The sequence below is a fragment of the Salvelinus fontinalis genome, chromosome 28 (genome assembly GCF_029448725.1).
Source record: "Salvelinus fontinalis isolate EN_2023a chromosome 28, ASM2944872v1, whole genome shotgun sequence".
NCBI lineage: Eukaryota > Metazoa > Chordata > Actinopteri > Salmoniformes > Salmonidae > Salvelinus > Salvelinus fontinalis.
In genome coordinates this window covers 38575727-38647240 of record NC_074692.1, presented here as the reverse complement: position 1 = coordinate 38647240, position 71514 = coordinate 38575727, and the positions used below count along the sequence as shown (strand labels likewise).

Genomic DNA, 71514 nt, shown 5'->3' with positions numbered 1-71514 from the left:
CTATGACACTGTGGTGTAAGTCTACATCTATAACACTGTGGTGTAGGTCTACATCTATAACACTGTGGTGTAGGTCTACATCTATGACACTGTGGTGTAAGTCTACATCTATAACACTGTGGTGTAGGTCTACATCTATAACACTGTGGTGTAGGTCTACATCTAACAGCATGGTGTAAGTCTACATCTATAACACTGTGGTGTAGGTCTACATCTATAACACTGTGGTGTAAGTCTACATCTATAACACTGAGGTGTAGGTCTACATCTATAACAATGTGGTGTAAGTCTACAGCTATAACACTGTGGTGTAGGTCTACATCTATAACACTGTGGTGTAGGTCTACATCTATAACACTGTGGTGTAGGTCTACAGCTATAACACTGTGGTGTAAGTCTACATCTATAACACTGTGGTGTAAGTCTACATCTATAACACTGTGGTGTAGGTCTACATCTATAACACTGTTGTGTAGGTCTACATCTATAACACTGTGGTGTAGGTCTACATCTATAACACTGTGGTGTAGGTCTACATCTATAACACTGTGGTGTAGGTCTACAGCTATAACACTGTGGTGTAAGTCTACATCTATAACACTGTGGTGTAGGTCTACAGCTATAACACTGTGGTGTAAGTCTACATCTATAACACTGTTGTGTAGGTCTACATCTATAACACTGTGGTGTAGGTCTACATCTATAACACTGTTGTGTAGGTCTACATCTATAACACTGTGGTGTAGGTCTACATCTATAACACTGTGGTGTAGGTCTACATCTATAACACTGTGGTGTAGGTCTACATCTATAACACTGTGCTGTAGGTCTACATCTATGACACGTGGTGTAAGTCTACAGCTATAACAGCATGTTGTATGTCTACATCTATAACACTGTGGTGTAGGTCTACATCTATAACACTGTGGTGTATGTCTACATCTATGACACTGTGGTGTAGGTCTACATCTATAACACTGTGCTGTAGGTCTACATCTATGACACGTGGTGTAAGTCTACAGCTATAACAGCATGGTGTAAGTCTACATCTATAACACTGTGGTGTAAGTCTACATCTATAACACTGTGGTGTAGGTCTACATCTATAACACTGTGGTGTAAGTCTACATCTATGACACTGTGGTGTAAGTCTACATCTATAACACTGTGGTGTAGGTCTACATCTATAACACTGTGGTGTAGGTCTACATCTATGACACTGTGGTGTAAGTCTACATCTATGACACTGTGGTGTAAGTCTACATCTATAACACTGTGGTGTAGGTCTACATCTATAACACTGTGGTGTAGGTCTACATCTATGACACTGTGGTGTAAGTCTACATCTATAACACTGTGGTGTAGGTCTACATCTATAACACTGTGGTGTAGGTCTACATCTATAACAGCATGGTGTAATTCTACATCTATAACACTGTGGTGTAGGTCTACATCTATAACACTGTGGTGTAGGTCTACATCTATAACACTGTGGTGTAAGTCTACATCTATAACACTGTGGTGTAGGTCTACATCTATAACAATGTGGTGTAAGTCTACAGCTATAACACTGTGGTGTAGGTCTACATCTATAACACTGTGGTGTAGGTCTACATCTATACCACTGTGGTGTAGGTCTACATCTATAACACTGTGGTGTAAGTCTACATCTATAACACTGTGGTGTAAGTCTACATCTATAACACTGTGGTGTAGGTCTACATCTATAACACTGTGGTGTAGGTCTACATCTATAACACTGTGGTGTAGGTCTACATCTATGACACTGTGGTGTAGGTCTACATCTATAACACTGTGGTGTAGGTCTACATCTATAACACTGTGGTGTAGGTCTACATCTATAACACTGTGGTGTAAGTCTACATTTATAACAGCATGGTGTAAGTCTACATCTATAACACTGTGGTGTAAGTCTACATCTATGACACTGTGGTGTAAGTCTACATCTATAACACTGTGGTGTAAGTCTACATCTATAACACTGTGTTGTAGGTCTACATCTATAACACTGTGGTGTAGGTCTACATCTATAACAGCATGGTGTATGTCTACATCTATAACACTGTGGTGTAAGTCTACATCTATAACACTGTGGTGTAAGTCTACATCTATAACACCTGCAAGGTACAAATACATCTATAACACTGTGGTGTAAGTCTACATCCATAACACTATGGTGTAAGTCTACATCTATAACACTGTGGTGTAAGTCTACATCTATAACACTGTGGTGTAAGTCTACATCTATAACAGCATGGTGTAAGTCTACATCTATAACACTGTGGTGTACGTCTACATCTATAACACTGTGGTGTAAGTCTGTTGTACCTGCCAGCTGTAGAGCTTGTAGCGTAGCCCCAGCTGTCTGTAGTCAATGACCACGTTCCCTCTCATGTGTTTCTGAGCCGAGATACAGTCATTCAGAGCCTCCTCCAGCCTGCAGAACACACACACACACACACACACACACACACACACACAGGAACAAAGAGAGTGGGAGGGAGAGGGATGTCAGATTCAATGGCTGTCTTTTGTAATCTAAAACATGAATAGACAGCCATTTGCCTTCATATGTTAATCGATGTCTAAACGCTGTACATACACATTGACCTGTACATCCTGTTGTTAACTTTAATAAAGGAGAGAACAACATCAGTTGACAGAAGAGGAACCATAATGTTGTACAGTGATCTCTTTACCTGCTAGCCATTATGAGTGTTCCAGATCTTTGGAAAAAGCCAACTGCAAGTCGCTCATCCTTGGCTATGGTCTGGTCTAAAGCCTTCACAGGGCGACAGATAAATATTAGACGCACTCACATACACACACAAAGAAATCCTTTCAGAGATTGATCAGTCACTCTTGACAGCAGTCCTCCAGACTTACCTGGATGGCAGGCTCCAGCTGCCCCAAGGCAAGGTGAGCAGAGGCAGTCAGAAACAAAGTACGGGAGGTAGGTTCAGTGATCTGGTTCAGTTTAGACAGGGCTCCCTGCCAGTCTCTGGCATCCACTGCCTTCACTGCTTCATCCCACAACCGCAGCAGCTCCGTGTACAACATCGTCCTGTGATAGGAACATTTCTTTATATATATTTATTTTAAAGTTGTACCTCAAAAGTTAGGACAAGTGGGGATCGAAATAACTGTATACACATGGCACTTTTTAAGAGGCAATCTGGAATTTGTAAATACACTAAATAAGACTTTTAAATACATGATATATAGCCATTGTAGTTTATATAGTTCCTTTGTTGATTTTCGAATCCCTTTAACCAATTACCTGGTCATGTCTGAGTGCAATGAAGAAAGGAACTAGATTACTATGAGAAAATGTAAGCCTACAGTGTAATAACTGGGGTGGTATCCTTTATGAATGAAACCACAACAAAGATCTACGTGTAGGTGCTCTTCATCATCCTCAGCAAACACAGCATGGAGATTTAGACAGAGTGACTCTTAAAGAGGATCCAAGTCTTTAATCATATTATTTTCATATATTATTAATTTTATCCAAGCCTTTCACAAATAATTAAATATCTACTCAAACAAATATTAATGATATGAAAAATAAACATCTCTACTTACAGGTGCTCCCACACTTAAAACATAAACAAAAGGAAAGAAGTTTGATGTTAGAGAGTCAGGGAGATTCAAACCTATTGTCAAAGGTTCCTGGAAAGGTATGCCAGCTTAGCACCTTCAGTACAGCTCAGTATGGCAACAGGGAAGTGAAGGCTGCAAGCTGTGGGTGCAGTGAGGGAGTCACCACCCTGCACTACAAGGAAGTCCTCCTCCTTTGCATTTCCTATAAACAAGGCAGGGAATGCACCAGTGATAGGTCTCAAATGTCACCCTACACCCTATATAGTGCATTACTTTTGACCAGAGTCCTATGGGTACCCTATACAGTGCAATCGGAAAGTATTCAGACCCCTTGACTTTTTCCACATTTTGATATGTTACAGAATTATTCAAAAATGTTTTCAATTTATTTTTCCCCTCAATCTACACACAATATCCCATAATGACAAAGCAAAAACAGGCTTTTAGAAAAATTTGACAAATTCATTAAAAAAAACAAATATTAAATTTACATAAGTATTCAGACCCTTTACTCGGTACATTGTTGAATCACCTTTTGCAGCAATTACAGCCTCGAGTCTTCTTGGGTATGACGCTACAAGCTTGGGACACCTGTATTTGTGGAGTTTCTCCTATTCTTCTCTGCAGATCCTCAAGCTCTGTCAGATTGGTTGGAAGAGCGCCGCTGCACAGCTATTTTCAGGTCTCTCCAGAGATGTTTGATCGGGTTCAAGTCCAGGCTCTGGCTGGGCCACTCAAGGACATTCAGAGACTTGTCCCGAAGCCACTCCTGCGTTTTCTAGTCTGTGTGCTTAGGGTTGTCGTCCTGTTGGAAGGTGAACCTTTGCCCCAGTCTGAGGTCCTGAGCGCTCTGGAGCAGGTTTTCATCAAGGATCTCTCTGTACTTCGCTTCGTTCATCTTTCCCTCGATCCTGACTAGTCTCCCAGTACCTGCCGCTGAAAAACATCCCCACAGCATGACGCTGCCACCACCATACTTCACTGTAGAGATGGTGCCAGGTTTCCCTCAGACGTGACGCTTGACATTCAGGCCAAAGAGATCAATCTTGGTTTCATCAGACCAGAGAATCTTGTTTCTCACAGTCTGAGAGTACTTTAGGTGCCTTTTGGCAAACTCCAAGCAGGCTGTCATGTGCCTTTTACTTAGGAGTGGATTCCGTCTGGCCACTCAACCATAAAGACCTGATTGATGGAATGCTGCAGAGATAGATGTCCTTCTGGAAGGTTCTCCCATCTCCACAGAGGAACTCTGGTGCTCTGTCAGAGTGACCATTGGGATCTTGGTCACCTCCCTTATCAAGGCCCTTCTCCCCAATTGCTCAGTTTGGCCTGGCAGCCAGCTCTAGGAAGAGTCTTGGTGGTTCCAAACTTCTTCCACTTAAGAATGATGGAGGCTACTGTGTTCTTGGGGACCTTCAATGCTGCAGAAATGTTTTGGTACCCTTACCCAGATCTGTGCCTCGACACAATCCTGTCTCTGAGCTCTACAGACAATTCCTTTGACCTCATGGCTTGGTTTTTGCTCTGACATGCACTGTCAAGGTTGGGACCTTATATAGGCAGGTGTGTGCCCTTCCAAATCATGTCCAATCAATTGAATTTACCACAGGTGGACTCCAATCAAGTTGTAGAAACATCTAAAGGATGATCAATGGAATCAAGATGCACCTGAGCTCAATTTCGAGTCTCATAGCAAACGGTCAAAATACTTATGTAAATAAGGTATTTTATGTTTTTTATTTTAAAACATTTGCACACAAAAAAATATTACAACTGATTTCGCTTTGTTATTATGGGGTATTGTGTGTAGATCGATGAGGAACATGTTGTATTTAATCCATTTTAGAATAAGGCTGTAATGTAAAAAATGTGGAAAAAGGGAAGGGGTCTGAAAACTTTCCAAATGTACTGTATACAGGGTTGGGCAGATTGCTTGACATTTTTTATCCGTGCTGATTACAGTTACATGACACAAAGTAATCAGTAATGTAATCCTCAGGATTACTCTAAATGACTAACTTAATTCAATTACTTTGGATGGAACTGAATATTTTAGTTCTTTAAACCTATTTTAATATTTTGTTTTCTTTTGTCCTAGAATGTATTTCTCAATATAATGAAAATCGGCATTGTCTTCTTTAAAAGTAGACTTGAACACCATGTTACAGATTGAAAGTAGCTGCACAGATTTGTTCATTTTCAGCACATTATAAGGAGTGATATGATGTAAGACTATTCTATGTTCTGTACAGCAGCATGCTCAGGCCCATCCCTTGGAACATGCTGTTTGTCAGCAGCACCCTAAAGCTTTCCAGCGATTTGATGAGTATCAGTAGTGATGGGCACCAACATGGGAATTCTGTAGCCTATCCACACCAGTTGCATTTTTTCTATACGAAAGGAGGAGACGTAAATGCACAGTGTGCAGGGTAGGGGTTTAGGAGCTTGTGCGCTTATTTTGCCACTGATTAAAGGAGCCTGAGAGGAATCGATCTGCCAGCCTGGACTCAGGAGTAGACGTAACATAGTAAATGTAAATCTGGGACATGCCAATTAGTATGATATGTTACATTTCATATGTTATGTATGTGGATGTCCATCATCCATTTCGCATTATACTGCATGGTACGAATTACAATTTGTATGATATGTTACCAATTGCAATTTGTTGTGGGAAGGATTAGCTAACATGCTAAGTAGTTGCAAAATAGCTATAGAGTAGTAAGTAGTTGCAAAGTTGCTGATTAGATAAAATGCTAAAGTTGTCCGTGATGAGATTCAAACACACAACCTTTGGGTTGCTAGATGTTCGCGTTACATGCCCACCTATCCGCCCCACCCGCCCACCCACCAACCCTACTTCCGTTTTTGCCTTAAGTAACCATCTGCCTTCTGTAACCACAACATATCATACTCATTTGAGTGTCCCAGATTAACATTTACTGTGTTACGTCTCATCTATGAGACCAGGCTGGACCTGCACAGGTAAGTTTATGAGAGCTCTATGTAGTCCAGGCGACTGTCTGCTGTTTGCCCGCAAAACGTTTTATTGTTATTTGTCCAATAGAAACTCATGTTTTAATTGCTGTTTGCAACTTTTTGGACTAATGATTACACCCCTGGTGTGAATGTTCTGAAAGCGTATCCTATTAAACCAGTCTGAATATAATCAAAAACCCATCCACGCCTGTGATGGCCCATCAGCTAGAGACAATAGTCCTGCTGAGGTGGGACCATGTCAGAAGGTCTATGCACTAAACAGCAGCATCACTGAAGCGTATCAAATTGTAATATTGATATTAGATTAAGTAATCCATAATGTAATCAGCTGTTTTTAAGAATGTAACTGTAATCCAATTACACATAATACAAATAAAAAAACATAATCCCTGTTACTTGTAATCTGTTACTACCCATACTACCCGTCCCTGCCTATATAGCACATTACATTTGACCAGAGCCGTAGAGTGAACTAAATAGGGTGTGGAATGGAATGGTGCCATTTGGGACATTACCCAGGACAGTGATAATAGCACGTACACAATTGCTTTTCACATGAAATTACAAAGATGTGCTGATTCCCACAGGGTGAGATCACTGAAGGTACACAATGAGGTTGATTAAGTAACATCATGGCTGAGTCACACACTTATAATAAAACAAACTCACTATGAATCATTTCATGAATAGAAAGCATTAATTTACATTCTGGTATTTCAAAGTGACATTTGACCCTTTGACTTGAAATGGAAGTTTGTGAGGAGGAAGAAGGAAGAAATATGATCTGACATAGTTTCCATAAAGTTGGACCTGGCTGTCTCCAATTTCTGTTTTCCTTGAGCACTCAACTTTCCAATTGAATGATAGTTGGCTACCATTTAGGATGTAGTCTAGAAGTAATAGGGCTTACACCTCGTGGCACATACAAGAAGTATATGATATCACATTTCAGTTTTCATTGTACATTGCTTCAAGTTTGTAAGATTTCTATTTAGATCCTGTGTGAAATCATCATTCCGGATAGAGGTATGGTGACAGCTCTCTAACCTGGGGAAAACTAAGATGACGTGGCTGACGTGCAAACCGATATTTCATTTTTCAAATTGGTTAACATTAGATTAGGGTTAAGGTAAGGGTCAGTTATAGATTTTGGCTAGTCGGGCTGTCAATGGGATGTTGGTCAGACAAGTCCCCCTAGTCTCTCCCCTCTAACCCTGAGGTGCTACGATGATACTAGAGGAGGCTTGTGGGAGTAGCTATAGGAGTACGGGCTCATTGTAATGGCTGGAATGGCTGGAATGGAATTAGAGCGTTGCTGGATCGAATCCCAGAGCTGACAAGGTAAGAAATCTGTCGTTCTAACCCCTCTCTGATTCAGAGGGGTTAGGTTAAATGCATTTCAGTTGAATACATTCAGTTGGACAACTGACTAGGTATCCCCCTTTCCCTTTCACTGTAATGGCTAGAATAGAATCAATGGAACAGTCAAACGTGGTTTCCATCTGTTTAATACGGTTCCATATATTCCATTCCAGCCATTACAATGAGCCCATCATCCTATAGCTCTTCCCACCAGCCTCCACTGGATGACACTATACCCCACAGTTACCCCAGTGTACAGCAAAAAGAAGACCTCTTATCACATGATTTGGTACCATCTAGTGGATACCATGGAGAACTGCAACCAGAAGTGAAAAATCTCTGCAACTTTTCCTCCAATCATGGCTCCTGTTGCAAGATAGGCCCACTCATGATAGGCCCAAGCAACAAAAGATTTTGAATAGAAGTTGTGCGTTGACATAATGAACAATGAACATAATGAACATAGAACATAATCTGCATTGATCTCATGACACTTTATTGAACAGCAGACAATGTAAACAGAACAACCAACCCCATAGCTATCTAAAAGCTTAGCAATGCCTATTGCACCAAAACAACAACAACAAACTGTATTAGCCCACATCCCTTGAATAAATTCAATAGCCATCATCCCCATATTGAAGATACATGAAATTTGTCATAATAGAATCTTAATGCAATTTCTTATACCTGGGTGATGTTTAACTGGAACAGACAGGCTGATAGATAGCACAGCAGATTCATTGTATCATCAAGCATGTATTTTCACTGCTTCGCTCATGCGTGACACATTCAGAGCTCCTTCTGCAGCTCCTTCTGCAGCTCCTTCTGCAGCTCCTACTGCTGCACCAACTGGTCCTCCAACTATTCCCATAACAGCTCCGCATGCAGGAACCATGTCTGCTCCAACACCTGCTCTTAACAAAGCAGTTTCTTTTTAGACAATTTTTCATTGTTTTTCGTCAGGTTGTCACTCTCCTTCAAACATTGCCTTCAGTTCTTCCATCTCTCTGCGTCTCTTCTCTTTGTTCTCTCTCAGCATCTCTTCTTCAATCGCTCTCTCTGCCTCCTGGAACATCTCATTGGTGTAGTGAGGAGGCTGGTGGGAGGAGATATAGGAGGACGAGCTCATTGCAATGACTGGAATGGAATAATTGGAACGGTATCAAACACATCAAACATATGGAAACCACGTTTGACTCCGTTCCATTCATGCCATTCCAGCCAATACAATGAGCCTGTCCTCTTATAGCTCCTCCCACCAGCCTCCACTGGTGTAGCGACCCCCTCCATTCAACATGACCGTAGACTTTATCCATGCGTCATTGTTGACCTCTGCCTCAACTCTGTCTATTTCTACAGATTGAGAGAGGACTGTAGAGGTTTTCGCCAGACACCAGCCTCTGTCGTTTGATGGGGAGACCATAATTGGGTAAGTTTTACCTGACCTGTTCAAAATTCAACATAGTAGCTGTTTGTGTGTCAGATATTACCTATCCTAACTGCCATTGGTAATATAACAACGACTGTGTGTGTATGTGTTCACAGAAACATGTATGGAGCCAGCACATAGAGACTTGCAAGATGATGTGATGAAGACCAGATGGACAGAGGCACTTGATACTGATGTCTCTGAATTGAGAGAGACCTGGCACTCAGCATAATATACTAGACAAAACTTTTACTTGTATTGTCCTATTCAATTATTTAATTCAATGGTATCAGTTAATATGGGGAGGGAGAAACCCTGTGTTATCTGCACCAGGATCAGGTGCAGAATCAGGTGCCTGTTTTATACGGGACACCACACAGGAAGGTATGACCACTCTGATATGTTTGCCAACGTAGCCCCATTACCACCAGACAAAATGCCGATAACACATTATATTAGCTTATATTGTATTATGTAAAGGGTTGTTTATTCTACTTGGACCTGTTACTATACTTGAAAATGATCATAACGCATATAATATCTATAAATTCAGCAATTGCATTCTTCTCATATTACTCTGTAGGCCACTGACATATTCAAAGGTTCCTCCGGCATCTCACCATACATCTGCCTGTAGTGACTGACCTCAACCTGCAGGAGGTTGGTTTGTTGTGATTGAGTGGGGAGTAACAACTGCGGGAAATGTTCTGACAGATGGGTGTGTCTTGAGCCTTGTTCACACTGGCAGTTTGAAGTGATTCAAAACTTTTTTGTATATCCGATTCAAATATGTTCTTTTTCCTGCAGTCAACAGCCAAGAAACACATGGAACTGGATATTTCAAGCCACATACAGATACAAAAATGATTCCTGGCAATTTGTGTCTGAACAATAAAATCTGATTTGCCCTCAAGTAATTTTTAGACTGTTATTTGGCATATATTGTTGCTTGCTGGCTACACTGTTGACAGTTTGACAATAACATGTGATAGCTAACGAACTTGTTAATTTTTTACAAACAAATTAGTGAATGTGCTAGAAAGTTAAACAGCTACCTAGCTAGTTGACTGCTGTGGCTAGCTAGTTGACTGATGTGGCTAGCTAGTTGACTGCTGTAACTAGCTAGTTGACTGCTGTGGCTAACTAGTTGACTGCTGTGGCTAGCTAGTTGACTGCTGTGGCTAGCTAGTTGACTGCTGGGAATAGCTAGTTGACTGCTGTGGCTAGCTAGTTGACTGCTGTGGCTAACTAGCTAGTTGACTGCTGTGGCTAGCTAGTTGACTGCTGTGGCTAGCTAGTTGACTGCTGTGACTAACTAGCTAGTTGACTGCTGTGACTAACTAGCTAGTTGACTGCTGTGGCTAGCCAAAAATGCCTTGTTTTGAAAGTTGGACAATCTTATCCTTTCAGGCTTTAAAATGTGTTCTTACACTATGATTTTGATCATTCAAAGCAACTGGGAAACGTCCATGGAAACTATTGTTGTCACCTTAGATTGCTACATAACTTCTGAGTGATAGGAACAACGAGCACCACTACCAATCAGCCTACGCCACCCCGCCAACACCCGTTGTTACTTTGACAACTAGCGTAGCCATGTCACCAAATGACTGCTGTCTGAACACAGACAAATACAATTTGGTCACTTGTAACTTGCTGTTTGGACATTCAGTATTCCAAGACGGATTTGAACAACAAAACTGATTTGAGCATTAAGGCCTGCAGTGTGAACAAGGCTTTGATGGTGGAAAGGACACACTCAAGAAACAACCACATCAAACCACAGCCCCAAGCCAACTCACATTTGGCTTATGTCATGGCCACCAGCATTTCCTGAGGAGCAAGCCAAATTCAATGGAATGCTTTTCCAACAGTCTTGTAGGAGTTCCCACATATGCTGAGCACTTGTTGGCTGCTTTTCCTTCACCCTGCGGTCCGACTCATCCCAAACCATCTCAATTTGGTTGAGGTCGGGGGATTGTGGAGGCCAGGTAATCTGATGCAGCACTCCATCACTCTCCTTCCTGGTAAAAATAGCCCTTACACAGCCTGGAGGTGTGTTGGGTCATTGTCCTGTTGAAAAACAAATGATAGTCCCACTAAGCTTAAACCACATGGGATGGCGTATCGCTGCAGAATGCTGTGGTAGCCATGCTGGTTAAGTGTGCCTTGAATTCTAAATAAATCACATACAAGGTCACCACCAAAGAACCCCCACATCAAAACACCTCCTCCTCCATGCTTTACGGTGGGAAATACACATGCGGAGATCATCCGTTTACCCACACCCGGTCTCACAAAGACACGGCGATTGGAACCAAAAATCTCCAATTTGGACTCCAGATCAAAGGACAAATTTCCACCGGTCTAATGTCCATTGCTCGTGTTTCTTGGCCCAAGCAAGTCTCTTCTTATTATTGGTGTCCTTTAGTAGTAGTTTCTTTGCAACAACTCGATCATGAAGGCCTGATTCACACAGTCTCCTCTGAACAGTTGATGTTGAGATGTCTGTTAATTGAAATCTGAAGCATTTATTTGGGCTGCAATTTCTGAGGCTGGTAACTCTAAAGAACTTATCCTCTGCAGCAGAGGTAACTCTGTGTCTTCCTTTCCTGTGGTGGTCCTCATGAGAGCCAGTTTCATCATTGTGCTTGATGGTTTTTGCGACTGCACTTGAAGAAACTTTAAAAGTTCTTGAAATGTTCCGGATTGACTGACCTTCATGTCTTAAAGTAATGATGGACTGTCGTTTCTCTTTGCTTATTTGAGCGGTTCTTGCCATAATATGGACTTGGTCTTTTACCAAAGAGGGCTATCTTCTGTATACCCCCCCCCACCTTGTCACAACACAACTGATTGGCTCAAGCGCATTAAGAAGGAAAAGAATTCCACAAATTAACTTTTAAGAAGGCATACCTGTTAATTGAAATGCATTCCAGGTGACTACCTCATGAAGCTGGTTGAGAGAATGCCAAGACTGTGCAAAGCTGTTATCAAGGCAAAGGGTGGCTATTTGAAGAATCTCAAATATAAAATATAATTTGATTTGTTGAACACTTTTTTGGTTACAACATGATTCCATGTGTGTTATTTCATACTTTTGATGTTTTCACAATTATTCTACAATGTAGAAAATATTATGAGTAGGTGTTCTAAAACTTTTGACTGGTAGTGTATACATATATATATTCACTACTGTTCAAAAGTTTGGGGTCACTTAGAGATGTCCTTGTTTTTTTAAAGAAAAGCACATTTTTTGTCCATTTAAATAACATCAAATTGATCAGAAATAAAGTGTAGACATTGTTAATGTTGTTAATGACTATTGTAGCCGGAAACGGCAGATTTTTTATGGAATATCTACATAGGTGTACAGAGGCCTATTATCAGCAACCATCACTCCTATGTTTCAATTGCACATTGTGTTAGCTAATCGAAGTTATAGCCACAGTCTAGGACATTTACGGTCATTAGTGAAAACATTTTTATTTTATCTACTTAAAATGTATACAAATTTAGTTACTGATGCTGTTCTGTGGCCAAACATTTTGAAATGTTTGCCACAAATAAAAGTATTAAAAACACATATTTCCTTATTTTCACAATATCCATATCTCAAAACTAGTTGCAACTGGTTTAAATGTAGTTAGGCCCAGAGCCTTCTGTTCACGCAAACAGGATAAGCCCAATAAACAAGCTCTTAAATCTTTTCGTGGTTCAAACATGAAAGTGAAAATCTGTCTGAAATGTTCTTCGAACTCTGTAGATCAGTTTATGGAGGATAACCATCTGCAGAGGCTGGTTCAGAAAGGTGGGGCTGGATACCACATGTTCAATCACCATGACACCAGCAACAATAAGCAGATTAGAGAACTTTTTAGATTTTTTTTTAACCAGACTGATAAAAACAGATTAGCTGGTCATGGCACTGGAGAAATGCAGCTACAGTAGTTACATTATCATCACTGCAGCAATGCTGATTGGCTGATGATAGTAAAGTGTTTGGCAAACAGTTTGAAAACATGACCCTGCCTGGAGGGAACACCAGGTGCAGGAAGGACAGTGGCAGGGACAGGAGGGATGGGAGGGACAGAAGGGACAGTGGTAGGTACGGGAGGGATGGTGGCCGGGACAGGAGTGACAGGAAGGATAGTGGCAGGGACAGGAGGGATGGGAGGGACAGAAGGGACAGTGGTAGGGACGGGAGGGGTGGTGGCCGGGACAGGAGTGACAGGAAGGACAGTGGAAGGGACAGGAGGGATGAGAGGGACAGAAGGGACAGTGGTAGGGACGGGAGGGGTGGTGGCCGGGACAGGAGTGACAGGATGGACAGTGGAAGGGACAGGAAGTATGGGGGGGACGGTGGCAGGGACCAGAGGGATGGTAGGGACCGTGGTATTGGGAGGGACGCTGTGGAATAACAAGAAGGCTTTCAGGGGCCGGACGATGACACCAAATGACTGCTTCTCTCTCACACACAGGTTATGTCATGAATGCATTTCTATCTGTATCAGGCCAGGCGTACCTGTATGTTGCAGGTGAGTTTATCTTCTCCAAGAATCACAGGCAACATCTATCAATCTCCACCGCCCAGCTGATTGGCTCCACAGCAGCACAGCACCCCCTCCTTAGTGATGTAGCTCAACCCTCATCAACACCGTTTCTCCAGCAGCACAGCACCCCCTCCTTCGCGGTGTAACTCAACCCTCATCAACACCGTCTCTCCAGCAGCACAGCACCCCCTCCTTCGCGGTGTAACTCAACCCTCATCAACACCGTCTCTCCAGCAGCACAGCACCCCCTCCTTCGCGGTGTAACTCAACCCTCATCAACACCGTCTCTCCAGCAGCACAACACCCCCTCCTTAGTGATGTAGCTGAACCCTCATCAACACTGTCTCTCCAGCAGCACAACACCCCCTCCTTAGTGATGTAGCTGAACCCTCATCAACACTGTCTCTCCAGCAGCACAACACCCCCTCCTTAGTGATGTAACTCAACCCTCATCAACACTGTCTCTCCAGCAGCACAGCACCCCCTCCTTAGTGATGTAACTCAACCCTCATCAACACCGTTTCTCCAGCAGCACAGCACCCCCTCCTTAGTGATGTAACTCAACCCTCATCAACACTGTCTCTCCAGCAGCACAGCACCCCCTCCTTAGTGATGTAGCTGAACCCTCATCAACACCGTTTCTCCAGCAGCACAGCACCCCCTCCTTAGTGATGTAGCTGAACCCTCATCAACACCGTTTCTCCAGCAGCACAGCACCCCCTCCTTAGTGATGTAGCTGAACCCTCATCAACACCGTTTCTCCAGCAGCACAGCACCCCCTCCTTAGTGATGTAGCTGAACCCTCATCAACACCGTTTCTCCAGCAGCACAGCACCTACTCCTTAGTGATGTAACTCAACCCTCATCAACACCGTTTCTCCAGCAGCACAGCACCCCCTCCTTAGTGATGTAGCTGAACCCTCATCAACACCGTTTCTCCAGCAGCACAGACAGAGACAATAAACACACTGCAGTGGTCTTGCTGGTGCCTTCAAACCAAAACGCATGAAAAGTGGTGGGAAAAAAATGTTGTTCTAACTTTTCTTTGTCAACATGAGCCCTGTGTTGTATAATGCTGAACCATTGACCAATAGTGTCCTCTAGTGGTGCTTTCTGAGAGTGAGTCACACGTGAACTGGTGGGCAGGATTGTAAAGTAAGTAGTCTCCGATTCACTCAGACACTAACTGCTAGGCTGTTCAGGCCTCAAGCCACCCAGTCCAACAAAGCAAGGTCACAACACCTTATGGAACAGTAGCATCTATCCGAAATTGACTCAAGTAGCCTACTTCCTTGACAGGATGGAAAGGAACTGTAAAGATGCTGTTATATTTCAGAAGACAATGAAACACAAAATTTGACGTCTCTCGCATCTGTTAAATTCAAAAGCCTTTAATTGGTACTACATTTGAGTAGTGATGTTACAAAGCTTTTCACATTTTCCACAGGTGAGAAGTGAACAAATTCACATGAATATGACCCGGAGTGAGAAACTAGATCAGGTCGCGGTTTCCCAAAAGCATCTTAAGGCCACGTTCATTGAACTTAGCCTTAAAGCTGCAATCAGCAGTAGACACATTAACAAAGTGGCCTCCCAACCGCTGGTTCAGGTAAAAAGCTGAGGGATAGGGCTGGAGAATGTAAGGACTGATCATACATGATATCAAAATTATAGTTTTAACAACATTTTGAGGCAATATAGTGTTTGTTTAGATGTTCATTGTTTACAAACACTGGTGTAAAACAAGCTTATATTTTGGTTCTGATGGGGTATGACAGTTAATCTAAACTCATGAAGCATTTATGAATTATATTATTAAAGAATCAATGGGTACATATTAATTTCTATGTCCAAAAATGGATGCAGCAACTGCTGATTGCTCTAAACTTTGATGCTTGCAGATCTGAAACGGTCTGGATAGGCATAACCAGTGTAGTAGTGGTGGAGCTTACACCATATTGCCTACTCCTTACGTATCTGCAAACATGCTAAGGTCAGATCCACATACTGGTTAGGACCAAGGGCATAGGGAGCATATTGGGACCAAGTGCAAGACAAGAGTTGGGCAAACTGTGAGGAGTAAGTTAATGACCAGACAAATACCATATACCAAGTATCTGTGCTACTTGTCAGGTGTCAGTACTGTTATCCAATCAACAGACAACAGAACGGTAAGATGCCAGTACTGTTACCTAATCAATAGACAACAGAACAGTGGTGTTTGAGTGCTTTGACTTAATCAACAGAACTGTCAGGTGTCAGTGTTGTTCCCTAATCAACAGAACTGTCAGGTGTCAGTACTGCACACAACATGCAACCTGAGAACACTGCTTTAGTGAAGACACATGAAGCAGCACAGGCCAGTGATGTCAGATACTTGGATTAATAAATACTATTTGTGGTGCCATAGTAAAAATGTCAATATGTTTCAACATTAGATAACCTGCAGCATAGTCTGGGCTGGCTAATGCTAGAACAGAATGGCATCCAGGCTATAGATTAATTCACATCTATAAAAAAAACACAGTCTCGTCGGTATGAAATGCATTGAGCAACTATGATTCTCTCTCGTTAACAGTTCCACACTATCTAAGGGAGATTAAACATTCCCCCCATTTCAGGTAAACAAAGCACAGGATCCAAAAGAAAACAGCAACAGAAATGCTTTTAATGTAACTGTGATTTGAATGACAGTAGCCCCGAGGGTGAGGCTAGTCGGTTTAACAGAATGAGAGAGTATATTGCATAGGTTGTTAATACCGGACAGTATAGTATGGAACCCAGTAAAAACAATCCAACTGCCAAGATGACTCTCACACACTAAAAATACCCCTTAAGCACTGATCAAATACCAATCTAGCCTATCAGCTCCTGACAGCTGAAGTTTGTACCTAGAGTCTTCTACCTTTCAGTCTCTGCAGTTGGGAAATACATGATTTGATATTGGATTACTATGAAAAACTAAAAACGGTCCATGTTGTTATAACAAATAACACTAGCCATGATAGAAAACTCTGCCACAGCATCCTAGACCTGTATACAGAAAGGCTGCCAATGTAGTCTCCTCCTCCATCTATACAAATGCTTTGAACATTCAAAAATGCTACTTTGCTCGACAGATCCGTGACCTGCTAGTGAAAAACGTATTTTCTGAAAATGTGTATAGATCTATTTTGTAAAGAAATTGTAATTCAATAACTTGAAGTGCAAATTTCAGATTCTCTAAAATGTAATATTAATAAGAGCAAGTAACTATTTTGGCTAAAATATAAATAAACACACAATTCAAGCAAATACTTCTCTATTAAAAAACATTTAAATAATTGTGAAATATTGCATTTTACCAAACCATACTTAGTGACGCTCTGTTCAATAAGCCAGGTTATCATGGATCAGTGAAAGTCTTCAGGCAAATGTTTGCACAACAGGAGTAGAGATTTGCCTCATGGTGGTATAGCTAGAAAAAAACAGCCTCCCTGAGCAAAGTCACATCAACACTACAATTCAAATATTGAATAAAACACTCAAAGCTTGGCAAAACACACCATGCATCCTTAATGTTCTTCTTTTAGATGAAATTCACAATGAAAACAAAGTCTTTGTTCCAAATGGCACCTTAATCCCTAATAGTGCACTACTTTTGACCAGGACCCATAGGGCTCTGGTCAATACTAGTGCACTATTTAGGGAACGTGGTGCATTTGGGAAGCACACTAAGAGCCCCATAAATCAGTCATATTGAATCATATGTAACAAAAGCAGTACTAGTGTTTCTGGGAAGTCACTTGTTATTATAAATTACTGTCAAAGGATATAGAATAAACATACAGCCTCACTAACCCATTGCATTTCACACATTCCTAACACTCCAATCAAATATGTATTCTAACAGGTCTACAAAACTCAAGTCCATCTATAGATTCTAGCTATTGCACAACAAGTTAGTGTATTATTGTAGTTTGAACTGGTCTGTCTGATGACAAGGCAAGTCATCTCACAGTCAATAATAATAAGTTCATGTTTTGGTTAAACAGCTCACATCTACTTTGCTCTCAAAAGTACAACGGCCCACCACTAGACTAGGGGTTTTACTTAGCTCAGTATACCACTGCATGTAAAATTCTTCAATGCATTGGGTTACACGTTGATACCTAATTTGCTTCATTGCAGGAAGGAATGATACACCTTCACATCACTTAAACGACTACCTTTGAATCATTTGTTATGTTCATGGATCAAGCCTCAATTTCCCCTGAAACCTATTATACTGTATTCTGGTCCCAGATCTGTTGTTGCTCTTGTCAGCTCCATTGATCATTGTCAAGCCAAATATGGGTTGACACAATCAGTGATAATGAGTTGGCATGATAGCACAAACAGACTGGCACTCAGGCCAACCATACCACCCATTGGCAGAAAATGTATTTCTCAGGAGTTCCGGGAGTAATATTTTGCCTGCTGCAGTGAGCTGTGGTAAGAGTATTGAGAACAGGCGCAGAATCCGAGCACATTGAGAATTTATACATAGGTCTCGAGATAAAGCAGGACCAAAGACCATTATTACACAGACTTGACTTCACAGACACTAAAAAGACAGCTTATAATACTACACTTTTCTAAAAATAGGCAACAAAAAATGTAGCAGTTAAATAAATATTTGGGAGAAGCACAAAGAAAATGTCCTCCTTTACTTTTCCACGTCTTTGAGTAGTGACTTACAGCAGGCAGTAGGTTCCCAAGGTTGAACAGAATGAGAGGTAAAGTGTCTGACCACCCACATCCACCTGGGGTGCATTCATTAGTGCCAGTGTAGTAAAACATTTTACAATGAAAACGAGAATTTCTATTGGACAAATTCAGATAGGCCCTTTCCCGTTTCAATCCATTTGCTTCCTACTGAACACACCCCTGTACCTCTACACTCTACTGACGGTGATAAGCATAACCGTTACCCTCTAACATCACCTGGGGCTTAATCATTCAGAAAGATGAACAGTAACAAAATGTTCAGATAGAAATACATCATTTAGAACATACATTCTTCTTTGTCAGAGAGAGAATCCATCATGTCAGTTCTATATGTTACATTTCTATCTACATTTAAGTAATTTATTAGATGCTCTTATCCAGAGGGACTCACAGTAGTGAGGGCATACATTTTCATACTGTTACCCTGTGGGAATGTTGCAGATGGTGCCACACAGGACCATCTGCAACATTCTGAACGTTTCAACCTTTTGAACACACCCCTGGCTAGTACTGAATCCTGGTTCCCTCGACACACAACAGTTAGGGTGCATGTTCACATGCAGACCCGTCTTCAACCAAATGATACGGACTTAAATGCTTGCCCTGAAGTCATTCGCCTTTGATGAAATGTAGCAATTTAAGGAAACAAATGAAACTGTAATTGATATTTAAATATCGCAAAACATACAAAAGCTGATTTTAAAGTGTAAACATTGTTTTGATGCCTGATGGTCATTTTTTTAGGTACATGGATAAATTATTTTAAATAAATCATGTAGGTCTTAACTATAAATTGTTCTTATTAAAATGTAAAAAACAACAATTCTTATAATAATTTTTATAATCATGTTCATGTTAACATTGTTCTTTTTTTCTGTGGTATAAATAGATATATCTTTCACATCTCCGTCTTCTGAACTCTTACATTTACACATCTTCTCCGGCTTTGACTTTTCAAGGCGAAAACAATACTTGTCACAGCCGTGCGCACACACACACACACACACACACACACGCGCCTACATACAAATGCACACGCCTACACACACACCGTTTGTGCAGTGTCTACGTGCGGTTGAGTGTCTGGAAGATTCTGGAGATCTGCAGCATGACAGGCCCAGTCTCAGGGTCGTTCATCCACTGGGTGCTGTTCAGAGGGTTCTCCAACATGTCCTCAAACGCTGCATAAAGACAAGGGTTTTAGAGGCTAACCTGCTGTGTGACCCTACAGTACACACAACAGAAAACCTAATCAAATGCTAACACATACTAAAAAGCTCCTTGTGTTTGTGTGTAACAGCTGTCGCTCCTACCCAGCAGTGTTTTGGGGTTGGTGAGGCCCAGCTGGACCACGGGGTTCTCCAGGATGGCCTGGAACAGAGGACTGTTGGTGTCGATGCCCTTATCCAGGTCCTCTGGAGACGGCTTCCTGTCCCCCAGCAGCCACTCACACTGCAGGATGACAACACGATAAGCAATCAGCAGCCACTCACTCTGCAAACACATTAACCAATCAGAAACCATTTACTCACACAGAAGGACAACAAGATGTTTAGATCAGTTAGTCAACTTCTCTGAAACTAGGATGGTCAATAGAGAATCAGGTCTCGATCCCAATGACAACATGGCCAAAGGGCGTGAAAAACAGTTAAATCATTCCTTCCTCTCTTGTATAAATTTATTTATTCTGCATCTAGAATGTCTCATTGAATACAAGACGAGCGCATCATATAGATAGAACATAGAGTGCTCCTGAAAGACCTAAGTGTCATATACTTCATGCTAGCAGATACCTATAGACTTCCAGTCATTGCGCTAACGGTAGTTAGCATTGGCTCTCGAAACTCCCTTCATTCCAGTTCTCTGCTGCCAATGACTGGAACGAACTACAAAAATCTCTGCAACTGGAAACACTTATCTCCCTCACTAGCTTTAAGCACCAGCTGTCAGAGCAGCTCATAGATTACTGCACCTGTACATAGCCCATCAATAATTTAGCCCAAACAACTACCTCTCCCCCTACTGTATTTATTTATATATTTAGCTCCTTTGCACCCCATTATTTCTCTCGACTTTGCACATTCTTCCACTGAAAATCTACCATTCCAGTGTTTTACTTGCTATATTGTATTTACTTCGCCACCATGGCCTTTTTTTGTTGCCTTTTCCTTCCTTTATCTCACCTCATTTGCTCACATTGTATATACTTATTTTTCTACTGTATTAGTTTACAATTGGCTCATTCATCCCCCTCCTCTCCCCTGTAACTATTCCCCAGGTCGTTGCTGCAAATGAGAACGTGTTCTCAGTCAACTTACCTGGTAAAATAACGGTAAAAAAATTAAAAAAATTATTGACTATGTTTTTTTTACTCCATGTGTCACTGTGTTGTTGTATGCATCGAACTGCTTTGCTTTATCTTGGCCAGGTCGCAATTGTAAATGAGAACTTGTTCTCAACTTGCCTACCTGGTTAAATAAAGGTGAAATAAATAACTAAAATACTGGACAGACATAAAAATGGTCTCCACGAGTTCATCTGACTATGGGGAAGTATCCCTTTAAACTTACCGCAGAGTCCTGTTGGTTGTTGTTGACTCTCAGAGCATCGACCACCTCCTTCTCATCGAAACCCATCTCCATTAAAGCAATGACTGCCTGTAGAGTTAGACAGCAAAGAGTCTACTCATTCATCTGTGTGAGTTAACAGTTTATATAGTCAATACTTTCATTCCACAAGACATTTGTCATTATTCTATCAAGCTTTTGTAACAATATGATCAATAGAGTTTTATCACACCACGAGTCCAATAAACACAACACAGGTGGCATTCAGCAACCGAGTCCATAACTGAACGGCATCACATTACAAACACTTTGTGTAAGCTAGCTACATGTATCAGTGTTAGCTTGGTACATCCCAGGCCAGGCCATTGGTACCCACAGTAACACTCACCCGTGAGTCGGGCCTGAACTCTCTTTTCCTTCGGATTCTCTTGAAGATCTCAGTGAGCTCGTCCTGCCTGGCTCCGGTGGCAGCGTCGTCTGTGCTGGTCTGTGAGAGGGTGCGGAGGAGGCTGGGACGGAAAGCGGAGGCCGAGATAGAATGGACCAGGGGGGGTGCTGTGGCCCCTACTGCTCCTGGGGTGTCCTGGCCAGGCAGGGGGGTGTCCACCGTGGGGTCATCTACATGCTCAATCAGCCACTCCATGGCCTGGGTCACCGACATGCTGCAAGATGGAGGCAGTGAAAGAGGGGCATGGTTAAAACTGTCCTTTCTGTTTCTGTCATTTCACACACTTCAGTTCAGATATGGCTCTCTTGTTGTGATTCAAACAACTGGCGATTCTGTATATACTTCACTGATGTGACCACTGACCAGTAGCATGGATGTAAGACTACACTCGTTGTGTCAGTGATTCTGATGTAGAGTCTGACTCCTGCTGCTGCTAAGTATAATTGATTGTAACTCACTGATTGAGTCTGAGAGCTTTGATGGCTCTGCTCTCAGGGAAACCCATCTCAGTCAGCTGCTGAAGGGCCGTCTCATCCACCCGGTCCTCATCATCCTCATCCAGCATGGCTGACAATCACACACAGACACACATTGTTAGTGAACTTGAATAATAGTATAATACAGTTGTCACGAATCACCTCGGTCAGTATTCCAAAATTGTGTAGCTGGTCCGCACTCAAAAAGGAGATTCAAGGTTTCTTTTTAGTAATTATTTAATTTAGGGGTAGATAGACAAATGTTTCAGACTTAGTTAGTGTCATTCAAAAGTAACAATATATACTCTTTATATACAAAAGTATGTGAACACCCCTTCAAAATGTGTGGATTCGGCTATTTCAGCCACACCCATTGCTGACAGGTGTATAACATTGGGCACACAGCCTTGCAATCTCAATTGACAAACATTGGCAGTAGAATGGCTTCAATGAAGAGCTCAGTGACTTTCAACGTGGCACCGTCATAGGATGCCACCTCTCCAACAAGTCAGTTCCTCAAATATCTGCCCTGCTAAAGCTGCCCCGGTCAACTGTAAGCGCTGTTATTGTGAAGTGGAAACATCTATGAGCAGCAACGGCTCAGACGCGAAGCGGTAGGCCACACAAGCTCACAGAACAGGACCGCAGAGTGCTGAAGCGCATAGTGAGTAAAAATCATGTTCTCGGTTGCAACACTCACTACAGAGTTCCAAATTGCCTCTGGAAGCAACGTCAGCACAATAACTGTTCATAGGAAGCTTCATGAAATGTGTTTTCATGGCCGAGCAGCCGCACACAAGCCTAAGATCACAATGCGCAATGCCAACCGCCGGTTGGAGTGGTGTACGCCATTGTACTCTGGAGCAGCGGAAACACGTTCTCTGGAGTGATGAATCACGTTTCACCATCTGGCAGTTCGACGGACAAATCTGGGTTTGGCGAATGCTACTTGCCCCGATGCATTGTGCCAACTGTAAAGTTTGGCGGAGGAGGAATAATGGTCTGGAGCTGTTTTTCGTGGTTTGGGCTAGGCCCCTTAGTTACAGTGAAGGGAAATCTTAAAGCGACAGCATACAATGACATCCTAGACCAGGGGTGTCAAACTCATTCCACGGAGGGCCTTGTGTCTGCAGGTTTTTGGTTTTTCCTTTCAATAAAGCCCTAGACAACCAGGTGTGGGGAGTTCCTAACTAATTAGTGATGTTAATTCATCAATCAAGTACAAGGGAGGAACGAAAACCCGCAGACACTCGGCCCTCCGTGGAATGAGTTTGACACCTGTGTCCTAGACTATCCTGTGCTTCCAACTTTGTGGAAGGCCCTTTCCTGTTTAAGCATGACAATGCCCCCGTGCACAAAGCGAGGTCCATACAGAAATGGTTTGTTGAGATCAGTGTGGAAGAACTTGACTGGCCTGCACAGAGCCCTGCCCTTAACTCCATCGAACACCTTTGGGATGAATTGGAACGCTGAATGCGAGCCAGGCATAATCGCCCAACATCAGTGCCTGACCTCACGAACGCTCGTGGCTGAATGGAAGCAAGTCCCAGCAGCAATGTTGCAACATCTAGTGGAAAACCTTGCCAGAAGCATGGAGATTGTTATAGCAGCAAAGGGCGGACCAACTCCATATTAATGCCCATGATTTTGGAATGAGATGTTCGACGAGCAGGTGTCCACATACTTGTGGTTATGTAATACATGCGTATGTGTGTGTGTGTGTGTGTATATAAATACATTGCTCAAAAAAATAAAGGGAACACTTAAACAACACAATGTAACTCCAAGTCAATCACACTTCTGTGAAATCAAACTGTCCACTTAGGAAGCAACACTGATTGACAATAAATTTCACATGCTGTTGTGCAAATGGAATAGACAAAAGGTGGAAATTATAGGCAATTAGCAAGACACCCCCAAAAAAGGAGTGATTCTGCAGGTGGTGACCACAGACCACTTCTCAGTTCCTATGCTTCCTGGCTGATGTTTTGGTCACTTTTGAATGCTGGCGGTGCTCTCACTCTAGTGGTAGCATGAGACGGAGTCTACAACCCACACAAGTGGCTCAGGTAGTGCAGCTCATCCAGGATGGCACATCAATGCGAGCTGTGGCAAGAAGGTTTGCTGTGTCTGTCAGCGTAGTATCCAGAGCATGGAGGCGCTACCAGGAGACAGGCCAGTACATCAGGAGACGTGGAGGAGGCCGTAGGAGGGCAACAACCCAGCAGCAGGACCGCTACCTCCGCCTTTGTGCAAGGAGGTGCACTGCCAGAGCCCTGCAAAATGACCTCCAGCAGGCCACAAATGTGCATGTGTCTGCTCAAACGGTCAGAAACAGACTCCATGAGGGTGGTACGTCTCCTGATGTACCACGTCTCCTGATGTACTGGCCTGTCCTGGTAGCGCCTCCATGCTCTGGACACTACGCTGACAGACACAGCAAACCTTTTTGCCACAGCTCGCATTGATGTGCCATAAAGTGGTCAGTTAGGATCACCACTTTATTTTAAGAATGTGAAATGTCAGAATAATAGTAGAGAGAATGATTTATTTCAGCTTTTATTTCTTTCATCACATTCCCAGTGGGTCAGAAGTTTACATACACTCAATTAGAATTTGGTAGCATTGCCTTTAAAATTGTTTAATTTGGGTCAAACGTTTTAGGTAGGCTTCCACAAGCTTCCCACAATTAATTGGTAAATTTTGTCTCATTCCTCCTGACAGAGCTGGTGTAACTGAGTCAGGTTTGTAGGCATCCTTGCTCGCACACACTGTCAGTTCTGCCCACCAATTTTCTATAGGATTGAGGTCAGGGCTTTGTGATGGCCACTCCAATACCTCGACTTTGTTGTCCTTAAGCCATTTTGCCACAACTTTGGAAGTATGCTTGGGGTCATTGTCCATTTGGAAGACCCATTTGCAACCAAACTTTAACTTCCTGACTGATGTCTTGAGATGTTGCTTCAATATATCCACATAATTGTCCTTCCTCATGATGCCATCTATTTTGTGAAGTACATCAGTCCCTCCTGCAGCAAAGCACCCCATAACATGATGCTGCCAACCCCGTGCTTCACGGTTGGGATGGTGTTCTTCGGCTTGCAAGCCTCACCCTTTTTCCTCCAAACATAACAATTGTCATTATGGTCAAACTGTTCTATTTTTGTTTCATCAGACCAAAGGACATTTCTCCAAAAAGCACTATCTCTTTCCCCATGTGCTGTTGCAAACCATAGTCTGGCTTTTTTATGGCGGTTTTGGAGCAGTGGCATCTTCCTTGCTGAGCGGCCTTTCAGGTAATGTCGATATAGGACTCGTTTTACTGTGGATATAGATACTTTTGTACCCGTTTCCTCCAGCATCTTCACAAGGTCCTATGCTGTTGTTCTGGGATTGATTTGCACTTTTCGCACCAAAGTACGTTCATCTCTAGGAGACAGAACTTCCTGAGCAGTAAGATGGCTGCGTGGTCCCATGGTGTTTATACTGGCGTACTATTGTTTATACAGATGAACGCGGTACCTTCAGGTGTTTGGAAATTGCTCCCAAGGATGAACCAGACTTGTGGGGGTCTACAATGTTTTTTTCTAAAGGCCTTGGCTGATTTCTTTTGATTTTCCCATGATGTCAAGCAAAGAGGCACTGAGTTTGAAGGTAGGCCTTGAAATACATCCACATGTACATCTCCAATTGACTCAAATTATGTCAATTAACCTATCAGAAGCTTCTAAAGCATGACATTATTTTCTGGAATTTTCCAAGCTGTTTAAAGGCACAGTCAACTTAGTGTATATAAACTTCTAACCCACTGGAATTGTGATACAGTGAATTATAAGTGAAATAAGGTGTCTGTAAACAATTGTTGGAAAAATATATTGAGTCATGCACAAAGTAGATGTCCTAACCAACTTGCCAAAACTATAGTTTGTTCACACGAAATTTGTGGATTGGTTGAAAAACGAGTTTTAATGTCTCAAACCTAAGTATTTGTAAACTTCTGACTTCAACTGTATATATATATATATATATATTCCCTAACCAGTCAGCCAAGGCAGTTGTAAAGGCAAATGTTTTTGGCGTGTAACAGCGTCTGCATGTTGTACCATTGGCCTTTTTGAAGAGCTCCACAGCATCAGGATTCAAGGCGAGAAGCTTCTGGGCCACTTCAATGAGAGAGACAAGGATTTTCCTAAGCTCCGTCTGAAACTGAAGGAAAATGTACACACATGCACATAAACAATAATTAATAATCTATTTTTTGGACTGAGGTTCATGGCATAACATTTAGAGCATTATCAACTTGCCAGGTCTCCCGTGGGAATGAGGTCTTCTGACCTCAATGGGATTTCCTAATTAAATAAAGGGTTACATAAACATAAAATCTTAGCATCAGAAATGTAGAAATGTAGAACATGATAAACCTCACTCATTTTAACCTGCCTCTGATTATTGTGCAGACCCATGAAATTCAGGACTAGTTGAATTTCAGTACAATAGTCAGTGGAACACTCCTCCAGTGCTTTTGAACCATGCATTCGGCCAGGTTATTTACAATAGTTTACAATCCTACTGTACATACGTCTCTGATGTTGTGCTGGGTGACAGTGCGGTCAGTGTGGCGGGTGGACAGGCCAGCGGTGGCCTTCAGGATAGCTTCCTTATCTGGAGCCTTGTTATCTTGCTTCTTCTGACAGACAGGGAGGAATCCCACACAGACAATAATCGCAGACAGTACAAATAGTTAGATGTAAGAAGTTTGTTGAATTACTTGTCCATGGTTCTATCCGTATTAGCAATCCATTGAACATTTGTCTGATGATCAGTGCCTATTTAGTTTCAGCGCTGAGATAGATAACCCACAAAACAATACAATTAAACAAGAGTAAATAAATCAGTTTTACCTTCTCCTCTGCAGATATATCCACCATTTTCGGAGGGGGTGGCGGTGGTCTCTTCTTTATCAGTAGAAGAACATCTAAAACCGAAGGAATCACTGTAACTTCCGAGCATAATTGCTATTGTTGTATTGATTGTATACCGTTGTATTTGAACTTTGTGTGACTGTCCTTGTCTAACAGTGTATCAGTGTTTTGTTGCTTGTCATGTTTTGTGTGGACCCCTGGAACAGTAGCTGCTGCTTCTGCAAAAGCTAATAGGGAGCCAAATAAACAAATAACAATCACTAAATGTTTGTGGTGAAAATGTAAACATTGAGACAACTTTGTGACATCCATACGATTACCTTTATCTTTTAAATTTTCATCTGAAACGGTTTTTGTTTCCATGAGGATCCTCTCTGTGGCAGCATGGACAAGTTTGTGGTGTGTGAGTGTTTTGGGGTCTTCAAGACTTCCATGTACATACTGAAAAACAAACAAACCCCAACATTATCCCACAGGCAGAAACAATTAGCAGTACTTTTACCCTGGTAAAATACTAGCTACAGTGTCATAAGCAGTTTGTAATTGGTCATGTATAGGCTAGTTAGACCTACATCAACAGCCAGACTCATTTCGAAAGGTACCAATTATTTCTGCATTACACTAGGAGCATTGTGCCTAGTTTGCAGGTTTAGAGGCTAGACAGCTTGCGAGCCAACTTGCTAAATTATAAATAGCAGTGTCTACCCAGTTACTATAAATACGGAACCACTGACAATTTCAACTGGGCCTGCAAACAGCTACAATTTCACCACGGGCAAACACCAATGAGCAAGCAGGAAAATAAACACACAAACATACATGTTTCAAGCACTTCTCTTTGAGTTTTTCAATAGTGGTATCCTCTGTAACTTCTTCCAACCACTCCGTACCCTCCATTGTACAAATATGGATTTTTAATATTTTTCCAGCGAATATCTTCTCTTCTTGTACAAACATAGCTGTAGCCTTGGTGTGTAGCTAGATAGCTACCAGTCCAGTGATGTTGGCTTGCTGTTACGGCTAGCTTGCTAACGTTAGCGCGCTAACTGGCGTCTTCGAAAACCAGCGACAACAGTGCAAACGCCTGCACTTTTGATTTTCAGACCATTTTCAGAAAGTCTGGTCGTAATTTTAACGAAATATCAATCTACTGACGTTATTTCGCTAAAAATATTTGTTTACTTTCCTTGAAGAGTCGAGCACTCAGCCGAAGACCATATTTTGTTGGTAACGATTGACCTCTGAACCCAGGCAACGTAGTGTTGGCCCTGTGCATAGTGGGAGTTGTAGTTACGTTACATCTTAAATCCTTCTTTGCAATATCCTTTTTTGGACTTATACATTTCTAACCATTGGTTATTTAAGAATATAACTTATAAATGCCTTATGAACTTAGTTCAACTGTTGAACCCGGCAATGAGAATCCCAAAAATCCTATGGCTACCCTGACAATTTGCATTGACTCCCTTTTATTTGCACTGACTCTCTTGCACTGGCTCTATGCACGGACACATACACACTCACACAAATACACAGTTTCACAGTCTTCACATAGGCTTCTGCTCATCTGTTTATTATCTATCCTGATTGCCTAGTCACTTTTACCTCTACCTGCATCAAATCAAATTTTATTTGTCACATGTTCTGAAAATGTGTAGACCTTACTGTGAAATGCTTACTTACAAGCCCTTAACCAACAATACAGTTCAAGAAAGAGTTAAAAAAACATTTACTAAATAAACTAGTAAATACAATAACGAGGCTATATACAGGGGGTTCCGGTATAAGTCAATGTGCGGGGGTACAGGTTAGTCAAGTTATTTTGTACATGAAGGTAGGGGTAAAATGACAATGCATAGATAATAAACAGTGAGTAGCAACAGTGTAAAAACAAAGGGGGGTGGGGGTCAATTTAAATAATCCGGGTAGCCATTTTATTAATTGTTCAGCAGTCTTGGGGGTAGAAGCTGTTAAGGAGCCTTTTGGTCCTAGACTTGGCACTCCGGTACCGCTTGCCGTGTGTTAGCAGAGAGAACAGTCTATGACTTGGGTGACTGGGGCCTTTGACAATTTTTTGGGCCTTCCTCTGACACCACCTAGTAAATAGGTCCTGGATGGTAGGAAGCTTGGCCCCAGTGATGTACTGGGCCATACGCACTACCCTCTGTAGCGCCTTACGGTCACATGCCGAGCAGTTGCCATACCAGGCGGTGATGCAACCGGTCAGGATGCTCTCGATGGTGCAGCTTTAGAACATTTTGAGGATCTGGGGACCCATGCCAAATGTTTTCAATCTCCTAAGGGGAAAATGTGTTGTCGTGCCCTCTTCACGACTGTCTTGGTATGTTTGGACCATGATAGTTCGTTGGTGATGTAGACACCAAGGAACTTAAAACTCTCAACTCGCTCCACTACAGCCACATCGATTTTAATGGGGGCCTGTTCGCCCTGCCTTTTCCTGTAGTCCACGATCAGCTCCTTTGTCATGCTCACATTGAGGGAGAGGTTGTTGTCCTGACACCACACTGTCAGGTCTCTGACCTCCTCCCTATAGGCTGTCTCGTCGTTGTCGGTGATCAGGCCTACCAGTGTTGTGTCGTCAGCAAACTTAATGATGGTGTCGGAGTCGTGTTTGGCCATGCAGTCGTGGGTGAAGATGGAGTACAGTGGGGGACTAAGCATGCACCCCTGAGGGGCCCCAGTCTTGAGGTTCAGCGTGCAGATGTGTTGTTGCCTACTCTTACCACCTGGGGTCGGCCTGTCAGGAAGTCCAGGATCCAGTTGCAAAGGTAGGTGTTTAGTCCCATGGTCCTTAGCTTAGTGATGAGCTTTGTGGGCACTATGGTGTTGAACGCTGAGCTGTAGTCAATGAACAGTATTCTCACATAGGTGTTCCTTTTGTCCAGGTGGGAAAGGGCAGTGTGGAGTGAGATTGAGATTGCGTCATCTGTGGATCTGTTGGGGCAGTATGCAAGTTGGAGTGGGTCTAGGGTTTCCGGGATGATGGTGTTGATGTGAGCCACGACCAGACTTTAAAAGCACTTCATGGCTACCGACGTGAGGTTACCTTCGCTTCCTTGGGCATATGTACATAAACTCAGCAAAAAAAGGAAAGTCCTCTCACTGTCAACTGCATTTATTTTCAGCAAACTTAACATGTGTAAATATTTGTATGAACATAACAAGATTCAACAACTGACACATAAACTGTTCCACAGACATGTGACTGAGAGACATGGAGTAATGTGTCCCTGAACAAAGGGGGGGGGGGGGTCAAAATCAAAAGTAACAGTCATTATCTGGTGTGGCCACCAGCTGCATTAAGTACTGCAGTGCATATCCTCTTCATGGACTGCACCAGATTTGCCAGTTCTTGCTGTGAGATGTTACCCCACTCTTCCACCAAGGCACCTGCATGTTCCCTGACATTTCTGGGGGGAATGGCCCTAGCCCCAACCCTCCAATCGAACAGTTCCCAAACGTGCCTTATGGGATTGAGATCCGGGCTCTTCGCTGGCCATGGCAGAACACTGACATTCCTGTCTTGCAGGAAATCACACATAGAACGAGCAGTATGGCTGGTGGCATTGTCATGCTGGAGGGTCATGTCAGGATGAGCCTGCAGGAAGGGTACCACATGAGGGAGGAGGATGTCTTCCCTGTAATGCACAGCGTTGAGATTGCCTGCAATGACAATAAGCTCAGTCCGATGATGCTGTGACACATACCCCAGACCATGACAGACCCTCCACCTCCAAATCGATCCCGCTCCAGAGTACAGGCCTCGGTATAACGCTCATTCCTTCGACGATAAATGCAAATCCGACCATCCCCCCTGGTGAGACAAAACCACGACTCGTCAGTGAAGAGCACTTTTTTGCCAGTCCTGTCTGGTCCAGCGACTGTGGGTTTGTGCCCATATGTGACGTTGTTGCCGGTTATGTCTGGTGAGGACCTGCCTTACAACAGGCCTACAAGCCCTCAGTCCAGCCTCTCTCAGCCTATTGTGGACAGTCTGAGAACTGATGGAGGGATTGTGCATTCCTGGTGTAAATCGGGCAGTTGTTGTTGCCATCCTGTCCCTGTCCCGCAGGTGTGATGTTCGGATGTACCGATCCTGTGCAGGTGTTGTTATACTTGGTCTGCCACTGCGAGGATGATCAGCTGTCCGTACTGTCTCCCTGTAGCGCTGTCTTAGGCATCTCACAGTACGGACATTACAATTTATTGGCCACATCTGCAGTCCTCATGCCTCCTTGCAGCATGCCTAAGGCACGTTCACGCAGCTGAGCAGGGACCATAGGCATCTTTCTTTTTGTTTTTTGAAGAGTCAGTAGAAAGGCCTCTTTAGTGTCCTAAGTTTTCATAACTGTGACCTTAATTTTAATTGCCTACTGTCTGTAAGCTGTTAGTGTCTTAACGACCGTTCCACAGGTGCATGTTCATTAATTGTTTATGGTTCATTGAACAAGCATGGGAAACCATGTTTATTAAACCCTTTACAATGATGATCTGTGAAGTTATTTGGATTTTTCCGAATTATCTTTGAAAGATAGGGTCCTGAAAAAGGGACGTTTCTTTTTTGCTGAGTTTATTACCTCAATTACCTCGTACCCCAGCACATTGACTCAATACCAGTACTCCTTGAATATAATCTGTTATTGTTATTTTATTGTGTTACTATTTTCTAATTTTTCTTACTTTTTAACTCTGCAATGTTCTTAAGGGCTTTTAAGTAAGCATTTCACGGTGAAGTCTACACCTGTTGTATTCGGCGCATTTGACAAATACAATTTGCTTTGAGGGTTTGAATTTTAAAATATACGCTTGTTTTTCTTGTTTTTATAAACAATGTAAATGTAAACAAACACTTTATTGCCTCAAAACATGGTTAAAACTATCACTTGGATATCATGGATGGTCAGTCCTTCAAATCAAATCAAATGTTATTTGTCAAATGCTTTGTAAACAACAGGTGTAGACTAACAGTGAAATGCTTACTGACGGGTCCTTTTCCAACAATGCAGAGTTAAAGATAAAATAGAAATAGTGATTCAATGAAGAAATACAAATTGAATAACAATAACAAGTAAAAATAACGTCTTCATACAGGAAGTACCAGGACCGAGTCAATGTGGAGGGGTACAAGGCAATTGAGGTAGCTATGTACACATAGGTAGGGGTAAAGTGACTAGGCAACAGGATAGATATTAGACTGAGCTGTAGCACAAGCAGCATCTTATGTTGTGAAAGTGTGTGTGTGTGTGTGTGTGTGTGTGTGTGTGTGTGTGTGTGTGTGTGTGTGTGTGTGTGTGTGTGTGTGTGTGTGTGTGTGTGTGTGTGTGTGTGTGTGTGTGTGTGTGTGTGTGTGTGTGTGTGTTCAGTGGTGTTAAGTACTTAAGTAACAATACTTGAAAGTACTGCTTAAGTCATTTTTTGAGGTATCTGTACTTTACTTTACTATTTATATTTTTGACAATTTTTACTTTTACTTCACTACATTCCAAAAGAAAATTATGTACTTTTTACTCCATACTTTTCCCCTGAAACCCAAAAGTACAAATTACATTTTGAATGCTTAGCAGGACAGAAAAATGGTCTAATTCACACATTTATCAAGAGAATACTCCTGGTCATCCCTACTGTCTCTGACCTGGCGGACTCACTAAACACATGCTTCGTTTGTAAATTATGTCTGAGTGTTGGAGCGTGCCACTGGTTTTTCGTGAATTTAAAAAAACAAGAAAATGGTGCAGTCTGGTTTGCTTAATATAAGGAATTTTAATTGTTATGTACTTAAGTATATTTAAGCAATTACATTTACTTTTTTTTTTTTTTTACTTTTTAAACCAAATACTTTTAGACTTTTACTCAAGTAGGGTTTTACTGGGTGACTTTTAAGGTATTTTCTATTAAGGTATCTTTACATTTACTCAAGTATGACAATTAGGTCGTTTCCACCACTGTTTGTGTGTGTGTGTGTGTGTGTGTGTGTGTGTGTGTGTGTGTGTGTGTGTGTGTGTGTGTGTGTGTGTGTGTGTGTGTGTGTGTGTGTGTGTGTGTGTGTGTGTGTGTGTGTGTGTGTGTGTGTGTGTGTGTGTGTGTGTGTGTGTGTGTGTGTGTGTGTAGATGTGTGTGTGGAGATGTCAGTTTAGGCACTGTAAGTGTGAGTGTGTGGGTAGAGTCCTGTATGTGTGCATTGTGTCAGTGCAAGGGAGTTATTTAAAAAAAGTGTCAATGCTGGTAGTCCGGGTAGCCACTTGGTTAGCTATTTAGCAGCCTTGTTTAGCAGTCTTATGGCTTAAGGGTAGAAGCTGTTCAAGGTCCTGTTGGTTCCAGACTTGGTGCATCGGTATTGCTTGCCGTGCGGTTGCAGAGAGAACAGTCTATGGCTTTGACAATTTTTGGGCCCTTCCTCTGACATCGCCTGGTATAGAGGTCCTGGATGGCAAGCAGCTTGGCCCCAGTGATCTACTGGGTTGTACTCACTACCCTCTGTAACACCTTGCGGTCGGATGCATTGCAGTTGCCGTACCAAGTGGTGATGCAGCCAGTCAAGATGCTCTCAATTGTGGAGCTGTAGAACTTTCAGGATCTGAGTGCACATGCCAAATATTTTCAGACCCCTGAGAGGGAGAGGTGATGTCGTGCCCTTTTCACAACTGTGTGGGTGTCTGTGGACCATGTTAATTCCTTTGTGATGTGGACACCTAGGAACATGAAGCTCTCGACCCGCTCCAGCCCCGCCCCATACCTGCATCCATAGCTCTATCTATGAATTTGAGAGCGGTTACATTTAACCAGGCCCATCCGGTAGCTTTATACCAAAACAGAGGCTGGGAGAACGCTTAGTTATTGCTTCAATTAAGGATTCTAGCTTTCACCTTGTAGTTTCAAACTCAATCAGCTGTGAAATCCCAAAACTAAAAGCACCACCACAAGAGGGAGATTTTTCCACACTGAGGCAATCCCCTTATACTTTAGCTTCTTTTTTTTTTCAACAGGCCACCTAATTCAGTATACACTACGATTGATTGACTCATATGAAGTACTTATTAACAAATGCATAGTTTTTAATTAAACTGTTTCATTTAATTTCTAGAGACTCCTCTCAAAAGAGAGCAAGTTGTTATGGTATGGGCACATGGGCTGGTTCATTTCTGATAAATTTTTGCAAACAAACATCTAACATAGTTTCATATACCTTCTTACGCCCTTCTTTTATAATGAATTGTTACTTTGAATCTTGCTCTGGGTTGTGTGTATGTTGGGGTCAATGATGTGGTTGCATGATAGTATTAGCATCCGCGCAGGCGCAGTGGTTAGCTACTTATGCTAACGGTCAGACAGATAATTCGATTTATGGGAAAGCGCGGATACGGAGGTACATAAAGGTGCTTCTCACTAAGACGTTAAATCTTCGACCTAAAATGAGTCATCATATTGAAAGATAAACCGGGAATAATCAGGTACGTTACTGTCTTTCGTAAACTCTGTACATTTCTGTCTGGCATTGGTAGTAAACGTTTATCCTGGGTTTCCCGTGGCGCGGTTGTCAGACACAGGCCGCAAATTGGGTTTTGTTGCTGGGGAGGAGACCGTTCGTTCATCTCGCTGCTGCTACGATGTGGTGCTTGGGCTTTGCTCGGGCAATTGCATAAGAAAGTCCTTTTGTTACATATTTTATACTGACCGATCTAAAGGGTTGATTGACGTTACATAGTGTTTTTTTTCATGTATTTAAAAAAAATACTGTTTGATTAAGTTAGTGAATGTCAGTTCGATTCATCCAGTTATTGTAACCTAGCATAAAGCTGCACTTGACTAGCTATCTGACTAGCCAGCTAACTGGATAAAAACAGCTAACTTAAGTCTGTTGGCCAAGGTGCTTTCTAACTTGGCCAGTAAGGCTATTTTGTAGATGTTGTACAACCCAGATTCAACGAAACAATCAAGTTTATTGTCAGTTAGCTAGCTAAAGTTAGCCACCTGTCTAATGAATGGGCGCCCAATGCTAAGTTAGCTAACATGCCAGCATCTACCGGACTAGCTAGCTAGCTAAGTTGTGTTTTCATTTTCACTTGTGGGTTAGTTAGCTGGTTAGTTAACAATTCCTCAGTGGCTCGCTAGTAACTAACGTAATACTCGAATGAAATGACTGTAGTCATTTAGTATAGTCACTTTAATAACTAGTTACATGTACCTATTTTCTCGACTAACCGGTGCCCCCGCACATTGACTCTGTACCCTTTGCAAGGATGGATGTGGATCTGTGTGGTGGTGGGGATGGCACCCGAAGAAACATGGATTCAGCTGGTGAAGGGACAATAGAGATTGTTCCTTTGGAAATGTACGACTCAGCCAGAGCAAAAATAGACGCCAACCTGCGATGGCTGTTCGCCAAGGCATACAGCATTGGTAAGTTCTCTCTCTCACTCTCTCTCACACACACACACACACATACACATACACACACACACAGGGATAATGACATAGGTATTAAAAAGGTCCAAAATAATCGCCTGTCACATAGCTACACAACTCCAATGCCTTGGTGCAAGTATTAACCCTATACTGTTCTCACACAGACACTTCAGGATTTTACCCTCTGCTGTGATCCAAAGCATTATGGAGATGTATGTAGGTTTTTAATGACAAAGAAACACAACACTTCTTAAGGAAGACACACTTGCCCCATCTAGTGGCAGGGTTGGGCCCAAATGTTGTTAGACGGGAAATGTGTCTTTGTGTTCATCCACACCTCAGACTAACAGTCTGCAGTTGGGCTTGGCCTAATGAGCCCTTCTTGGAACAGGCCTTGATGGCTGAACCAAGCCGAATGGAATGTATTGTCTATATTTTTTCAGTTGTTATGCATCAAAATTCTTTGTGTGCAGAGCTGACTGTGTCCCTGTATGACTTGGCAAATTATCTGATTGTTTTTGTGCAGTGGCCTTTCGCAGTACAGTGAGACTGGACTCACAGGAAAACTGCTGAATAAATCCACTGACTCTGTCAGACTCGTCATGGCAAATGCAGCGCAAGATATCAGTCCTTGTCACTCTTATCAAGAGTGACAATGTTGCTGACTTGCTGTTTTATTTTTTATTTTATTTCACCTTTATTTATCTGTAATGATGTCAACAACATCATTCGACCAAACAATTACCTGGACCTTTGTAAAAAGTTACTCTATTTTCTAAAATGTTCTAGGTTCTTCAGAGCAAAACAGTCAAGGTATTTTGATGTTTATTGATTTTTGTATTGCAAGATTCCCATGTCTGTCACACTGTAACGAATCACTTATCTCCACCTGCATAATTAACTGGAGGATATGTGGAATGAATTACACCTCTCACCACAGTGCCACAAGTATAGCCAGGTGGCTCCTCCACAGCATCTTAGCATGTCTTCTGCATGGAACCAAAGCCACAGGCCTTCAATAGCAAAGCTAGGCCAGGTAGCGACCCTTAAAATAGCAATTGTGCCTAGCTTTGTTATTGAAGGCCTGTGGCTTTGGTTCCATGCAGAAGACATGTTAAGGTGTTGTGGAGGAGCCAGCTGACTATACTTGTGGTGTGATGTGTAATTCATTCCACATATCCTACAGCTAGGGTTGCCTGTCACTATTGGAGGAAACCTGTCATGTGAGCGACGCGTGACCTAATTTCACTCAGAGCACTTGCTCTGGCTATATGGATTTTTAATTTCTAAACAGTCATGTCAATGGAGTGTCGTCTGTGTTGTCACTGGAAGAACATAATGGTGCCGCGTGCGGTGGTTAATTTCTTCACTCTCAAATGAGGAGAGACAAACTTATCACACATCAGTTTTTGCCCCACAAAAGCCTCGGGCCTTGCAGACCAAGGGAAACAAATGCTTCAAGGTCTCTGAGCGAGTGACGTCACCGCTAATTAGCTAGGCATTTCACACTGGTTACACAAGCACCTGCACCATTTCAGTCTGTGTACATCAGGGTTTCCCAAACTCGGTCCTCATGACCCCAATGGGTGCACGTTTTATTTTTTGCCCTAGCAATACACCGCTGATTTCAAATAATAAACTAATTTGATCGTTTGAATCAGCTGAGCACCCCTTGGGGTCCCGAGGACCGAGTATGGGAAACGCTGATATACAGTGTTTTCTAAGCCTAGGTTTCATTTTGTCATCCTAGCATTTTGGTTTCTGCTGTCATTACAGTGATTTCATAATGTCACTCAGACACACGCTTGCACACAGCAAACTAATGATCCCAGATTTGAATGGTATTCATATGAATGGAATGCCATGCTCCTGTTTTCATTCTGTTCTCCTTGTTTTTTCCTCATGCCTAGTCCCTGTGTTCCTCTAACAGAGAGCTGTGGTCCCGGAGAGCTCAGAAACAGTAATAGGCTTTTGTCCTGATGACGAACGAACACTGCCTCTCCTCTCTCTCTCTCCCTCCGGAGGAATCTCCCCACTGTCTGTCATCTGCAGCTCTAAGGGTTGTGGCTAACAGCCATGCAGGCAGACAGAGTACACTAGCACTCAGCAACATCTAATCTATATTAGCTTAAGACATGGGAACAGAACTCATTGCCCAAAGATTAACTGGGCGTGAAACACAGTTTGATAATAGAGGGAGTGGATTGTACAGTAGCCTTGGGGATTTTGGGGACTGCCTGTGCTCAGGTGCAACACTAATTGGCATCCCCCATTTGGGAATTGTGGTGTTTTTTTACCTACGGCAGTAGTGGAGTGTATTGCTAATGTGGCTTCACAGATGCTGGTCTGGCTCTATAACATGGCAGGAACTAGGGATGGGCATGCAGGCTGAGACAATACATCCTCGCCCCTCAGAGATTGTGGGGCAGGTGTGTGTATGCGAGTGGGAACCTGCATGCCTGTGTGTCTGTTTCTGAGCGTGTGTCTGTTTCTGAGCGTGTGTTTGTGTCTTCTGTGTGAGTGCACGCTGCATGCTTGCGCCGTGTGTTAGTATTTGCCCCCCAGTGCAGACACATATCTGGCTGGCCCCGCTCCTCACATCACAGTGCCTACCATGGTACCCGCTGGGGCAAGCTGGTGCTCTCCTGTCTAGTCTGATGGTAATTGGGGGGATGCATTATAGCCGGTCCTAGCAATGGAGAGAAAGAGTGTGTTTACCATGCTGGGCTCACTCCCTGTCCCAGTAGTTAGATACTTCAGCCCACTGTGGCAGGAGGGGGGCAGCTGCTGCAACACAGTATCGCTGTCTCCAGGGGGGATTTATACGTGAAGACCCACCCTGGTCCCAGCCACCCTGGTCCCAGCCACCCTGGTCCCAGCCACCCTGGTCCCAGCCACCCTGGTCCCAGCCACCCTGGTCCCAGCCACCCTGGTCCCAGCCACCCTGGTCCCAGCCACCCTGGTCCCAGCCACCCTGGTCCCAGCCAGGCCACATGCCTTTTGTTTTCACACAACCACCTCATCTGTTTTAATGCATTATACACAGTACCACACGCACACCTCTGTGTCTCTGTCTCTCTCGCTCAGAAGGACTGACTCTTATACTGTTAATGTACACTGCTCAAAAAAATAAAGGGAACACTTAAACAACACAATGTAACTCCAAGTCAATCACTGATTGACAATAAATTTCACATGCTGTTGTGCAAATGGAATAGACAAAAGGTGGAAATTATAGGCAATTAGCAAGACACCCCCAAAAAAGGAGTGATTCTGCAGGTGGTGACCACAGACCACTTCTCAGTTCCTATGCTTCCTGGCTGATGTTTTGGTCACTTTTGAATGCTGGCGGTGCTCTCACTCTAGTGGTAGCATGAGACGGAGTCTACAACCCACACAAGTGGCTCAGGTAGTGCAGCTCATCCAGGATGGCACATCAATGCGAGCTGTGGCAAGAAGGTTTGCTGTGTCTGTCAGCGTAGTGTCCAGAGCATGGAGGCACTACCAGGAGACAGGCCAGTACATCAGGAGACGTGGAGGAGGCCGTAGGAGGGCAACAACCCAGCAGCAGGACCGCTACCTCCGCCTTTGTGCAAGGAGGAGCACTACCAGAGCCCTGCAAAATGACCTCCAGCAGGCCACAAATGTGCATGTGTCTGCTCAAACGGTCAGAAACAGACTCCATGAGGGTGGTATGAGGGCCCGACGTCCACAGGTGGGGGTTGTGCTTACAGCCCAACACCGTGCAGGACATTTGGCATTTGCCAGAGAACACCAAGATTGGCAAATTCGCCACTGGTGCCCTGTGCTCTTCACAGATGAAAGCAGGTTCACACTGAGCACATGAGCACATGTGACAGACGTGACAGAGTCTGGAGACGCCGTGGAGAACGTTCTGCTGCCTGCACCATCCTCCAGCATGACCGGTTTGGCGGTGGGTCAGTCATGGTGTGGGGTGGCATTTCTTTGTGGGGCCGCACAGGCCTCCATGTGCTCGCCAGAGGTAGCCTGACTGCCATTAGGTACCGAGATGAGATCCTCAGAGCCCTTGTGAGACCATATGCTGACACATGCACATTTGTGGCCTGCTGGAGGTCATTTTGCAGGGCTCTGGTAGTGCTCCTCCTTGCACAAAGGCGGAGGTAGCGGTCCTGCTGCTGGGTTGTTGCCCTCCTACGGCCTCCTCCACGTCTCCTGATGTACTGGCCTGTCTCCTGGTAGCGCCTCCATGCTCTGGACACTACGCTGACAGACACAGCAAACCTTCTTGCCACAGCTCGCATTGATGTGCCATCCTGGATGAGCTGCACTACCTGAGCCACTTGTGTGGGTTGTAGACTCCGTCTCATGCTACCACTAGAGTGAGAGCACCGCCAGCATTCAAAGTGACCAAAACATCAGCCAGGAAGCATAGGAACTGAGAAGTGGTCTGTGGTCACCACCTGCAGAATCACTCCTTTTTTGGGGGTGTCTTGCTAATTGCCTATAATTTCCACCTTTTGTCTATTCCATTTGCACAACAGCATGTGAAATTTATTGTCAATCAGTGATTGACTTGGAGTTACATTGTGTTGTTTAAGTGTTCCCTTTATTTTTTTGAGCAGTGTATATCAGGCTTATTGCATATGTGGATGCTTTTTATCTCTAATCAGTCTATTCTGTTGTAATGCACAGACAGAGGTTCCGCCTCACGATCCTAGCCTTATTATCCCTCCCTAGGCCTACAGCTAATAACACTGTTATTATGAACAGTGAGTTACATTCAGACTGTGCTAAGGATGACCGTAGAATCCAAATCTGCCTGGTGTAACTGCTGTGTTGCTGATTGGTTGATGGAGAGATCTGCCTCTGTCAGCTTGTGTGTCTTCCTGTTAGTGTGGTCGGATTGGAGAAGGCTGACAAGCCGTTCCCTTTATGCCATAGTCAGGACTGCGAGGCAGGGAAGGAGGGCTCCATAACACACAGATGTGGAGTTATGGAGATGTCTGTTCTGTTTAAGACTGACCCCATTTAGTCGACTGTTTGGTCGATAGGCTGTTAGTCGACTGAGACTTCTTTAGTCGAGCAGTAGAAGGGGGGGAAAAAACGAACAAAAAAAATATATTGTGTACAAGACACCAGTCTGATTCACACTGAGTGGACTGATCCGTTGTGGGGATGGCATAGTCCATCAGTCTAAGACGTGCTCAATTGTATCCGGTTATATTACATAAGAACAATGGTGCAACACTAATAAAAAATGTATAACAAATGTGCTTCCTCCCGCGTTGGATAGCGGTCGCTGTCCACGGTTCTGAACTTATCAGTGCTCTGTTGAATTGGCGCCGTTTCCTAGACCATGTTGATATGTGCATAATAGCAAAGTTAACCAGAATATGGTATTGAGAACAATGCTGTGAAGGCAGCAGCAGAATGAGATGAGAAAACAGCCCTTGTCCTATTGTCTAAGAAAAGTCAGGAGAGGGGAAACCCCAACTTAATCAGGTCTATAATCAATAGTCTAACTGTTAAATGACTTTATAAATCATCAATACATCTACAGAAATAAGACCGATCCTGCTTTTGTTTCCAGTTTGAGTGTTTGTTTTAATAGCCTACTGATTCCGTGAGCGGCAAGCCATGGATGGGCCTTCATAAAATTCTATTACGGGCCGACATGGTAGGCTAAACCCTTGTAAGCTTTTGGATATCTTTTTTTGGTCCGGATGTAGTTTTTTGGTGTTTTTACAAACGGTCAGCTTACCACATAGATGGGCATTTATGAAATTAAATTTCAGGCAACACTAGGCTACACCTCAGTAATCATGTCTTTTGTTTTTGGTGCAGTTCTGGACCGGCCTTGATTTCCACATCCACAGACATTGGTTTTTGGCCTAGTCCGGACCAAATCTGAACCAATCATTGTTTTATGTTAAAATGTTTTTGTCTTTGAATTACTTATTTTAGGAAGTGCATTTAGGATGTGCTGCGGATCGCTAAAATATCATAATGATTATGATCACACTTCCTCAATTCAAAAATAATGGGAACACTATAGGAAATATGGTTTCGAAACTTGAGAACCAAGCTGGAATTATCAGTGGCCCCATCACCTGGACCCGTTTAAATTCTGTATCTTCACGCCTAGAATAAAAACCTCCAGGCTTCTGTCATAACTGTCAATTTATTGGATTTTTTTTTTTTTTTACAGTGGGTAGTTTGGAAAATACGAATCCCGTCTGAATCATCCTCTGGTATAACTGACATCTGGAGTAATAATTACATAACCAACGTTCTCTAGTACTAGTCCCAAGTGACTAGGTCTTTGGTCACGTGCTTGCAATGCATCAATGTGTCACGTAAAGAGAGCAAGAGTTTAACGAATAGGGAATGTTTTTCCAGAACAAACACATGAGGGTATTTTGGTAGCAGAACTTTTCAGTCAGAAATGACTATTGCAGCTTCAGCAACACGGACCGCGCGATAAACACTTTGATGTTCTTTGGTGGTCGCTGCAGCAGGGAGGAGAGAGGGACAACGGGTGCTAGTCACAGTACGGCTGAGCCCGTTCCGGCACATTCAAATCAATTTCTGAACTCCCTCGAGTCATTTGAGTCTTAAATATTTAATCAAACTGTGTGCTTAAAGCATCAGACAAGCTCAGTGCATATAGTTGATTTGATTAAAACACATACGATGTGTCTATGTGGAAAAATACACGGTAAAAAAAAATGTTGGCCAATAGTTTGGTCGAAAGAACAGCTGACTCTTGGTCGACCGTTTTTTTTTGTCTGGGACAGCCCTATTTCTGTTAGCTCAGCTTCACAGCCACAGCTAAAATAACAATGTCTGAATAAGGGAGGTTAGCTGGGCTTTTTTTGTCCCGAAGATCATCACACCTTTCTGATAGCGTGCACCTGTGCATGGGCTGGGCTTGTCACATGCAATGGGCTGCTCGGGGATCCTCCATTCTATTCCTCTGCTTTAATGTTTCCAGATGGTGTGTTTCCTGTTAGGAGTATGACAGCAACAGACATCAGTTATCATGATCGGATTCCCAGCACCATTTAGCCTAATATGGTGACTTCTGGTTTGATATGAGTCAGTGAAAAATGCAAAACAGACCCTTCATAGGTCATTGTTTGTTTTTCCTCCTTTGTGGTGGAAACTGGAAAGGCATTGTTTCAGACTAGTAACCTAAGAACCTAGCTCTTCTCTCAGTTCCAAGCCATGTCTAGCCTGTATTTACAGAGTAAACTGAAACCTTGCAGTACACATTTTTACCCTGCGAGCAGATGCTGTTGCCACATTCCCTTTCATTGTTGAAAGATTAGGCTAGATCTTCCCTTTTTTAAAGTAAAGCACGTATTTCACATTTGGCTATCCACGAAACGACAAACTCTTATTGTAGCCCTGTGTATGAATATTAGTCATCACAGCAGCGTTTCCCCTAGATTCTTCCTGAAGTAGGCACAGGGCTGCAAGCACCAAAATTTTCCATTGAAACCAATAGCAACCAAATATTTTCATGCGGGTAGCAACACAGCTGGATGTAGGGAATGGAACCCGTCCTGTCTAAATATGAGTTAGGACCAACACCATGCATCATATCAATCACTAACCCCCCCCCCCCCCCCCCCCCCCCTTCCTTCCAGACCACATCCCAGAGGACCTGAGGGATCCGTTCTACACAGACCAGTATGACCAGGAGCACATCAAGCCTCCCGTCCTCCAGCTGCTGCTGTCCTGTGAGCTGTACTGCCGGGTGTGTGCCCTCATCCTGAAGACAGACCAGGCCGCCTCGTTGCAGTCACACATGTCAGTCATCCAGGCCCTCAGCCGTAAAGGGATCTACGTCATGGAGAGTGATGACGCCCCTGTCAGAGATGCTGACCTCTCCTGTGTGCCCATCAAAATGGTGAGTGGGAAAGACTGTGTGACTGTGTGTGTAGGGGGTGATGAAAAGCTATGCAGAGTGAAGGAAATTCAGCTGCATCTCAATTGTCTCAAGTGGCTCTCCTTGTCTCCTTAATGTACAGTGAAAACACTGGAGAGACCAAAGCAATAGGGCTGATGCCTACGAGCCAGGCGGCTAGGTCTCTCGCATGAGAACAGATGACGGAAAGGAAACAGATGAGATGCACCCAAAGTCCTCTTCATGGACTAGGAAGTAGGGAGGGACATTATTTGTGGTGGTGGAACTAGTTTGATAAGCACGTGGTGTTTTATGGGTGTCATTGCAGAGGCTGCTCATGATTTGCGGACGAGAGCTGTCTTGAAAATGAGTTAGTCCCAGTGCAAAACAGACATAAATCAAGTCTGAAAAGCTGTGTTGCCCTTTAGCTGGCCATGGATGAGAGAGAGTCAAGAAGCTCAGCCTTCTGGTTGGCTATTCTGTGTGTAGGCCTACATAGAGAGCGAGAGCTGTCTCTGCCTGCAGCAGCAGCTCTGTTCCTGCTCTAGTCTTATTACTTTAACTAGTGAAAGTAGTCAGTGTGATAGATGTCATTGTTCTGTTCTCTCTATCACACTACACTGAAAACTAGAATATCTACCTGTCGTCTATTGGACCTTGTCAAACAGCCTTTAAACCCTAGGTAACTTAAATGTTCTAGTCTTTGTTGAAACCATGGCTACTCATCATAGTGTTCCAAATCAATTTACATTTGGGTGTTTTTTCCCGACCTATTAAATTTGGTTCCAGACCGTTGAGCTATTTCCTTATCGTTGGCTACCTTGGAGATTCAAATTTGACTCTGATTCATGTCCATATAAAGGCATAGAACTGGTCCAGAGAGCGTGTCGTCTGTAGGCTTTACGACACGGCTTTTGGCACAGTCTGGTTTCTGTGGATCATGTGAAAATTGATTCAGTTACTACTTTGACCATCATTTTCTACCAGCGGGATAGGGAAGGGTGGACAGAGATAGAGAACAGTCTGAAGTTAGACCTAAAATGTGCTGAATGACCCAGTGGGGTTCCTCCTCCACTACTTTTTTCCACTCCTGTAGTGAACCCTTGTCCCTAACAGTGACATTTTCCATGTTGTCTGGTCAATATGCAAAGTCTAGTGCAGCAGTTGCTTATTGATTGATTCACCATCTCTCATGTAACCTAGTTCTCATCCAACCAACCAGCCTAGTTTTTAGGACTATTGACTTTAAATGTGTCTGGCATTTGTGATTGGTCTCACAGCCTATATGAATTCCTGAGCCGTTTTGACCCGTGTCACCCTGGTGATATAGCTGTGTCAGGGCAGTAACCACAGGGTTGGACTACTGAGCCAGACTCTCAGGGTAGTTTGCACTGCTTGGTCACATGCTAGTGGCACAGCGATCGAAGGCACTGCATCTCAGTGCTAGAGGTGTCACTACAGACCCTGGTTTGATCCCAGGCTGTATCACAACCGGCCGTGATCGGGAGTACCACAGAGAGGTGCACAATTGGCCCTGCGTCGTCCGGGTTAGGGAAGGGTTTGGCCAGGGTAGGCCGTCATTGTAAATATGAATTTGTCTAACTTGCCTAGTTAAATAAAGAAATAAAATAGTACAGCAACATCTCCACTCAGGGAATGAACACCACTCCCTCCCTATATGTCACACTCAGTTGTATATATTGCACAAGCGTTTCCTTTCATAAGAGATCCAATAACCTCCCACAATTTCACTGTTAGCACTTACAGTAGCATAACTGCATGGTGCTTGTTGGCTTGAATGCATTATACACTGCCAATGCCATGGAGACTCACGTTGTCGCCAAGGTGGCTTGCTTCTGTCCAGTGACCAGCCAAGAGCGATCAGTGACTAGCCTACATCTAGCCCAGTGACAGACAGACGGGCTGGTTTATAATCCGGGCAAGGCTCTATGGAAGAAGCCAGACAAACACATACTTAGTCTAAAATCCTGAGTAGCGAGAAGTGGTTGTCTTCGACAGACTAGACTAGGTCCCCCCCCCGGGTTGCTGAGTCTGCAAGGAGGTGTTTCCATGGCAATGCCTGTGTTCCCCCCCCCCCATGTGCAGCCCCTTGGCTCACTCCCGTCGTGTGTGTGAGAGATGCCTTCGCCTCCTGTTTGACTCGTACTGCTTAGAGGGCACAGATGGGGAGGGATCAGCTGGGAGTAAGAAAACAGCAGTCTACCATCTCCTGAGTCGACTCACACAGGTTGGAAGAAATGCATTTCTAGACTAGGGGAACACTAGAGGGATGGACAGGGGGAGACTAGGGGGACAGAGACTATAGAGAATGGATTAGTGCTGAGTAATTAGTAATTTGTCGGTGTGGTTTCAATTGGATTATTAAAAAAATGGTTTGTTCTCTATTTTGGTTTCTTTTTTTATATTAAATCCATTATTAAAAAATGACATTAAAATGATTTTAGAGCTTTTTAATGGAAATACAATGCCAAAAATAGTGAAAATTCAAATGGCCAAAACACAGAAAATATTCCATTGCATCTGTCAGGTCCACATTGGGTAGACATCAATAGAAGAAAAATAGGAAATCACTATGAAATAATACAGTATTTCAGTTGTGTATATTACTTAGTTCTTATTTGATTACTTTCTTATTTTTAATTCCTTAAGTCACCATCTCATCTCTGCTCAGGCAGTAGCAACCAAACAGCCAGACAAAGTTCTCTCTTCTTCCCATTCTATACGGGCTTTGCTGCCATGCTTAGGTCTCTTTTTTATGTAGTGGTCACTCTCCTGTCGTGATATATCCCCCGTCCCGGCAGGAGGCTTTTTGCCACTTGGTAGGCCGTCATTGTAAATACGAATTTGTTCTTAATTTACTTAGTTAAAGATGCACTATGCAGAAATTGCTCCGCCATTTACTGGTTGCAAAAATTATGAATGTTTGGCAGATTTGTTTGTGAAAAAACTAGCAGTTATTGTGGAGAGAATTATTGTGCCCTCTAAACTGCTCTGAAATATATTTTCCATAACCAAAAATATTGTATATTTAGCTGTTTTGAAGCTGGTGTACAAATCTGAAAGTAAAAGACGCGAAAATGAAATATCAGAACGGGAAGCATAGAAATAGCACACAGAACAGATCAAGCTCTTAGACTTGTGTTTAAAGGGGATGAAATATCTAGAACTCACATTTCTTTGAATTTGGTCAGGTTAGCTCATAGTTACATATTGTAGCTTTTAAATAAAAATAATCATCCTATTTCGCTAGGCTGACCTGCCTAAGCATGCAGCAGAGCTGTCAGACAATCATTTTATTAGTTCTTCGAAGTAGATAAGGCATACTTCCACAAACTCTGTCTGTCCCTCTCGTTGTTTTTGTGTACAGTCGTGGCCAAAAGTTTGAATGACATTAATTTCCACAGTTTGCTACTTCAGTGTCTAGATATTTGTCAGATGTTACTATGGAATACTGAAGTATAATTACAAGCATGTCATAAGTGTCAAAGGCTTTTATTGACAATTACATGAAGTTGATGCAAAGAGTCAATATTTACAGGGTTGACCCTTCTTTTTAAGACCTCTGCAATCCGCCCTGGCATGCTGTCAAAATACTTCTGGGCCACATCCTGACTGATGGCAGCCCATTCTTCAATAATCAATGTTTGGAGTTGGTCAGAATTTGTGGGGTTTTGTTTGTCCACACGCTTCTTGAGGATTGACCACAAGTTCTCAATGGGATTAAGGTCTGGAGAGTTTCCTGGCCATGGACCCAAAATATCAATGTTTTGTTCCCCGAGCCACTTGGTTATCACTTTTGCGTTATGGCAAGGTGCTCCATCATGCTGGAAAAGGCGTTGTTCGTCACCAAACTGTTCCTGGATGGTTGGGAGAAGTTGCTCTCGGAGGATGTGTTGGTACCATTCTTTATTCATGGCTGTGTTCTTAGGCAAAATTGTGAGTGAGCCCATTCCCTTGGCTGAGAAGCAATCCCACACATGAATGATCTCAGGATGCTTTACTGTTGGCATGACACAGGACTGATGGTAGCGCTCACCATGTCTTCTCCAGACAAGCTTTTTTCCGGATGCACCAAACATTCGGAAAGGGGATTCATCAGAGAAAATGACTTTACCCCAGTCCTCAGCAGTCCAATCCCTGTACCTTGTTGCAGAATATCAGTCTGTCCCTGATGTTTTTCCTGGAGATAAGTGGCTTCTTCTCTGCCCTTCTTGACATCAGGCCATCCTCCAAAAGTCTTTGCCTCACTGTGCGTGCAAATGCACTCAAACCTGCAGGTAACCATGGTTGACAGAGGAAGAACAATGATTCCAAGCACCACCCTCCTTTTGAAGCTTCCAGTCTGTTATTCAAACTCAATCAGCATGACAGAGTGATCTCCAGCCTTGTCCTCGTCAACACTCACACCTGTGTTAACGAGACAATCACTGACATGATGTCAGCTGGTCCTTTTGTGGCAGGGCTGAAATGCAGTGGAAATGTTTATTTGGGAGTGATTCAGTTCATTTGCATGGCAAAGAGCAATTTCACTTTGCACTTTGCAATTCATCTGATCACTCTTCATAACATTCTGGAGTATATGCAAATTGCCATCATGCAAACTGAGGCAGCAGACTGACACAAATATACGTTTTCATTCTCAAAACTTTTGGCCGCGACTGTACATTTCTCTTTCATGCAATCTGTTTGAATCTAACCTAACATGGCAGGCATAAAAGTGTATCCATCTCTGTCCGAGATAGGGGAAAGGCGCTAAGTATTATGGTCTTTATAGTTAATTACCATGTTTCTGCTCTGAACTATGCTGAATATTTTCTTAATGAAAACTACAACTCCCTTCAGCCCAGCGTCCCACTTTCGTGAATGATGTGATTTCTCTCTAGTGAAACGGCGTGTGCTGTGCTCAGAAAAATCTGAATCAATTTGGTCAATTAGTTGTTTAATAACTGAAAAAAAATGTTAATCGTATTTTAATTGCTGAGCACTTGACTTGAGACGGCTTGGGGTAATATAACAGTAGTCCACCCATACTCTCCTGGGTTTGTCTCTGACAGGTTTGGTGAAGGGAAGACGAAGGGTGTGTGTGTTTCTGGCATATTCATTGTGTCGTAACTCAAGCACATCAGTCAGGCTGTTTTCTTCATCTTTTTAAGTCCCTCTTCTTTGACTTAAGAGACACAGCGTCCTGTTTTTGAAATAGTCTACATCTAGCTAGGTGGAAAGGTGTGTGTTAAAAAAAAAAAATCTCAGGCAGTGGTGTGTGTGTTGCTTATGTCTCATTAGTAGGGATCTGAGGCTGAGTGTTAAGTAATGCTTGTGTAACATCGTTGGGGCCTATCACTGAGGGCTCTGAATAGCTGTTCTCCTTTCCTATTGTGAGCTAATCAGGATCTGTCCTCCATTTCCCTCAGTAGGATTAGTGCTGGAAGCCGTCTGTGTGTGTGTTCTTGTTCTCAGCAGTGTGTTTCGGGTCAGGCATGCTCTAACTGGCTAGGCTAAGGTGTACTGTGTGTTAACTGCACACCTAGATTCATAGGTCACATTTCAGGGAATGATACTCCTGCCTAAGACTATGGATATACTGACGAGATACTTGTCTCCCCGCCCTAACAGTGGGAGTAATTGTCCACAAAGCGGCATGGCAGGCTGTCTAGCCTCCCGCCTATCCTTTCTTTGGATTGCGGAATCTCTTTATTTCATTACTTTTGTTTAATGTTCTATAAGGATTGTTGATGTCAACCGCCTGTATTCAGCCTTAATACCTCACACAGGGGGACAGAGGTGACCTACTACACAGATAATGATGCATGATGCAACAGTCTTTTTCCCAAACCGTGGTTGAGATCATTATCTGTGTGTTAGGTCACCTCTGTCCCCCTGTGTGAGGTATTAAGGCTGATTGATTAGACAGATAGAGACTGAAGTGATCTCTAATGTCATGGTGAGGGGGGGTTCCTCCCTGAGTCTTTCTATTGGATAAGGATCATCTGTAGTACATCAGTGAGGTCAGACGGTCAGGAGACGAGGATACAAAGCCGACATGGCACTTTATTTCTAGCTGCGTCCTTGTTTTATACCCTGAGGATTGTCCAGTCATCCCTTAATTATACTGTTCTGTGGGCATCATGTCCTCATGTTCCCTATTTTATTTTTTTTATTTTAAATTCTGTCTCAACCCACCCATCCACAATGCCCACATGCCCATGATCGATGCCCTAATGTTCAACTGTAAATCGTGTTTGTCTTGTGACCTGTTCTTTCCCATCTCTCCTCTCGGTGTCCTGTGCCCATAGTCAATGCCCTGATTTTTGCCATAACGGGATTGTTGTTCTGGCTCGGCCTGCCACCACACAGTAACAACATAGCCATGCTTGAGCAATACCCTGGTGTTTTCTATACTGAACTAGACCTACTGTATGCCCCCACGATGACCTACCTTTACAGCATTTGTTTTCCTGACCTAATCTGTGCCCTCTCATCCTCCCTCCAGAGTGCCCACATGCCCATGATCGATGCCCTAATGATGGCCTACACTGTGGAGATGATCAGCATAGAGAAGGTGGTGGCCTGCGTCAAACGCTTCTCCACCTTTAGCGCCTCCAAGGAGCTGCCCTTTGACCTGGAGGACGCCATGGTCTTCTGGATCAACAAGGTATGGTGGGAACACAAACTCTTTCTTGCAGACTCCGTAACATACAGTTGTCTGTCAGCAGCCTACATCGATCATGAGCCTGAGACATTCAGAAAATAGAGCTCTAAAGAACTGAGTGAATGTTGCTTTTGTTCCAGGTGAACCTGAAGATGAGGGAGATCACAGAGAGAGAGCTGAAGGTCAAGCAGCACCCGCTGGAGTCTCCCAGTCACCAGAAGGTAAGGCTGGAGCCCCACAGATCTCATGGCACTCCCATAGAGAGAGAACAAGGAAACTGAAGCGCTAGAGCCAAAATGGCCCCCATGGAGATATTTTGATGCATCCTTACGGGTGATTGCTTCTCTCGATGCATCAAGTCTCTGGACTGCAGTCCATGCCTCCAGGACACATTGCAAGAATAATTGAAGTTTAAAAGCCTATTTATTTGTATTTATTCAGATTAGTCTCATGGAGATGACATCCTTTTCAACAGAGACGTGGTCCAAGTCTACAGAGCTCTTTATTTCCTGCCAGTTGGGGTTGAATCCTGATTGAACTTTTTCTCCTAACCCTTAACCCGGAAGCAGATCCAATCCTGTCTGTGACCTCTGACCTATTGACCTTTTTGCTCCTATTCTTCTTGTCTGCCCCCCCACCCCCCTTCCCTGCTACTTGGATAGTCTCCCTCCAAATGGTATTGGAAACTAGTACCTGTAAGTTGGCTGCTAGTAATCCCCCCTCCCTCTTGCACGCATAGTTCTGTGTCGATGTGCACACCACACCATCGTGGCTCATCCAAGCCCATTCTGTGCTGCTTGTAGCCAGTGAGTCAGCCAGCCAGTGGGAGAAGGCTGGTATCTTTGTTAAGAATGTCACAATGTTGTTGTCCAGTGGTTTTGGTAATTTGCTGAAATACATTTTGGACCTTTTCATTTCAAGCCCCTGCAGACTATGTGCAATCATGATAGATGGTGTGTTTGTCTGAGAGAGTGACAGTGTGTGAAGATATGTCTGGGTGAGAGCGAGAGAGCTGTGAATACATTTCTCAGCCCCTGCTTTCCTTGTGCTGAGATGTTGGCGCCATTGCCACCCCTGCCCGCAAACTCTGTCATGCCCACCCCTCCTATGCTGTCTGTCTGCTATGCCCATGTGGTCTCTCCCTGGCCTCTCATGGTGTCTTTCTACTTGCCCAAGGTCTCATTCTTACTCTCTGCTGTCTGTGTGTGTCTCAGTCTGATTTCATGCACGCCTTGGCCCAATGCATGCTGGAGCCAGAGGAGCTGGAGCCCTCCATAGTGGTACAGTTCCAGTAGTCCTTATCCTCTGTAGACCTCTCACTTCTTCTCTCCCTTCTGTAGGGTGGATGGGAAACCTTTAGTCCTGGTTGTCTAGTTGTTCTCCAGTTACCCTTACAGAATTAGCATAATGGTGTCAGAATAGTATTTGAGATACAGTTGAAGTTGGAAGTTTACATACACCTGAGCCAAATACATTTAAACTCAGTTTTTCACAATTCCTGACATTTAATCCTAGTAAAAAGTCCCTGTCTTAGGTCAGTTAGGATCACCACTTTCTTTCAGCTTTTATTTCTTTCATCACATTCCCAGTGGGTCAGAAGTTTATATAAACTCAATTAGTATTTGGTAGCATTGCCTTTAAATTGTTTAACTTGGGTCAAACGTTTTGGGTACCCTTCCACAACCTTCCCACAATTAATTGGGTGAATTTTGGACTATTCTTTCTGACAGAGCTGGTGTAACTGAGTCAGGTTTGTAGGATCCTTGCACATGCTTTTTCAGTTCTGCCTACCAATTCTCTATGGGACTGAGGTCAGGGCTTTGTGATGGCCACTCCAATACCTTGACTTTGTTGTCCTTAAACCATTTTGCCACAACTTTGGAAGTATGTTTGGGGTCATTGTCCATTTGGAAGACCCATTTGTGACCAAGTTTTAACTTCCTGACTGATGTCTTGAGATGTTGCTTCAATATATCCACATCATTTTCCTTCTTCATGATGCCATCTATTTTGTGAAGTGCACCAGTCCCTCCTGCAGCAAAGCACCCCCACAACATGATGCTGCCACCCCCGTGCTTCACGGTTGGGATGGTGTTCTTTGGCTTGCAAGCCGCCCCCTTTTTCCTCCAAACATAACGATGGTCATTACAGTTCTATTTTTGTTTCATCAGACCAGAGGACATTTCTCCAAAAAGTACGATCTTTGTCCCCATATGCAGTTGCAAACTGTAGTCTGGCTTTTTTATGGCGGTTTTGGAGCAGTGGCATCTTCCTTGCTGAGCGGCCTTTCAGACAATGTCGATTATAGGTCTCGTTTTACTGTGGATATAGATACTTTTGTACCCGTTTCCTCCAGCATCTTCACAAGGTCCTTTGCTGTTGTTCTGGCATTGATTTGCACTTTTCGCACCAAAGTACGTTCATCTCTAGGAGACAGAACGCGTCTCCTTCCTGAGCGGTATGATTGCTGCGTGGTCCCATGGTGTTTATACATGCGTACTATTGTATGTACTGATGAACGTGGTACCTTCATGTGTTTGGAAATTGCTCCCAAGGATGAACCAGACTTGTGGAGGTCTAAAATGTTTTTTTCTAAAGGCCTTGGCTGATTTCTTTTCGCTTGACATCATGGGAAAATCAAGAGGCACTGAGTTTGACGGTAGGCCTTGAAATACATCCACAGGTACACCTCCAATTGACTCAAATTATGTCAATTAGCCTATCAGAAGCTTCTAAAGCCATGACATAATTTTCTGGAATTTTCCAAGCTGTTTAAAGGCACAGTCAACTTAGTGTATGTAAACTTCTGACCCACTGGAATTGTGATACAGTGAAATAATCTGCCTGTAAACAATTGTTGAAAAAATGTGAGTCATGCACAAAGTAGATGTCCTAACCGACTTGCCAAAACTATAGTTTGTTAACAAGAAATTTGTGGAGTGGTTGACAAATTAGTTTTAATGACTATAACCTAAGTGTATGTAAACTTCCGACTTCAACTGTAAGTGTTTTGTATTATGGTAGTTAGTTATCTGTGTAGAATTAGCATAATGTTGTCAGAATAGTATTCGAGGTGTGTTATATTTACATTTACATTTACGTCATTTAGCAGACGCTCTTATCCAGAGTGACTTACAAATTGGAAAGTTCATACATATTCATCCTGGTCCCCCCATGGGAATTGAACCCTGGTCCCCCCATTATCGTAGTTGCCCTAAAAATGTGTAGTCCGATTGCAGACAGTGCGTGTAGTAACATGGTTAATTGTTGCAGTAAATGTTTAGTATGGTTCAGTTGGAGCCATAAGTACCGTACTGGCCTGGCTAGTAGAGTACAGCAGTGATGAACTCAATAGGCTAACTCAGGGAGGGTTCCACAACACTGTTAGCCAGCAGAAGTGGGCCAGTGATTCCCATGTGTTCCTCCCTCTGTGCCAGTGGCCTGGTTTGACTATGCTGACAGTGACACAGTATTCCCAGAGAGGGGTCGGTGGGTGTCAGGCCAACCATGGCTCCATATCACCGCTCTATAAAGCAGGGGTTCTCAAAGTGGGGTCTGCAGGGGGTCCGTGGCCAGATCCCCCACCCCCCAAAAAAAATCTAACAGATGAAACACATTTTTGTTCAAGTAATCCGTGGAATAAGTTTAGCAGGTGTTAAACAGTGAAATTGTATACGAACAATATTCATTTTCTTAACCTTACAACATGGTCCTGGGAGGCTCACAGGGATATTGGTATCAACAGAACTTCACCAATTGTACATTTTTCAACTCAATACTTGTATTCCCCACCCCAGCCCTTTTTTTTTCATAAATGCACTGTAATTTAAGTTTTAAAATGGCTACGTTCTCTCTCCCTCGTGGCAAAATGTGTAGAATTACAGGATATTAATGTAGCTTGAAAACTGCAAAGTTTTCTCTCTGATGCCAAGGGGTTTAAAATGTTCCTTCCCAGGGCCCGAGACATAGTACAACTCTTGTATTTTTATCTGACTCGAGTTGTGTTCTGATTATGAGGGGGTCCCTAATGAACTTGCCATCACAAAAGGGGTCTCTGGCCCCAAAACGTTTGTGAATCCCTGCTATAAAGGACCACCCCACTCATCTCCACCCACCTAAACACAGACAGGGGCTTATTCAGGGAATGCCACTGAATTAATTCAGATAGAAGTTCATTATCTAGAACAGAAATGAATCTGTGTTTTTCACCAGGGCATCATGTCTGCTCTAGTCATGACATTTTCATCCTTCTAAACATGGCCTTCCACTGAATAAGCACTAGGCTATAGGATGTAGGCCATGACTGTGTATATGACTGAATAAAGCCATGGATCACGTGACACCATTCATACATATGTGAAGACACGATAGCGCATTTGAAGCCAAGGAAGTCTGTTAAGATGGCGTATCATATTGGAGATTTTTGTGGACATAACATGTGTTCGCGGTTTGAGCTACTCCAGGAAGTGACTTTGCTGGCTAGCTCAGTGCTGCCCCCTCATTGAATATTTCAAGTTGAAGTCTGACCGGGGTACTGCAGGCTGCAATTAGCATCTCAATTATCCTTAACTTCTTGTGTGTGCGATTTTTATAATCTGTTCAAAGACATCTGGTGTAATAGAAGCAGTTATTGGTACCATGATTGTCTTCGAAAATTTGTATTTATTTACATGAAGATTGTCCACAGATTGCCATTTTCTCCATCATTGTAATAGGGGATCATTTTCTGCAAACAATGTCTGCGGTACTGTGGTCGGCCTTGAATTTAGTAGCTTAAGTGAGAGGGGCCTGTCATTCTCCTCTGGATTGGAGCCAAATAAACCAGCCTTATCTCTTTGTATTCCCCTCTGACTCTCTCCCTCCCCCTGGTGGTCAGGTGAGGTACCGCAGGGAGCATGCCTTGGGCCGCCAGCTGCCCTTCTTCCCCCTGCTGGAGGATCTGATGAGGGACGTGTGTGACGGCGCCGCCCTCCTCACCGTGGTCCACTATTACTGCCCCGACCACATGAAGCTCCACGGTACATCATGGGACGACATCTGTCCTCAACAACCTGGGGTTTCATTAGATGTTAAATCTATCCTATTATCTCCCTGATTGGTCAGGAATCTCAAATTTGTCTGACCTCAAACAATCAGTAAAATCATGTCTTTAATCTGTTTCGTAATTGAAATGGCCTATTTAGCTCTACTCCAGATCTATGTTGTGGACATTAGACATTAAATCTGTGTTGTGCCCTGACTGCCAAGGAGGGTTGCATGTGACATTTCTAAACACCAGGTCAATGAGCTCCATCCTGACCTTTTTGACCTCTGTCTATCAGATATCTGTCTGAAGGAGGTGACCTCCATAGCTGACAGTCTATACAACATCCAGCTGCTCAAGCAGTTCTCAAATGAATATCTCAACAAGAGCTTCTACCTAACCATGGAAGACATGCTTTATTCTCCACTGGTTCTCAAGGTAAATAAGTCCTTTGGTATTTGTCACTGTAGCTGGTTTTCACTGTTTTCCCCCTGTCACTGTAGCTGTGTTTTTTTTTCCCCCTGTCACTGTAGCTGTGGTTTTTTCCCCCTGTCACTGTAGCTGTGGTTTTCCCCCCTGTCACTGTAGCTGTGTTTTTTTTTTCCCCCCTGTCACTGTAGCTGTGTTTTTTTTTCCCCCTGTCACTGTAGCTGTGTTTTTTTTTCCCCCTGTCACTGTAGCTGTGGTTTTTTCCCCATGTCACTGTAGCTGTGGTTTTTTCCCCCTGTCACTGTAGCTGTGGTTTTTTCCCCCTGTCACTGTAGCTGTGGTTTTTTCCCCCTGTCACTGTAGCTGTGGTTTTTTCCCCCTGTCACTGTAGCTGTGGTTTTTTCCCCCTGTCACTGTAGCTGTGGTTTTTTCCCCCTGTCACTGTAGCTGTGGTTTTTTCCCCCTGTCACTGTAGCTGTGGTTTTTTCCCCCTGTCACTGTAGCTGTGGTTTTTTCCCCCTGTCACTGTAGCTGTGGTTTTTTCCCCCTGTCACTAGCTGTGGTTTTTTTCCCCCTGTCACTGTAGCTGTGGTTTTTTTCCCCCTGTCACTGTAGCTGTGTTTTTTCTTCCCCCTGTCACTGTAGCTGTGTTTTTTTTTTTCCCCTGTCACTGTAGCTGTGGTTTTTTTTTCCCCCTGTCACTGTAGCTGTGGTTTTTTTTCCCCCTGTCACTGTAGCTGTGGTTTTTTTTTCCCCCTGTCACTGTAGCTGTGGTTTTTTTTCCCCCTGTCACTGTAGCTGTGTTTTTTTTTCCCCCTGTCACTGTAGCTGTGTTTTTTTTTTCCCCCTGTCACTGTAGCTGTGGTTTTTTTTCCCCCTGTCACTGTAGCTGTGGGTTTTTTTCCCCCTGTCACTGTAGCTGTGTTTTTTTTTTTCCCCTGTCACTGTAGCTGTGGTTTTTTTTTCCCCCTGTCACTGTAGCTGTGGTTTTTTTTCCCCCTGTCACTGTAGCTGTGGTTTTTTTTTCCCCCTGTCACTGTAGCTGTGGTTTTTTTTTCCCCCTGTCACTGTAGCTGTGGTTTTTTTTCCCCCTGTCACTGTAGCTGTGTTTTTTTTTCCCCCTGTCACTGTAGCTGTGTTTTTTTTTTCCCCCTGTCACTGTAGCTGTGGTTTTTTTTCCCCCTGTCACTGTAGCTGTGGGTTTTTTTCCCCCTGTCACTGTAGCTGTGGTTTTTTTTCCCCCTGTCACTGTAGCTGTGGTTTTTTTTCCCCCTGTCACTGTAGCTGTGGGTTTTTTTCCCCCTGTCACTGTAGCTGTGGGTTTTTTTCCCCCTGTCACTGTAGCTGTGTTTTTTTTTTCCCCCTGTCACTGTAGCTGTGTTTTTTTTTTCCCCCTGTCACTGTAGCTGTGGGTTTTTTTTCCCCCTGTCACTGTAGCTGTGTTTTTTTTTCCCCCTGTCACTGTAGCTGTGGTTTTTTCCCCCTGTCACTGTAGCTGTGGTTTTCCCCCCTGTCACTGTAGCTGTGTTTTTTTTTTCCCCCCTGTCACTGTAGCTGTGTTTTTTTTTCCCCCTGTCACTGTAGCTGTGTTTTTTTTTCCCCCTGTCACTGTAGCTGTGGTTTTTTCCCCATGTCACTGTAGCTGTGGTTTTTTCCCCCTGTCACTGTAGCTGTGGTTTTTTCCCCCTGTCACTGTAGCTGTGGTTTTTTCCCCCTGTCACTGTAGCTGTGTTTTTTTCCCCCTGTCACTGTAGCTGTGGTTTTTTCCCCCTGTCACTGTAGCTGTGGTTTTTTCCCCCTGTCACTGTAGCTGTGGTTTTTTCCCCCTGTCACTGTAGCTGTGGTTTTTTCCCCCTGTCACTGTAGCTGTGGTTTTTTCCCCCTGTCACTGTAGCTGTGGTTTTTTCCCCCTGTCACTAGCTGTGGTTTTTTTCCCCCTGTCACTGTAGCTGTGGTTTTTTTCCCCCTGTCACTGTAGCTGTGTTTTTTCTTCCCCCTGTCACTGTAGCTGTGTTTTTTTTTTTCCCCTGTCACTGTAGCTGTGGTTTTTTTTTCCCCCTGTCACTGTAGCTGTGGTTTTTTTTCCCCCTGTCACTGTAGCTGTGGTTTTTTTTTCCCCCTGTCACTGTAGCTGTGGTTTTTTTTCCCCCTGTCACTGTAGCTGTGTTTTTTTTTCCCCCTGTCACTGTAGCTGTGTTTTTTTTTTCCCCCTGTCACTGTAGCTGTGGTTTTTTTTCCCCCTGTCACTGTAGCTGTGGGGTTTTTTCCCCCTGTCACTGTAGCTGTGGGTTTTTTTCCCCCTGTCACTGTAGCTGTGGTTTTTTTTCCCCCTGTCACTGTAGCTGTGGGTTTTTTTCCCCCTGTCACTGTAGCTGTGGGTTTTTTTCCCCCTGTCACTGTAGCTGTGTTTTTTTTTTCCCCCTGTCACTGTAGCTGTGTTTTTTTTTTCCCCCTGTCACTGTAGCTGTGGGTTTTTTTTCCCCCTGTCACTGTAGCTGTGGTTTTTTTTTCCCTCTGTCACTGTAGCTGTGGGGTTTTTTCCCCCTGTCACTGTAGCTGTGGTTTTTTTTCCCCCTGTCACTGTAGCTGTGGTTTTTTTTCCCCCTGTCACTGTAGCTGTGGGTTTTTTTCCCCCTGTCACTGTAGCTGTGGGTTTTTTTCCCCCTGTCACTGTAGCTGTGGTTTTTTTTCCCCCCTGTCACTGTAGCTGTGTTTTTTTTTTCCCCTGTCACTGTAGCTGTGTTTTTTTTTTTCCCCTGTCACTGTAGCTGTGTTTTTTTTTTTTCCCTGTCACTGTAGCTGTGTGTTTTTTTTTTCCCCTGTCACTGTAGCTGTGGTTTTTTTTCCCCCTGTCACTGTAGCTGTGGTTTTTTTTCCCCCTGTCACTGTAGCTGTGGTTTTTTTTCCCCCTGTCACTGTAGCTGTGGGTTTTTTTCCCCCTGTCACTGTAGCTGTGGGTTTTTTTCCCCCTGTCACTGTAGCTGTGGTTTTTTTTTCCCCTGTCACTGTAGCTGTGTTTTTTTTTCCCCCTGTCACTAACTTTGAGAATTTATTTTTTCTGTGTTTCTAAGGCAGCACTTGATTCATTGATGGTTTTGGTAACATGTTGTATGTCATTGTAGTTGAGTTTCTCTAACGTGGTTCTTGTTTTCACTACTCAGCACAATGTGATGGTGTTCATCGCTGAGCTCTTCTGGTGGTTTGAGACCGTCAAGCCAGAGTTTGTCCAACCCAGGACGGAGGAGTTGAGAGATGGTGAGGATCATCTCTATGGGTGTGTTGTGGTCTGAATGGGATGGATCAACACATCTGTTGAACCTGCAGGACAGGGAAAAGGAGTACTTTAGGACTTCTTCCTTATAGAACATGTGGTTCACCTGGAGTGTCTTTATTTTCATTTCTTCCAATGACATTTCAATGCAAATGTGTAAATGAGCCCCATGCAATGTCAATAGTCTAATATATAGTGTTTAGATTTAGCTGATCATAATATAATTGATTTTGGATGAACTTGACCAGAAGTTAAAATACGCAGTTCTCATTTACAACTGCGACCTGGCCAAGATGAAGCAAAGCAGTTCGACACATACAACAACACAGTTACACATGAAATAAACAAACATGCAGTAGAAAAAGTATATATACAATGTCTGCAAATGAGGTAAGATAAGGGCGGTAAGGCAATAAATAGTCCATGGTGGCAAAGTAATTACAATATACCAATTAAACTCTGGAGTGATAGATGTGCAGAAGATGAATGTGCAAGTAGAGATACTGGGGTGCAAAGGGGCAAGATAAATTAATACAGTATGGGGATGAGGTAGTTGGATGGGCTATTTACAGATGGGCTATGTACAGGTGCAGTGATCGGTGAGCTGCTCTGACAGCTGGTGCTTTTTTAATTTTATTTATTTATTTTTTATCCCATTTTTCTCCCCAATTTTTCGTGGTATCCAATCGCTAGTAATTACTACCTTGTCTCATCGCTACAACTCCCGTACGGGCTCGGGAGAGACGAAGGTCGAAAGCCATGCGTCCTCCGAAGCACAACCCAACCAGCCGTACTGCTTCTTAACACAGCGCGCCTCCAACCCGGAAGCCAGCCGCACCAATGTGTCGGAGGAAACACCGTGTACCTGGCCCCCTTGGCTGGCGCGCACTGCGCCCGGCCCGCCACAGGAGTCGCTGGAGCGCGTTGAGACAAGGATATCCCTACCGGCCAAACCCTCCCTACCCCGGACGACGCTATGCCAATTGTGCGTCGCCCCACGGACCTCCCGGTCGCGGCCGGCTGCGACAGAACCCGGGAGGCCCTGACAGCTGGTGCTTAAAGCTAGTGAGGGAGATATGTGTCTCCAGCTTCAGTGATTTTTGCAGTTCGTTCCAGTCATTGGCAGCAGAGAACTGGAAGGAAAGGCGGCCAAAGGAGGAATTGGCTTTGGGGGTGACCAGATATACCTGCTGGAGCGCGTGCTACGGGTGGGTGCTGCTATGGTGACCAGTGAGCTGAGATAAGGTGGGGCTTTACCTATCAAAGACTTGTAGATGACCTGGAGCCAGTGGGTTTGGCGACGAGTATGAAGCGAGGGCCAGCCAACGAGTGTGTACAGGTCGCAGTGGTGGGTAGTATATGGGGCTTTGGTGACAAAACGGATGGCACTGTGATAGACTGCATTCAATTTGTTGAGTAAAGTGTTGGAAGCTATTTTGTAAACGACATCGCCGAAGTCGAGGATCGGTAGGATGATCAGTTTAAGTACATTATACATTAAGTACATTATCAAATTCTCCACCTGTTACCCACCTCTGTTTTGATTGACACCTATCCACTTCTCTCACAACAGCCCGAGCCATGGCTCAGCCGAAGAGTGCCCGCCCCTCAGTGCCCATCTCCAACGCCACCAAGCGCAGCTTTCAGGTTACCCCTGGCATCCCAGAGGCCTCGCTGTCTGTTTCTGCCCAGAGCAGCCCTGATGGCAGGTACTCCCTGTACGCTGCTGAAGGCTCTGACCCTCTGTAAGTTTCTCCTTCCTCTCTGTCCACCCACCCTTGTCATTTCATCAACCTGTTTATTTCTCTCCTAGTTAGCTAGACAGGGATGAAGAGATCTTTTTTTATATGCTAGTGTTGATACTCAGTTCTCTCACCTCTTGGCTTCCAGCCCACCACTTTCTACCTTTGCTTTGTCCTACACTGTGTTTATCAATGTTAATGAATTGATGTTTCACAGTACATCCAGCCTTGTTGAAAACAAATACATTGATAGCTTTGTAATACCACCACCATTTCAGAGACCATTGCTTATCATGTGCTGGTTGTTCAGAGGGATGGTCAAAGAGTAGCTGATTGGATTAAAGGGACAGTAGGTCAGATGGGCAAAGGTCATAATGTCAACTGACTGGTTGTTTGCCTGTAAGGTCTGTGGTTATGGAGAAAAGACTAGATGTTTGTTGCTTAGTTCGCACTTCTTATGATTCTTAAAAATGCAAGCAATAAAATCTCCGGTGATTCCCTGTGAGAATACGAGACCGATAATGTTGTAGAGAATGTGGGGTTAATCTGCTTTACTAAAGGTGTAAGAGGAGCTAATCCCTAAAACTGTGTTGGTACTTAAGACCGTCTGAATGAATTAACATTTGCCAAGAAATAATATATTAAGACCTATTGAATGCATTCACACAGCCTGGATAAAATATCTCCTGCAAAGATGGAATTGGAATTTGATCTGCTGCTTAGAGATATCCTGCAAAGATGGAATTGGAATTTGATCTGCTGCTTAGAGATATCCTGCAAAGATGGATCGTGAATGTTGACTGCTACGGTACTGCTAAAAGATTATTGTGGACTTGGTAGGTAATCTAAGTGGCTTGTGCCGTTTTAATTATTTTCAGTAACAAGGGAGGTCCTGGGGAAGCCTTCAGCCTCTCCCACCCACTCCTCCCCCTAAGGCAGAGACAGCAGCAGGCAGAGGACGGACCAGGTGAGGGCACCACACAACACCACAGTTATCATTTACTATAAAAGACTACTAAAAACTATCCATAATTTTATACAAGTTACATTTAGCCCTTTCTGATGGCTGTGTAGTTTTTATTATAGTGGAATATTATTACAGCTCATATTTCAAGAGATGGCTTTTCTGTTCTGCATTGTAGGTAGCTGTGTGATCTATGTTGTCTGTGTATCTAGGCCTCAGAAACCGCTCCAACTCCTTGGAGAACAAACATCCACGAGGCTCAGTGCAGGCTTGGTCTGACAGGAGACAGAGGTGTACTATGACAATAACACTGACTTCCCTTCTTGCTCTGAAATGTTTTACAATCAATGCATGTTTCAGAGATTTGGTCATTTTGTAATTAAAACAAACCCTTTTCTTCTTGATGTCCAATGTTGTGCATCTCACTTCTTCCCCTCTTTCTCTAGGCCGACGTCTACGCTCAACCCGTACACATTTGGCATCTCAGCCACTGACAGCGATGCTGACATTGCCTCTGGTGACAGTGTGAGTCTGGCCCGCTCCATCAGTAAAGATAGTCTGGCCTCTAACGTAGCCAACCTCACCCCCAAACACCAGGTTCCCGCCCCCCGCCGAGTCAACGGTCACGGCCTTCTGGGAAACGTCAATATGGAGGAGGCGCTTGTGGCCGTGATGAGGACAGACGCGTCAGCCTCTCTTCCCAGTCAGGGAGAGGCGGCGCAGCAAACTGCTGGGGCCGAGCCCAACGATTCTTCTTATTTAGAACCTCTGATGCCTGCTGTGTTGAAATCGGCTAAAGAGAAGTCTGTATACCTGAACAAGGAGGAGGAGAGCGGGGAGGTGGGTCGATCGCGGGGAGGGGGTTCTATCCGGAGAGTAGAAGGGGGACCTGAACTTGTGGCGTCGGCCAGGAGGAAAACTCCCACCAGCCTAAACCGGACCTACACTCCTGCATCTAGTGGGGAGTTTGACTTATCTACTGAGACCTCACTGGCTGGGCCACTCCAGGGACAGGGGGCCTTCAATCCCATGGTCACAAGCAGTGTGGACCCTGACTCCAGAGTTCCAGCAGGTGGCTTCTACCTCCACTCTGACAGCGAAGACCAGAAGCCTTGGCAGGAGCCAGACCTGGATGAGGCTCATGATGAAGACCTTGATGAAGCCCTCACCACCAAGGACCCAACCAGGCCCAGGAAGACATTTGATGAGGAGGAGGAGTCCGCCAAGCTTATGGAGGATCTGAAGGTGAAAGAAAAGAGGGACAAGGACAAAGGGGATGATTGTAGTAGCGGTCGCTCGAGCCCCTGTCTCAGCACCCACTCCCAGGCCAGCAGCCTAGCCAGCGGAAGTGTACGCATGACCAGCTTCGCTGAGCGCAAGGCCCAGCAGCGCTTTGGCAGCAACCAGGACCTGCGAACCAGTGCCTCCAGCTCCCAAAGGACCACCCCGGATGGCTCTGAGTGCAGCGGGCCCCTGCCCACCTCCCGGAGGCTGAAGATGGACCAGAGCCCCTCCATGCCCCAAGGGGGGCGGGGAGACGGGGGGACCAACATGCTGGCTTCTGAGCTGGTTCAGCTTCACATGCAGCTAGAGGAGAAGAGGAAGGCCATCGAGCACCAGAAGAAGAAGATGGAGATGCTGTCAGCCAGGCAGAGACAGAAGCTTGGTAAGGCTGCCTTTCTGCACATCGTCAAGAAGGGTAAGAGCGACACCCTGCCCCACCCGCTCAAAACAGACTACTGCAAAGAAGAACTCAATGGGGTCAAAGGGGGAGGCTCAAAAGATGACTCTTGCGTGGACTTTCTGAGAGGGGCCAAAGAGACTGAGTCTGCCACCTCGCCGGTCCCAGATGCCTTAGAGACAGTGGATAAGAAGGGCAGCTGTAGTCCGGGTCTGCTGCTGGATGAAGAGCTGGACCTGGATGAGTGTAACCACTCCATTGAGATGCTGAATGACGCCATCGGCAGCATCCAGCAGCAGATGATGCAGCTTTCCCTCCAGCAGGAGCTGCTGATGAAACAGAACGTCCAGTCCCCTCCCAGGGTCCCGTCTCCCTGCTCAGTCAACGAGAAGACCAGCGGATCTGAACCCAAGACCCGACCTGCCGTCCACTTTGTGGATTTGGGCAGCGGCACACCAACCACCGGCACCGCTCCATCCAGGAAACCCCCCAAGCTGAGTTCGGCCCGTGGCCCCAGGACCAAGCCCTCAGAGCTGAAGCTGGCCAAAGAGCCCGGCAGGCCGGGCCTGGCATCAAGCAGGGCTATCACCCCCTCCCACAGCCTGGAGACCCTGCCTCACCTGAGGCAGTTTCCTGGGGGCAGGTCTCCCAGAGCAGACCACCCCGACATCAGCTCCAGAACCCCCTCCGCAGGTGGAGAGACAATCAGTGGGCAGGACAAGCCTGGACGTAGTGCCACCTTCAGGCTCCACGATGAGGCTAACCTACGCACAGCGGCCCGTATCGACCCAGTGGTCGTCACCCCAGAAGTGTCCTTTGAGCCGTGCCTGTCCAGTACCCTGAGGGAGGGGGAGCTGAACTCCTCCGACGGCTCGGGGAAGGAGAACATCCCCTCGGAGGAGGTGTCGAGGACCAAAGCCCCCCTGATCGAGGTGGACCTGTCAGACCTGAAGGACCCAGAAGAAATGGAGGGAGACGGGGGGCAGGACAGCACCATGGATGGGGAGGAAGGGGAACAGAAGTCTGGCCTGGGATTCTTCTTCAAGGTACATTTGAAATGTAGTCTTTTTACATTCTGTGTGTGTATATATAGACAAGATGTGTTCTACTTCAGTCATTTTATGTCTGGGTGAAGGTCTATTGATTATAACATGAAAAGCACCAAATTCAAAGACCGCAAACAGGACAGGGCAAGAAATGACATTGTTTTTATAGTTGTACAAAATTGTCTTGAAAGGAATAGTATGAAATTCTCCATTACTGAAAAAATCGAAAGGGCAGGAGACGAGGGGAGGATACACAGCAGGCAATCGTTTGGCATAAATTAAGTTGTATTGTTGTATTAAGTTGTAAGTTGTATTGAATTGAGGAAATTGATACCAGTATTGATCAAGTGTTACTTTTTGTGCTGCAGGATGAACAGAAGGCAGAGGATGAACTGGCTAAGAAGAGAGCAGCTTTTCTAATAAGGCAGCAGAAGAAGACTGAGGAGGCCCGGCTACGAAAAATGCAGCTGGAGGCTGAGACGGAACAAAAACGGGAGGAGGCCAGGTAACAAACATTGCCTCTACAACCAAATCAAAACTGTCTGTTAGACAAGACCTACTGTTCAGGTAGGATAAGACCATGTCCAAGCACTACCGTAACAGCAACACCACCACAACCCTTCCACAATAGTCACATGTTTGGAACATTAGTGTATCTGTTCTATTTACCTTGAATATTGACCAATTGAAAACGCAGACAAGAGCAACGCATTCCTCTTCTGCCCTGCGTTAGAGAAAAGTCTAACACAGGATCTTCTAAAGTGGGTTGACACTTGAGATGCATTTTAAATACATTGTGACTCCGTCTATTCAAATGCAGCAGTTGAGCCTGTGGTTTGTCTCCCCCTAGGCGGAAGGCGGAGGAGGACCGGATGAGGAAGGAGGAGGAGAAGGCCCGTAGGGAGCTCATCAAGGAGCAGTATCTGAGGAGGAAGCAGCAGGAGCTGATGGAGGAACAGGGCCTGGGCAGCCCCGCCAAGCCCAAGACTGCCAAGACCAAGCCCAAGAAACCCAGTCACCAGACTCACAGACCCAAGTCTGCGTTCAGCAGAGAGGAGATCTCTAGCGACACCTTCTCCTCCAAAGGCTCTTCTTCCACACGTAAGAAACAACTTTCTAGTCCAGGGGTGTCTAACTGGTGTCCCAGAGGGACTTTTACACCACTGCTGTACTAACATATCTGATCCAGCTGGGCTGGAGGAAAAACCCTGCTGACACTGGTTCTCCTTCATCTAGGCCACATTTTATTCATCTCAATTATCATTGAGACAATATTGCCGATATTGCGGTCATGCATTTGTGTGTGTGTCGATAGTAGCGTAATGGGAAGAGTTAGCTACACTAAGATAGCGTCTCTGTTTTGGTTCTCTGTAGCTGACAACCTGAGCAGTGTCCAGTCCGGCTCTAGTCTGTCCCTGGCCTCCGCTGCCACCACCGATGCAGACGGCGTCAACTCTGGAGGGCCAGGCTCCCAACGGTAAGTAACCCAAATGTGTGGGTGGTTGTGAGTTTTTGTGTGTTTGACATTTCAAAACCTCTTGTTTTCTCTGCTGTCCGTTGCCAGGGGTGAGTCTGTGGAGTCCTTCCCAGGCCTGAGTCGGAACGCCAGTCGGAACACTGAGAGAGACTGGGACAACGGTTCCACTGCGTCTTCCATCACCTCCATGGCAGAATACACTGGTCAGTACAAGTCACCACCTTTAGCATATCAAGCTATTACACGCCTCTATAATGTTCCCATTAAACCATTGTGCTGCTCACTTTCTCCTCGTGTCTCCGTGTATGTCAACATCTAATGTTAAGACCTGTCTTTCCACTGTCCTCAGGTCCCAAGCTGTTCAGGGAGCCCAGTTCCAAGTCCAACAAGCCAATCATCTTCAATGCCATCTCCCATTGCTGCCTCGCTGGCAAAGTCAACGAACCCCAGAAGAACACCCTTCTAGAGGTGAATTATCATCTTACTATTATAAAACAGGTGGTTCTAATCCTGAATGCTGATTGGTTAAAATCTCATTCCAGCTGGTGTCTATTCCGCAAGTTGTGCTGTTAAATGCTATTACCAAGCACTCCAGAACCAGTGCTAACACTCCTCCTCTGACTCCTCCTCCTTCCTCTGTCTGATCCCAGGAGCTGGAGAGAGTAGATGCACACCACCTGATGATCCTGTTCAGGGATGGGGGCTGCCAGTTCCGGGGGGTCTACTCCTACTTCCCAGACACGGAGGAGATCCTCAAGCTGACCGGCACGGGCCCCAAGAGCATTAGCAAGAAGATGATCGACAAGCTTTACAAGTACAGCTCGGACCGCAAGCAGTTCACTGTCATCCCTGCCAAGACAGTGTCGGTTAGCATAGACGCCATCACCATCCACAACCACCTGTGGCAGGCCAAAAGAACCACTGTGCCAAAGAAGTGCGGGAAATAATCTGGGGAGGCCCCTGGAACTCACCCTGGGGAACCCCTCCTAGGGTCCATTCCACCATGCTCTGCTGGATAGACTGCATTGACGTCCACAGTCAATGAAACTCCCCCTCTATCAAGGATGGCCAGACACGTGGATCCTTCAGTTGACACTGTGGGGGCATGTATCAATGGATACATGTACTGGTGGCCTGCCAGTGACATTGTCATCTGTCGGGATCTCCATGTGTTCTGTTCAGGTTGTTCGTTGATGGATTCATTCGGTTCTGTTTTTCTAAAGACTAAGAGAAGCATGTGTCATTTTTTCATGTGGTGGATGTCTTTTTACTTGAAGTATTTATTGGTTTGGCACTGAAATGGTTGAGCTCCGCTACAGCAAAATACGCTACGGCTTCCCTCTCTTGTTTGAGTCCATTTGAGTGGGTGGGGGGGTTCTCTCACACTATGACCCATTCAACCCCCCATCCTCCTCTCTTGTTGGAGGGGATAGGTGGTTCTCAATCTCCACTTCAAAATCTGACCTGAGATGACCAGTTTACATTCTTTTAGGACTTCTAGGACCAGTATTCTGCAACAAATCAATCTCCAGTATAACTAGCTACCAGACAAGCATCGCCAACTTTGCCTCTCCCGTTCACTCTGTCCAATGTGCTGCTCTGAACTGTCTCCTGTTTGTTACTGGGCTCCCAGACCATCCACTGGCCTTCTACAAGCATCATACTGCTACTATCAACTGTCTATTTATTCAAACTCTTCTAAACTTGCGCAGTGCAGCCCGTCGTAGCACTGTCTATCTGGGATGTAGAATGGTGACGATTGTTTTTAAACTACTCATCTAGTCTCCTTTAGGCCTTTAATACGAGGGGGTAAAGACGTGCAGGGAACAATAGGCTTTGGTACTCTTCGAAGATGTCATGATGCTTATTTTGTACGTTTTTGTTATTTTTTTTAATGGAAAACTGGTTGGTTATACAGTAATCGGCGCTGATGTGTTTTTCATCTTAACATTACATGAATCGGTATGGCGTATAGCTAGAGCTAGTCATTTCTCTCCACTAGGCACTACTTCCTGTATTAAGGTGCACTCCACTCATCATGTTTCAAAGGCTTTTATCATGCAATGTACCCCCTCCCTTCTACCACATGAGTGATCGGCTACCCACCATGGGTGGGGTAAATTAATTCCATTTCAATTCAATCAGTTCAGTAGGTAAAATGAAATTTGTATTTTTGTTTACTTCCTGAATTGATGAAATTGACCCCAACCCTGCTAAGCCAGCTTTTCTCCCCTCCCCCAGAGAGCTGCAAGCTCTTGTTCTGAAGAGTGTGTGTGTGTGTGTTCTGCTGTAACCGGTTTGAATGACAGTATTTAATATATTCATAATGGGTCACTCTGTGGGACTGTGGTCTAGTTATTTACCTACCGACATTAAAGAACATTCCTGAAAGGTGTCAACAAACACTGCCACCATTTTATTTTTTTCTCTCTGTCCAAGTGCTTATTATTAGATACCGTATGTTGGCCTCAAGAACAACTAAGTGTTGCACGTGCACTTTACTCACTGATTACAGAAAGTGGAATTCAACTTTAAAAGGGCATTCAAAATGTATTGCAGAAGGAAGATGGTATATTTTTCATAACTGAACTCCTGTGCACTCCAAACTGAGAAACCTTTCCTGAACTGAAACCAAACACTAAGATTTAAGAATGGGTCCTTCCTTTACTAATACTGCCGTCTCCAAAACTATATAGAGTACTTGATTAAAATGTTCTGCATTTGATTTATTTTTTATAGATCTTTTGTATGTTAGTGTTTTTGTCTACTAAAATATTATATTGTCATTAATCACTATTTGTGTGTGTACTTCCCATCCCTGTTCATTTGACTATTTCTTTGAGATCATACCATCTATTTATTTTTAAATGGAAGCACTGAAACTGAATAAATTTTTAAAGTTATTAAAACTCATTTCAATCTTTTGTTCTCATTTGTCTTTTCACATTTTACTTTCTGTACACGTTTCAGCCTACATCACCAACAGTTTGTTAGTTCCGCACCAGTGAAAAGTTTGGATGCACCTACTCATTCCAGGGTTTTTCTTTATTTTTACTATTTTCTACATTGTAGAATAATAGTGAAGTTATCAAAACTATGAAATAACACATGGAAGCTAAAAGTGTTAAACAAATCAAAATATATTTGAGAATATTCTAAGTAGCCACCCTTTTGTCTTGACAGCTTTGCACACACTTTGCATTCTCTCAACCAGCTTCATGAGGTAGTCACCTGGAATCCATATCAGTTAACAGGTGTGCCTTGTTAATTTGTGGAATTTCTTTCCTTAATGCGTTTGAGACAATCAGTTGAGTTGTGACAAGGTAGGGTTGGTATACCGAAGATGGCCAAGGCATGAAGGTCAGTCAATGTGGAAAATTTCCAGAACTTTTAAAGTTTCTTCAAGTGCAGTCGATTTAAAAAAAAAAAAAAAAAAAGCGCTATGATGAAACTGTCTCATGAGGACTGCCACAGGAAAGGAAGACCCAGTTTTAACTGCTGCAGAGGAGAAGTTCATTAGAGTTAACTGCACCTTAGATTGCAGCCCAAATAAATGCTTTACAGAGTTCAAGTAACAAGAATTTGTTCTTAACACTTGCCTAGTTAAATAAAGGTTAAAAATAAGACACCTCTCAACATCAACTGTTCAGAGGAGACTGGGTGAATCAGGCCTTCATGCTTGATTTGCTGGAAAGAAACCAAGAAGGACACCAATAAGAAGAGACTTGCTTTGGCCTAAAAACACGGGCAATGGACATTAGACCGGTGAAAATCTGTCCTTTGGTCTGAGTCCAAATTTGGGATTTTTGATTCCAACCGCCATGTCTTTCTGAGACGCAGAGTAGGTACGTGGATGATCTCTGCATTTGTGGTTCCCACAGTGAAGCGTGGGGGTGCTTTGCTGGTAACACTCATTGATTTCTTTAGAATTCAAGGCACACTTAACAAGCATGGCTACCACAGCATTCTGAAGCGATACACCATCCCATCTGGTTTACGCTTAGTGGGACTATCATTTGTTTTTCATCAGGACAATAACCCAAAACACACCTCCAGGCTGTGTAAGGGCTATTTGACCAAGAAGGAGAGTGATTGAGTGCTGCATTAGATGACCTGGCCTCCACAATCACCTGACCTCAACCCAATTGAGATGGTTTGGGATGAGTTGGACTGCAGAGCGAAGGAAAAGCAGCCAGCAAGTGCTCACCATATGTGGGAAATTCTTCAAGACTGTTGGAAAATAATTCCTCATGAAGCTGGTTGAGAGAATGCCAAGAGTGTGCAAAGGGTGGCTACTTTGAAGAATATAAAATATATTTTGATTTGTTTAACATGTCTTTGGTTACTACATGTTTCCATATTTGTTATTTCATAGTTTTGATGTCTTCACTAATATTCTAAAGAAAACCCCTTGAATGAGTAGATGTATCCAAACTTTTGACTGGTACTGTACATGTGTATGTTCTCGTCTATTCAGAGACACTAGCATATTCAAAGTATAGTTTTGCATGCCTTTTTTTCACCCCACACCAGTTACCTAGGGATTATTGAAGGCACGTTTCACTTAAATCATTTAGGTGTTCCAAACTTGTTCCACCGGGGCTGGGCCAAAAAGACTGAATATAATGAATTTCAACCCAGATCACGTCACTACAAGGGAGTTGGTGGATGTGCTGCTATCCTCCAGGCCTCCCTAGTGTGAACTGTCTCTCCCTCCACCACTCAACTGGAACAATGGTGATTTCCCAGCCATGCCTCAATGGCATGCAGCACTCATAACCATGGTAAACTGTTGCAGTCATGCATACACATACCATGGCAACGGGCAGTTCATTCTCTTGAAGTCGCTCTCTGAGTGTCATGTATTCACAGAACAGCACATATTGTCAAACGCTCAGCTTTCTGTCCACATCTGTGGTATAAGTACTCCTCAGTTCTGTGTAAATACTACATGTTCTAGAAGGACATAGGAGTCTGTCATGCAAGGCTACATTCTGAGGTAGATCATCGTGAATAGTGAGTATTCTACCTATTTCTATTTACATAAGTATTCAGACCCTTTGCGATGAGACTTGAAATTTAGCTCAGGTGCATCCTGTTTCCATTGATCATCCTTGAGATGTTTCTCCAACTTGATTGGAGTTCACCTGTGGTAAATACAATTGATTGGACATGATTTGGAAAGGCACACACCTGTCTATATAAGTTCTTACAGTTGACAGTGCATGTCAGAGCAAAAACCAAGCCATGAGGTCAAAGGAATTGTCCGCAGAGCTCGGAGACAAGATTGTGTCGAGGCACAGATCTGGGTAAGGGTACCAAAACAAAAAAGTAAAGGGTCTGAATACTTATGTAAATGTGATATGTTTTTTATTCATAATACATTTCTAAAAACCTGTATTCACATATTTGACTTTTTCCTCATTTTACTAGGTTACAGCCTTATTGTAAAATTGATAAAATTATTATTTCTGATCATCAATCTACACACAATCCTCCCATTCGTCCCTGCAGATCCTCTCAAGCTCTGTCCGGTTGGATGGGGAGCGTCGCTGCACAGTTCTTTTCACAGTTCTGACTTGTCTCCCAGTCCCTGCCACTGTAAAACATCCCCACAGCATGATTCTGCCACCACCATGCTTCACCGAAGGGATGATGCAATGTTTCCTCCAGATGTGACACTTGGCATTCAGGCCAAATAGTTCAATCTTGATTTCATCAGACCAGAGAATCTTTTTTCTCAGGGTCTGAGTCCTTTAG

At 43.9% G+C, this 71514-nt stretch overlaps 3 protein-coding genes across 6 annotated transcripts in view; 1 reads left to right on the top strand and 2 right to left on the bottom strand.

Annotated features, from left to right (window-relative positions):
- LOC129825846 (neutrophil cytosol factor 2-like) overlaps positions 1 to 3081 on the bottom strand; it is a 23013-nt gene extending 19932 nt beyond the window's left edge. Inside the window, exons 1-3 of the mRNA XM_055885981.1 lie at positions 2908 to 3081; positions 2721 to 2803; positions 2350 to 2458 (exon numbers count right to left, since the gene is read on the bottom strand). Of these exons, the coding sequence (XP_055741956.1) occupies positions 2350 to 2458; positions 2721 to 2803; positions 2908 to 3081 (366 nt within the window). The remainder of the gene's footprint in view (positions 1 to 2349; positions 2459 to 2720; positions 2804 to 2907) is intronic.
- Positions 3082 to 15346: 12265 nt separating this feature from the next.
- Positions 15347 to 28389, bottom strand: ubac1 (UBA domain containing 1). 3 transcript variants are annotated; one of them, XM_055887688.1, is made up of 11 exons: positions 27953 to 28389; positions 27454 to 27574; positions 27113 to 27186; positions 26791 to 26898; positions 26516 to 26560; positions 26315 to 26417; positions 22194 to 22302; positions 21676 to 21949; positions 21291 to 21377; positions 20034 to 20172; positions 15347 to 19901 (listed from the first exon to the last, which is right to left on the bottom strand). In XM_055887688.1, the coding sequence occupies exons 1-11, from the start codon at positions 28088 to 28090 to the stop codon at positions 19786 to 19788; spliced, it is 1314 nt and encodes a 437-aa protein (XP_055743663.1). In that variant the 5' UTR covers positions 28091 to 28389; the 3' UTR covers positions 15347 to 19785. The 3 variants fall into 3 exon arrangements, with proteins under 3 accessions (XP_055743663.1, XP_055743664.1, XP_055743665.1); XM_055887689.1 differs by having other exon boundaries at positions 26791 to 26895; XM_055887690.1 differs by lacking the exon at positions 26516 to 26560.
- Positions 28390 to 34457: 6068 nt separating this feature from the next.
- LOC129826685 (calmodulin-regulated spectrin-associated protein 1-B-like) lies at positions 34458 to 68667 on the top strand. Of its 2 annotated transcripts, XM_055887686.1 has the most exons (19): positions 34458 to 34602; positions 35391 to 35551; positions 43192 to 43454; positions 49963 to 50124; positions 50262 to 50342; positions 50784 to 50816; positions 54998 to 55139; positions 55443 to 55582; positions 58735 to 58828; positions 60418 to 60589; positions 61465 to 61553; positions 61763 to 61841; positions 61997 to 64277; positions 64646 to 64782; positions 65128 to 65378; positions 65652 to 65754; positions 65842 to 65957; positions 66104 to 66222; positions 66405 to 68667. In XM_055887686.1, the coding sequence occupies exons 2-19, from the start codon at positions 35392 to 35394 to the stop codon at positions 66699 to 66701; spliced, it is 4719 nt and encodes a 1572-aa protein (XP_055743661.1). In that variant the 5' UTR covers positions 34458 to 34602; position 35391; the 3' UTR covers positions 66702 to 68667. The 2 variants fall into 2 exon arrangements, with proteins under 2 accessions (XP_055743661.1, XP_055743662.1); XM_055887687.1 differs by lacking the exon at positions 50784 to 50816.
- Positions 68668 to 71514: the final 2847 nt, after the last annotated feature.

What these genes read in the sequence shown, in the direction of transcription:
- LOC129826685 (XM_055887686.1), top strand. Translation starts at nt 35,392, where the DNA reads ATGGATGTGGATCTGTGTGGTGGTGGGGATGGCACCCGAAGAAACATG. An exon ending in CCTGTGTGCCCATCAAAATG is followed by an intron (nt 43,455 to 49,962) that starts GTGAGTGGGAAA and finishes TCCTCCCTCCAG; the next exon opens with AGTGCCCACATGCCCATGAT. An exon ending in GCCTGGGATTCTTCTTCAAG is followed by an intron (nt 64,278 to 64,645) that starts GTACATTTGAAA and finishes TTTGTGCTGCAG; the next exon opens with GATGAACAGAAGGCAGAGGA.
- ubac1 (XM_055887688.1), bottom strand. Translation starts at nt 28,090, where the DNA reads ATGTTTGTACAAGAAGAGAAGATATTCGCTGGAAAAATATTAAAAATC. An exon ending in ATATATCTGCAGAGGAGAAG is followed by an intron (nt 26,899 to 27,112) that starts GTAAAACTGATT and finishes CCTGTCTGTCAG; the next exon opens with AAGAAGCAAGATAACAAGGC. An exon ending in AGTTCAGGCCCGACTCACGG is followed by an intron (nt 21,378 to 21,675) that starts GTGAGTGTTACT and finishes CTAACTCTACAG; the next exon opens with GCAGTCATTGCTTTAATGGA.